This window comes from Pungitius pungitius, chromosome 17, assembly GCF_949316345.1.
Source record: "Pungitius pungitius chromosome 17, fPunPun2.1, whole genome shotgun sequence".
NCBI lineage: Eukaryota > Metazoa > Chordata > Actinopteri > Perciformes > Gasterosteidae > Pungitius > Pungitius pungitius.
Window position 1 is genome coordinate 5,632,671 of NC_084916.1, and position 57,645 is coordinate 5,690,315.

Here is a 57,645-nt window from a genome sequence, read left to right on the forward strand (position 1 = left end):
CTCCCACCGTCGCTTTGATTAACATAATACCCCAAATATATTACTTTTAAATAAATAAATACTCATAATACTTTCTCCACAAATAAAAAAAAAAGTTCACAAGTTCAGTCTTGAGATCTTTAATTTTTCAAGTTTAACGGATTGTCTCTGAAGGTTAAATATTCACAGATGTCATCTGGCTTGATGTATATATATTTTATGTCTGGGTCTGGCTACATAGCCTATTGTATATACATGGTGATGGTTATACTCTCAAGCTATCGATGCTAACATGCCAATGACGCTAGCTTGTTGTCTGGGCTAGTACTTAGCCAGTGTTTAGCAAGTCGAGTAGCTAGATATAGGAAGAAGGAGATTGTATATTAATAAAAAACTCATCAAGAGACGTCTGACCATTTAATCTTGCACTATATTACAAGTTATGCTGTATCTCAATGTGAATGTCATGATGCCATATCAATTGCTGGTTTATAAATATTTATATATATATAAGATATGACAAACGAATTAATCGCATGTTTTGAAATTCACTAATCACATATAAAAGTGTGTTTCTCTTCCTGCTCTTCTTGACAATTTTGATAAATGGCTTCAAGCCAGAAATACCATCATGCACAAAAGGGTTTTGGCATATTGGAATAATGCAACAACTAATGTATTTTAATGGTGAAAAGCAAAAGCACGTGATAATGGAGCCCTGTCACATCAAGGCTGCTCAGCGTATACTATGTAATATAGCAAAGCTGTCATATCAGTATTCAATAGCAACAGTGGCGTGAGGAAGGCAATGTTAAGGCCAAAACCCTGAAGTGGGTGCAGGATTATTGAAGAAAACAGACCAAAAAGTTAGAAACAAAGACACAAAGTAGAAAAAGCTCATATCAGACTCAAAAATAGTGCTGGCCGGGTTCAGAGCAATGGAGCGCTCGGCAAATAAACAAACTGATTGAATGTTTAGGACAACAGAATGGAATGAAAAAATACATAATGGATGGGGATAGATGTAAATCCCAACAAACAGATGCATAGAAGGAATTTGTCCCTTTCCTTGTTTTTGGCGACGCCCATGTAGGTCTGCATGGCCCGCAAGTTTTCTCAACTTACAACAGTGTACAACAGTGTACCTCCACCCAAAAACGAATTGCGCCTCTGCCTGCAGCACTATCTTTGACGTTGACTGATGCACCACCATTATTGATTATGTGTCTACGAATAGACGTTGAAACAACTTTCACTTTTAAACCATTTTGCAACGTCTTTTCAACGTCGGGCCATAGACGTCTATTCAACGTCTTTTCAACCAAAAAATGCTCACTGGGACATTTCATATCATGCCATTTTAAACATGTCGCGCTTAATAAGACTGACAAACTTGCATCAATATGGCTCCTGTCCTAACAGGCGGAAAAGACATTAAACCTTTGTTATGGGTCTTTCAAGGATGCTTATAAATGTCTTCAACTACCCCCCGCTGGGCTCTGCAGGTCATAACTGTGTGCATCTACCGCCTGTTATGTTCAAAAATGAAGACCCACCGGATGAAAGGAGGATATCTTGGATTGAAAAGTCTAACTAAGTTCTATTGTGGTAATTGGGTTTAGTTGGTGCGGTAGGCAGTGTCCACGCCTCTGACATGACGTCTTCAGGTGCGTTCACTGTGGCTAGGAAATTGGAGTTTTCCGTAGATAAGTGGTGCAATGAGGTCTTACACTGAGTGCTGAGTTCAACATAACAGGGATTGTGAATGTCTCTCAGTCAATACAGTTGTAGTGCTATCATGTATTACATGCATGCATTTCTGTTGGTTAAATTGCATGGAATACATCATAGCTTGTATTATTCTATTGATTAGTTTCAAAATTACAGTGGTTTTACAATATTCTCATTACCTTATTGAATACATTTCAAAGTTGTATTCTGGTGTACACTGAATGCATTTCATTTATAGTTAATTTATGAACCTGGTTGTCAATTTATTTATAATATCCTACACGGTCGTATATAAAAGTGTTAGAGAGAGAGGATTATTCTGATTTCATATAAGGCTCTTGTTAACAACTGCCATTTACTTTGTTCTTGTTTTTACGATTTAAAGTTTCGTTGAGTGCTTTTTAAAGCGCTATATAAATAAGATGTATTATTTTTGTTTGTTTTGTACTAATCAGCTCAATACGATTTAAATTAAATAAAAACTATATACCAGGATGTCGGAGTACCCAGAGAGAACCCTCCCAGACACGGGGAGAACATGCAGACTTCATACAGAAAGGCCACTGGATGGAGTGGAACCAGGGACATTCTTGTTGTAAGGGGACAGTGCTAACCACCACATTACCATGCCACCCCAGGAGAGAGAAGTCCCTATCAATACTTGTATTTAATGTCTGCATCTTGATACTGTTGGCCTCTACAAAGCCACCTACAGTGTGGATTTCAAACATGGATCTAAATTCTGAACAACGGTGTCTGCTTTCAGGTTTAGGAGTACTCTGTGTATCAAGATTTTGTTTTTCAATCCCATTAGATATCCTCCAGTATTCTGGACCTTTGCCTGTTTTCTAGATCTTTGATTATTGCCTTCTCCCTGCCTACTCTGACTTTTTTGCCTTCCCTTACTGATTACCTTGTAGCAGAACAAAGTCTGCAGACGTTTTTCTACCTCAAATGAAAGAAGGTAGAGCAAGGAAGGCTTCAAATTGGGCACATCTGTAAGGGTAGTATAAACGACTAACAGGGGCGGAATGGCAGAGAGAGAGAGGAAACTACAAAATAAAACAGGAAACAAACCCAAGCCGTGACAGAAGGGCTAGCACTGACAATGCTGATATAAGTATAATTTCAGTCAGACAGCCATACCTTATTAAATGCACCATACCTTTGAAGTTTTAAACAAAATTATGAAATAAATCTTTAGCAAAATACGTGTATGCGCACCACAAGCAATATCAGTACTTTCCGCATAGGTGGAAAGGGGCAGATCGGCCAAGTCTGACTTGGACAAAAATCCACATTCTCACTGCTGTCATTTGTTAGCTGTGAGGCCTGCAGAAAAGCCTCCTCTAGAGGAAATATTGAAACTTTCGATTCTCACTGTCCACGCACTGGGGTATCACCTAGATGTGCTTTTACTTTTTAATTTATTTTTTATATTGAGTTATTCCTCCACCAGTAACATATCACTTGTTATACATCACAACATTCACAGGGTTTCCCCTTTATCCTGAGAACAAAAAACCCTCTTACAAAGTAGTTACAGGGTAATTACACTTTTTATTACGGTTTTGCCATTTTCGGAGCCGACAAATGCTGAGGAGAGAAAGGGTCGGGTTGTCAAGTTGTGGAATGAAAAATTGGCTCGCCAAAAAATGATCCCCGATATTGAGTTTCAGCTAGCTTTTCCAAATGTTATATGCGTTACCTTCTTTGAGACAAACCCTAAACCCAGCACCTATCCCAGGTGTTGCTGAAAAAAACCACCAGACGACATGAAACAGGAAGTTGCTGTAATTTAGCGGTACCTTTTCTAGTCTGCTCCAAATGTCACATATTCCTGATCCTGAAGACATTTTAATAAAATTTAGGATTATATAAAGACCGCCACCTTGTGGCAGCAGGAAGTCATAGGTTGTACACTTTCACATTTGTTCTACATGTAGGCTGTACCATTTTACAGATTAATCAAATCGATCTCAAATTCTGTAAATGCACACCCCCCCCTGTCGTTGATGATTTTACTGGTCCGGCCCGCGTGACATCAAAGTGGACAGTGTGGCCCCCTACCTAAAATGAGTTTGACACCCCTGCTTTACATCTTCCACCACACCTCTTCAGACTCTACTATGACTAAAACAAACAAATTGTAGCACTTAAATTGTACTTCATTGGCTCTTATATATAGCAAGTTGTAAATCGGTTTATTTGATGAAATTGCATATTCTTGTTTCTTTTTCTTCTGAGTTTGTATCCTTATGGTTGAAATGCACTTATTGTAAGTCGCTTTGGATAAAAGGGTCAGCCGAATGACATTTAGTGTAATTTAGTGAATGTATCAGTGTCACGCCACCTGCTCATTAACACTACATCACTTTATTCTCTCCTGCAGACAATATCTGTTCATTTTCATTGGCTGGTAAGACAACTTTAACATCCTGTTGTCATCGAGTGAAGATAGTAGTCACAGCCTGTAGGCTTAAAAAAATGAACAGATACATGACACAATAAATCGTCTTAACATGTTGCAGCAGCTGGACCTAGCTTCAATAGCCTGGAGGGGAAGGTATCCTCTTTACAACAAAAAGGGTGTCTGTTGAAAGGGAGCCTTGTCACTGACTAATGCCTCTGTTGTTATGGAGTTCCTGTTTGCTGTAAGCCTGTCTAGCACGCCTGCAGCAGTATATCACAAACACAACCGTGCTAAAAATCTTGGACAATAATACTTAAAACACAAAAGAAGAACTTTGACTGTTCTTTAGTGCAAATAAACTACATACTATTAACTCATACAACTGAACCCACATATTTAACATTATATCATACCATCTAAGCATCATTCTATTGTCTATATCAAACTTTACATTGTAATGAAATATCCTATATTTGATTTATCATGCTGAGATATTTTACAGGTCTTATATAAAACATCTGTACAGCCTTTGATTACTAATCAGATTTATTTTATAAAAGCTCTCTGCCAGCAACCAGAGCTCCTGACATGCTGTTGCCTATTACTGAAGTATTACATCTATTGGCACCAGCAGCTCCATTGACATCACATAGTGTATTTGGTTGATACTTTTGGGGTGGCCATGTTTGATCCCTACAAGTGTGTCCCATTGCTTTTCAGACCAAATGTACAAGAGCCATTAGTTTGAGCAGCATGAACAAAACAGCTGCGTGGAATACTCAGGGCCTGTGTGCAGTTGGGATTTTATACAACAAATTCTCAAACGCTTCCAAGTGTCGCGGGGGGTGCGTGGGCAAGGAGGGAGGACTCAGACGCGGAGTATGCGGAAAGACAAAGGACTTTAATAGTCAAAAAACTAAATCAAAACCACTCCAACCAAAAAAGGGGGAGAAGGAGGAGAAAACAAAAACAGCCAAAAAAACAGGGACCTGGACTTGAAAATACCAACGGACATGACACGGAATATCGACATGTAATGACGCCACACAAGACAAGAGACTCACAGGGCTTAAATACACAAGGGAGGTGCAGGTGATTGGACACAGGTGGAAACGATCAGGCACGGCAGACAATCACAGGGGAAACCAGGACAAGGCAGGAAGTGAAGTTATCCAGGGACACAAGAGACATTGAACTACAAAATAAAACAAGACCCCAAACCGTGACAGAACCGTCGTGGCGTGGGGCGCTGGGCTCTGCGGCTTGGGGCTCCAGGCTCTGTGGCTCTGGCATCGTGGCGTGGGGCGCCGGGCTCTGCGGCTCCGGCATCGGGTTCTGGCGTCGTGGCGTATGGCTCTGGCGTGGGTCTCTGGCATGGGTCTCTGGCGTCGTGGCGTGGAGTGCCAGGATCTGCGGCTGCGGCGTCTTGGCGAAGGGCGCCGGGCTCCTCCGCTCCGCCCCCGGGATCTGCGGCTCCGGCGTCGGGCGAGGGGCGCCGGCCTCTGCGGCTCCGGCCCAACCCCTGACCCCGACCCCCCTTCAAGGACCGACTTCCAGGCGGTCCCAAGAGGGCGGGAGGGAGGGGTCACGATCGGGACTGGGGGCGGGCTTTGGGGAGCTGGGACTGGCGTCGGGGCTGGGGGCGTGGGACTTCGAGCCGGGGCTGGGGTCGTGGGTCGTGGAGCCGGGGGGGCTGGGGCCGTGGGTCTTGGAGCCGGGGGGGGCTGGGGGTGTGGGTCTTGGAGCCGGTGTCGGGACTGAGGACGGGGATCTTGGAGCCGGGGGCGTGGGTCTTGGAGCCGAGGCTGGGGTCGTGGGTCTTGGAGCTGGGGGCGTGGGTCTTGGAGCCTGGGCTGGGGTCGTGGGTCTTGGAGCCGGGGGCGTGGGTCTTGGAGCCTGGGCTGGGGGCGTGGGCTTTTGCGACTCTGCTACCTGGTCGAAGGCGGCCCGTAGCCGAGCAGTGACCATCAGGAGACGGTTGATGTAGGGTTCGGTATCTGGGGAGGGCCGCCAGAACGGGTCCTGCGGACCCCACTCCGCTGAGTCCTGCTGAGGTGGCGTCATTCTGTCAGTACGCGGGGGGTGCGTGGGCAAGGAGGGAGGACTCAGACGCGGAGTATGCGGAAAAACAAAGGACTTTAATAGTCCAAAAACTAAATCAAAACCATTCCAACCAAAAAAGGGGGAGAAGGAGGAGAAAACAAAAACAGCCAAAAAAACAGGGACCTGGACATGAAACTACCAACGGACATGACACGGAACATTGACATGTAATGACGCCACACAAGACAAGAGACTCACAGGGCTTAAATACACAAGGGAGATGCAGGTGGAAACGATCAGGTACGGCAGACAATCACAGGGGAAGACAGGACAAGGTAGGAAGTGAAGTTACCCAGGGACACAAGAGACATTGAACTATAAAATAAAACAAGACAAGAACCCAAACCGTGACACCAAGAAAAAGTAATGCCTGTTGGCTAGATTACTTTTCCACAAATAATGCAAACTTTTCATCTTAGGTAACCAGTGAGTCAGTTGGAAAACTATTTTGTAATTAAAATGTAATTTTTGTGCTTTGAAATAATGTCTTCATTAAATGTGAATCACTTGCATCACTGTCCACATTCAGACCTGCCCAGAATGAACTTTTCCATCATTCTTCTGTTTTCAGCAAAAATCATCACGCTAGTAACCCTCAAACCCGGAACTTAAAGCAAACTGTGCGGAAACTTGAACGGTTATGGCGTTCCACCAAATCAGAAGGATCTAGGCTAACTTGGCAAGACAGCGTTAAAACATATAAGAAGGCTCTCTGTAACGCAAGAGCATCTTATTACTCATCATTAATCGAGAAAAATAAAAACAACTCCAGGTTTCTCTTCAGCACTGTAGCCAGACTGACAGAGAGTCACAGCGCTGTCGAGCCGTGTATTCCTGTGGACCTCAGTAGTAACGACTTTATGAACTTCTTCAATAATAAGATTCTGACTATCAAAGAGAAAATTGATGGTCTACTGCCCCCAACCAGAGCCGACCCGTCCTCGGATGTAGGAACCTTGGATGCAGCCGTGGGCCCTGATACCTACTTGAATGGTTTCTCTTCCATCAGCCTTGATCAACTGACTTCTACAATTTTGAAATCCAACTCTTCCACTTGTCTCTTGTATCTGATTCCAACTAAGCTGCTTAAGGAAGTTTTTTCCGTTAATTAGCACATCCCTACTGGATATTATGAATCTGACTTTGTTGACAGGACATGTACCACAGTCCTTCAATGTAGCTGTAATTAAACCTCTTCTTAAGAAACCTACTCTAGCTCCAGAGGTGTTGGCTAATTGCAGACCTATCTCTAACCTTCCCCTCCTCGCTAAGATCCTTGAGAAATCTGTCACAAATCAATTATGTGACTTTCTACTTCTACTTGTATTGGACCAAGGACTTGTCTCTTTACTTGTCTTGCTGGACCTCAGTGCTGCATTTGACACCATTGATCACTGTATCCTGCTGCAGAGACTAGAACACTTGATTGGCATCAAAGGAACTGCACTCAGCTGGTTTAAATCTTATTTATCGGATCGATCCCAGTTTGTGTTTGTGAATGGTGAATCATCGAGGACCACCAATGTTGGTCACGGAGTCCCACAAGGTTCTGTGCTTGGACCGATTCTATTTACCCTGTTTATGCTTCCTTTGGGCGACGTTATCAGAAAACACTGCATAAACTTCCATTGTTATGCAGATGATAGTCAACTGTATCTATCCATCAAGCCAGAAGACACCAACCAGCTTGTTAGACTTCAGGATTGTCTTGGAGACATCAAAACTTGGATGACCTGCAACTTCCCGATGCTAAACTCGGAAAAAACTGAAGTTATCATGATAGGCCCAGAGCGCCTTCGAAGTCAGCTGTCACGTGATACAGTCTCTATAGATGGAATTGTTCTGGTATCCAACAGCACCGTCAGAAATCTTGGAGTTCTCTTCGACCAGGATATGTCCTTCAACTCTCATATAAAGAAGACTTCAAGGACTGCCTTTTTTCATCTACGTAATATATCGAAAATCAGGAACTTCCTGTCTCAAAGTGATGCAGAAAAACTAGTTCATGCATTTGTTACTTCTAGACTGGATTACTTTCATTCTTTGTTATCAGGCTGCTCTTATAAATCGCTTAAACCTCTCCAGTTGATTCAAAATGCTGCAGCATGTGTATTAACAAGAACTAAGAAATGGGATCATACACTCACCGGCCACTTTATTAGGTACCCCATGCTAGTAACGGGTTGGACCCCCTTTTGCCTTCAGAACTGCCTCAATTCTTCGTGGCATAGATTCAACAAGGTGCTGGAAGCATTCCTCAGGGAGTTTGGTCCATATTGACATGATGGCATCACACAGTTGCCGCAGATTTGTCGGCTGCACATCCATGATGCGAATCTCCCGTTCCACCACATCCCAATGATGCTCTATTGGATTGAGATCTGGTGATTGTGGAGGCCATTTGAGTACAGCGAACTCATTGTCATGTTCAAGAAACCAGTCTGAGATGATTCCAGCTTTATAACATGGCGCATTATCCTGCTGAAAGTAGCCATCAGAAGTTAGGTACATTGTGGTCATAAAGGGATGGACATGGTCAGCAACAATACTCAGGTAGGCTGTGGCGTTGCAACGATGCTCAATTGGTACCAAGGGGCCCAAAGAGTGCCAAGAAAATATTCCCCTCACCATGACACCACCAGCCTGAACCGTTGATACAAGGCAGGATGGATCCATGCTTTCATGTTGTAGACGCCAAATTCTGACCCTACCATCCGAATGTCGCAGCAGAAATCGAGACTCATCAGACCAGGCAACGTTTTTCCAATCTTCTATTGTCCAATTTCGATGAGCTTGTGCAAATTGTAGCCTCAGTTTCCTGTTCTTAGCTGAAAGGAGTGGCACCCGGTGTGGTCTTCTGCTGCTGTAGCCCATCTGCCTCAAAGTTCGACGTACTGTGCGTTCAGAGATGCTCTTATGCCCACCTTGGTTGTAACGGGTGGTTATTTGAGTCACTGTTGCCCTTCTATCAGCTCGAACCAGTCTGGCCATTCTCCTCGGACCTCTGGCATCAACAAGGCATTTCCGCCCACAGAACTGCCGCTCACTGGATGTTTTTTCTTTTTCGGACCATTCTCTGTAAACCCTAGAGATGGTTGTGCGTGAAAATCCCAGTAGATTAGCAGTTTCTGAAATACTCAGACCAGCCCTTCTGGCACCAACAATCATGCCACGTTCAAAGTCACTCAAATCACCTTTCTTCCCCATACTGATGCTCGGTTTGAACTGCAGGAGATTGTCTTGACAATGTCTACATGCCTAAATGCACTGAGTTGCCGCCATGTGATTGGCTGCTTAGAAATTAAGTGTTAACGAGCAGTTGGACAGGTGTACCTAATAAAGTGGCCGGTGAGTATAACTCCTGTATTAACTTCTCTGCACTTATCTTAAAGAGCTTGTTACACCGTATTGCCCTACAAGGCACCTGTGCTCCGTAGATGCTGGGCTACTTGTAGTTCCTAGAGTTTTAAAAAGTAGGATGGGGGCCAGAGCCTCAGTTATCAAGCTCCTCTTTTGTGGAACCAGCTTCCACTCTCAGTGGTCTCAGACTCGGTCAGCTTATTTAAGATAAAGCTTAAAACGTTCCTCTTTGATATTGCTTATAGTTAGGGCTGGCTCAGGTTAGCCCGGATCAGCCCTTAGTTAAGCTGCTCCAGCCTGAGACTGCCGGGGGACTTCTTTGGACACACCGAGCCCCTCTCTCACTCTCACATTCTCACTCTTTCCTTCCACAATCATCCATGTTTTATGAATGTACATCATTAATTCAGCTTCTTTCCGGGAGTTTTTTGTGCTTTCTCGCCTAGCAGGTCTCCGTGGATCGTAGTTTCGTGCGGACCCCGGTTCTAACTCCTGGCATGGCTCTGCTGACACCTGCTGCTGCCATCATCGTTACTTTAAAAGTGATTCATAGTACTGTAGTGATAAACATTTTTCTGCTCTCCCTCTCCACAGAAGCCTCTGTGGATGGTGGTTCGATCTGATGGTGGTTGTCCCTGCAGTGGTCCTGCCGTACACTTGTTCTGCTACCTGCAATTACTTGTATTATTTCTGTTAGAGGATTTAAATGTATTGCACATCTTTTACATTGTTGATTATGTACACATGACATCCATTGCAGTCTGTCCATCCCGGGAGAGGGATCCCTCCTCTGATGTTCTCTAACGTTTCTTCCCTTTTTTCCCTATTGAAGGGTTTTTTCATATTTTGGGGAGTTTTTCCTGTGCCGATGTGAGGGTTTTGGGACAGAAGATGTTGCATGTGTACAGACTGTAAAGCCCTCTGAGGCAAATTTGTAATTTGCGATTTTGGGCTATACAAAATAAAATGAATTGAATTAAATTGAATAGTAACTTCTGCCACTGCTAAAATCCAAGTGAAGAGTTTAGTGCGATTAGGGTTTTGGTCTTCATCAGTTTAAATGAAAGATGGTAGTGTTTTCTGTGATGGTTGTGATGGAATTTTCCTCGGGCCTGGGTCATATGCTGCGTGTTTTACTGTGGGGTTGGGTGCAGGGTGTCTATACAGATTGCCCAAGGTATATCTACTCTGGTGACAACTTTTAAGTATTATCTTGCGTTGCTAGGCAACCATAGGCAGCTAGCTGCATCATTAACATTTATCTGATTTTCTTTCAGACATTTTATTTAACTATGTATCAAGATATTTTCTGTGAAAGCAGCGTTTCTGCATGAGGAACCTCTCCACTCTGCCAAGTATGGGTTTATGTGTGTGTGTGTGTGTGTGTGTGCACCCATGGACCATGACTAATATATCTTGGGAACCTTTAGCTGCCATAGAAATATATATACACATCACGTAACAAGAACAGTGTTTTATATGGAAAGTACTGAAAGAGGGACTTATCTGTATCATAGAATACACTCAGATGTAGTTAACCTGGCTCCACAGCCAACCTGGCTCTTTTCAAAGTTGGGTGAAAACGTGATTGAAATCACTAATAAAACCATTTTGTTTAATCTGTGCACAAATGATCCTGCACTAGTGGGTGATGTGTATGTGGGAGGTTAATGAGCTACTCATCAAGAAATAGTTTAAAACCTTAAAAACACATTTTGACATCTGTGTGAAGATTAAACCAACAAAAGAGATGTATTTAATGATCTTTGCACAGCCAGACAAGCTGTTTGCCCCTGCTTCCTGTCTTTCTGCTAAGCTAGGCTAACAAGATCCAGATAAGTACTTAACACCAAAATTAGACTGAGACCATCTGAACATCTCACTTTTTGTAAATGCTGGACAGTTCCTCCTTTCAAATCTTGTTTAATCAACATTGTGACATTTTTATATTTTGGGACAAATTGACATTGTTGACCTCTAACCTAGCCCTTAAACATTTGGTTACAATTTAAACACATGATATTAATTGTCAGACTGTCTCTCAGCTCTCTCCTCAAGCAGTCCGGCCTTCCTCTGAGCTTTTTTCTGTTTTTCACTGAGGACAGGTGTGTCCTTGTGTCCTGAGTCATTCTGTTGTCTGGAGTAGCGCTTGCACCTGCAAGAGGTCACCACAGTTATCTTGTAGGTCCTGGCGCTGCCATCCTGGCACTGCAGTCGGATCCGCTGTGTCCGAGTCCGGTCAATGACGCAACGCCAGTCCTGAGCGTCGCGGCGGCTCCAGTAGCTCCCCGTGTAACCCCCACCCCCGATCCAGTTGGGCAGCAGTTGAGCCGGCAGACACTCCCCAGCACATACTAGCTCCTTGATGGGGTTGACGCTGGTGCACTGGCCATCAGAGATGTACTTTGTGGACCTCAGCTCTCTGCAGCCCACCTGGCTCTGGTCTGGGCCTGAAACATGGGACCTGATTAGAGACCTGATAGTTTACCTCAGCCTCTGTTCTATCCTTTTTGGTTTTACTTTATGTAAAATATTCAATACAAATGACACAGCCATTACTATGTGAAGGACTTGTGAGAGTTTTATTTTTTATTTATTCTATAAAATGACTAGAGGTGATTTTGATTTTATATTGGAATGGGCTCATTCTCCATTAATTTTTGTCATGCAAGAATTTGGCTGCACCTCAGTGTATTAGGTCTTAAATATGTGTGTGTAAGCGGTTAGCAGCAGCATGCCTCTTTGGAGAGGTAAATAAACCGAAATATCTGTATGGACAACTGATTTGTTTATCAGCAATACATTATTCTGTGTAAATTCAAGTAATCATATTTTGAAACATTACCTATAGTTTCAAAAAGAGAAAAATGTTCTTTTATGTGTTGTGTTTTGACAATCCAGCTCTTATCCCTCGAACACGAGGAAAACTAAACACACGTTAAAACAATGTAAATAAATTGCGCCGTGCGTAACCGCTTGGACTCACCATTACGCACGGGGTCAGCCAACCGTCTCCCGCCGTTCCTCGCATGGTTCGTGTCTTCATCAACCGGCTCGACTGGAGGATCGTGCACCAGCTGAGGGCTGTCTGACTCCGTGGCGTCGTTCTGAACAGCTGAGCTGCTCCCGCTCAGCAGCATCAGAAGCGCAAAGAGCTGGAGTCCGCAGGGAGGACGGGACATGACTGCACCTGAATGGACTGAGAAGACAAACCTGCAGGAGCAGCTGCTGCCCTTTAAATATCCACTGAGGTGTAACCAAGGCGCCCCCTATCGACAAGCAGCTTGCACTAGGATCAGCCACTTTAGGTCTACATCAGAATGCAAATGCTCTTGGTTTAAATGTTAGCACTTACAATTACCTTCAACTATCATTTTTCAATAAACAAGACATACACACACACGTTATCTCAACGGTTTTCAAAATGATGATACTTTCTCAGAAAAAAAATAAAATAAATAAATGTAAGTAATAATTACAATGACAATAACGTTTTTATTGGCGAAAATGGGCTTCCATAGTATCTACAATAGTAGCTCGTACATGTCTTCACCAATTGGCTAAATATTGCTGTGTAGAAAACTTGGCCACATTGTAACGAATTATGGTAAAATTCCTGGTGGATTAACTGTAGCATACATACATTAACTGTACGTTATGCTTCTGATAATAAAGTATGATTATTGAACTGTTAAAATGTTAGATAATGTTTCACTTCTGTTGCATTACATTAGGTTGATTATCTTGGCAGAGCTAGCTAAGTGACATTAGTTAAAGTTAACAGCAGTTATGGTAATGGTATTATTGAAACAAGCAGTAAAAGCATATTTGTTAAAGAGTTGTGTGCTATGCTCAGTATTCTGAACTCTGTTAAGAGAACCTTTTAATTTCAGAGAAACAATCTGCCAATTTAGGTCATTTATGCGGATTCATTTAAGAGCCTGCCTCCCGTGTTGGAATATGGCAGCCTTTGGATGGTTGGCCCAGCTGTAGTTCGTTGACAGACGACGCAGCTTGTTTTGACCTCTGGTTTTGACATCGTTGCTGGAATATATTTCATAAACGTTGCGTGATACCCTTACTTCACTTAGCAGTTTGTCATTGTTGGTCATTTAAATATCCATGTCAATGAGTGTGCTTGAGTGTTTTAGCCTGCAGCAGCATGTTAAGGTTCCTACTCACACCAAGGAGCACACTCTGAATGTGGTTACCACTGACTTTGCTCCCATCAGTGGCAGGTTTACTACCTGGGTGTGTCTGACCAAAAGGTGCTGCCTACTTAGCCTTTTGAGCTCTACAAAATAAAATGAATGTAATTCACACTCCCCCCTCCAAAGTCAACTCTCCACCTTTGCTTCCCTCTAGTGTTGCCAACTTGCCGACTTTCTTGCTAAATGTTTCCAAACGCACTTGGCATGGAGACATTTGTGGTGTCAGACGTGAAAGCACGTATTGTTCTGCAGTTAGTGTCCTCAGGGAGTCAGTCTCACAGGAGGCTTGCGGCTAGTGCAGCAGTCCAGGCTGGCGTGAGAGCAGAGAGGAGGCCCACACATCTCCACGTCCAACCTGAAAATGAATCACGCATGCACAGCGGGGCGACACACTAAAATAAACAACTGTCTGCAAAAACGTACGCGGCATTAAAGGCAAAATGAAAATTAATTTTCAGAAAAGGGAATGTTTTCTATGGTTAAAGTGACATTATATCAACTATATTAACTGAGATTACGTAAATAAGAACACTAATGTGTATAATGTCATGTGTGTAAACCATTTTGAACATGCCATAACACCCACACACATTGGTTGAAATTGTATTTGTATATCTTTTATATATATGCCTTTTCTTCTTTCTTTTTTCAACCTGCCTATAAAGATATTGAAATTAAATCTGGCACGTATAGTTGTCACTCATTGGAGGCCAATGTCTCGGAATTCTTTGCTGGTCGTGGATTCTGGTTAAGCACAAATGATCTTATTCCAGTGAAAATGTTTCAGATCTGCCCTCCACAGGTTTCTTATGGAAATGCATAGTGCAGAGATCATAACGGCTTTATGATTAATGTTAGCAAAATAAATCATTGAGTGAGATATGTACGGCCTGTGGTAGAACCTTCTTAAATATCAGGGTATCCTGGGGAAGTCCTCTAACAAAGTTATCTGTTCAAACCATGTTTTCACATTGCAGAGCCACAATGTTATATAGAAGCTGTCCAGTTGTGAAAAGCTTCTACATTTGAATGCAAAATCGGTTTTGAGAGAAATTACTCCAGCTACTTGGCCAATCACAAGAGCAGATGACAGATCAATACATTTCAAAGGTGTGTGGGTTTTATGTTTGCGTTGAGTAGATTATTATTATTTTTTACATCTGAGTTGTCTACATACTATGCCACACATGCGTCCATTTGAAGGTTTCTTCTTATTTGAATGTTAGACTGGTGAAATGATACTGCAATGATATATTATTTGCTGAGTTAAAAGTACAATAACGTGACAACCTATCGTACCAGTACAGTAGGCCCGCACGTCAGGTAGTTGAACGTTTAGCCCTTTAGTCACAGGAAACAATTACCTCTCCAGGACACCAGGGGCGCTGCTCGGCCCGCCGGTCCCTCTCGGTACACGTCATGCCAGCAGCTTTTGCGTTGTGCGCATGCGGGTCTCTAGCTCCTCCTTTAGGAACTGCTTCTCGAAGAAGAGTAACTCGCTGGACGGTAATGGTCTGTTCCGCTTCTTTCTTTTAACTAACCTTTACTAAATTACATTTTAGAATCGTATTCATTATCATGTGTAGCTGACGTTGTGTAATGAAAACGTAGACGAAGAGTGCTTTTGTTAATGCTACGCTGGAAGCTAACGTCAACGTCAGGTGAGCCTCTTGTTGTCCACGTAAGCGTCTGGACCACGAACGTATCGTGGTTGATTCTGGTGATCAGCACAGTTCGGGCCACTTGAACCTCTGTTTCTACTCTACAGTCATATAGACACGTTCGTAGAATGGCTTCGCTAAAAAAGGTTTGGGTAACTGTTTAAAGAACGCCATTTGTCTTGTTTTCAGTTCGGTTGATCAGTATTCAGAGTAAATCACAGCATCACAGCCCACAGAGCGGCTGAAAACGTCTCCACTGTGAAACAATCCCGTTTTGTCTTTTCCAATGTGAATGGTATTATGTTCGCAGATGATAATGAAGATGCTGCACGTGTTTTTGGGGCTGGCTCTGATGGGCCTGGGTTCTGGAGAAGAGGGGGCCCGTCTGCTGGCCTCCAAGTCCCTGCTGAACCGCTACGCCGTGGAGGGCCGGGACCTCACCCTGCAGTACAACGTCTACAACGTGGGCTCCAGGTGAGCCGGCTCACACATGGATCCAACTGGCTCCTCTCAATAAGCACACCCACCACAACGCTCTCTCCCTTCACACACCCACAGGGCATTTGAGATCCACCGGTTAACTTCACCTGCATGTCTGTGGGAGGAAGGGTGTAGAGATTCAGATTCATTTCAGATTGTCCTGCACGTCACTAACCGTGTCCTCCTTGTATCCGTCCACAGTGCTGCACTTGAGGTGGAGCTGTCGGATGATTCTTTCCCCCCCGAAGACTTTGGAATCGTTTCGGGGATGTTGAATGTGAAATGGGACAGGATTGCACCGTATCCTTCAACCTAAATGTCTTGCAATGGTGGTGCTTTAAGATTAAGTTGGACAAAGGGCTCCATACTGACACAGACTAATGCTAAAAAACCCAGCTTTTAATTTTTTTTTAAATACCAAAATCGATTTTCCCCTAAACCTCCACAATGAGTTCTTGCGGTTAGTACTAAACACAGTTCTCTTAGGTGAATAAGGTTTTTACTTTTAAAGTAAAGTTGATCTTTAATCAAAGTTTGATTTTATTCTAGTATCTTATAACACCTGCTAAAAATCCACTACCCAATCATTTCTCTCCATCTTCCCTTTGAAGCTTGTTATGCTGCCACCCTTATTTAATGGTAGAGGAAACACTGATATGAGAACCGGTACCAATACAGCACCGGTTCCTACACGACCGGTTCCTGCCGAAACGCAGATTTCGGTGCTTGCTTTCTGTTCCGGAGCCGATTGAAAAACGTCTACACTTTGATAACAGCGTCCTCGCAGCAGCTAACATGGCCGTTCGCTTGTGTAGCTACAGCGGCTAGCTGACATCTAACTCCGGTTTCCCTCCGTTATTAAAGTGTGCAGTCCTTTCACAGCGCGGCTATTAACCCACGCAGACACGTGCGCATACAGAGGAGAGCGTGCGCTCCCCAGCGGACAAGGAGCGTGCGCGCCCCTCCCGTCGGTATTAAACCGAGGGACAAGCGGCGTTCGTCATTGAGCCCCAGACACGTGACTCCATTTCCTCACGCCAATGACGGGAGATCGTTTGATTCTTTTCGTCTTTATTTTACGCAGCATAGCGTTAAAAACATAAATAATAATAAATCCTGTCACACGGTAGATAAACTGAAGAACCAGTGAAAGCAAGGAGATGTAAACAAAGGATGTCACATGTGTGTTCAGACTGATGATAAAATGTATACATTACATACAACGATCATAGATCTCGTATCTGGTAAAACCGATCCGTTGGTCCGAGGATTGGCAGTTCAATTCTGGTCTCCGATAGTCCATGTCACAGTGTCCTTGGGCAAGACGCTTCAGCCCAAACTGACTGGTCAGAAAGTCCTGATGACTCCTGTCAGTGTATGAAAGGATGTAAAAGATGACGTGTAGTGTTAACCTGTTTTAATGGTTGGGAGACTATAAGAGAGGTGTACATGTAAAATTCCATCAATTATTTTACAATGAACCACCAGTTTTGTGACTTAACTCCTGGTCTCTGCAGAGCAAGCAATGTCTCTCACACAGTGGTGCTGCGCCCCCTGAAGGCCGGCTACTTTAACTTCACCTCTGCCTCTGTCAGCTACCTCGCCCAGGAGGGAGGCCAAGTCGTGGTAAAAGCAGTTGATAATCTTCACGGATCAAAGCAGTCCAAGTGTGTTGTAGTGAAGGAAGCTCAGTGTCCGTCTGTCCTACAGGTGGGCTTCACCAGCGCCCCCGGCCAGGGAGGCATCCTGGCTCAGAGGGAGTTTGACCGGCGCTTCTCCCCACACTATGTAAGTCCCTCAGGCTTCTAACAGGGGGAAGGCTGACTCACACAGGACCACCGTGAACAAACGTGTGTGGATGCACATCCATTGCCAGTTTATTAGTTACAGTCAGGTTACAATAGAGCAGTGTGTGTCTCTCAGATGATTTAAGTAGGCTGGACATTAGGGGACATAAGGGCCATGTTGAGGATGTGAAATGCCACCTCTATTTTGCAGGTGCTGCATTGTACGGTTTGGTTTGCTGATGAAATCCTCCCAGACTTTTTGAAAGTCTCTTTTTTGAAGTTCTGACTTTTTTTGGCTCTCCCACACTGTGTTCAACTTCTTCATTTCCATGGTGCATGTAGACAATGGAAGCGATATTATCCCGCTTCCTGTCGGGCTGTATGAAGATTACTGGTAGCTCTGCATCTTTTTATAGTGATGCGTCGACCATACTACTGTGTATTGACAATTTTTCACAAGCTATTATGTTTAATTGTTGCAGCTTCTTTTGAATATTAGAAACGGTAGGATGTAACATTTTTTGACAACTCAACACTTTTCCAAAATGACATTGTTGAATCAATGAGCTTTAAGTGTTAGTTTCCTCCTGTGCAAATAGAGCTGGGTAATGATAGAAATGGTTTGACTCTTCTAGCTGGACTGGGCAGCGTTCGGGGTGATGACTCTGCCCTCCATCGGCATCCCTCTGCTCCTCTGGTACTCCAGCAAGAGGAAGTATGACTCCCCCAAGGCAAAGAAGAACTGAGAGGCTGCGTGGGAGGAGCACTCTGAATAGGTTAATACGCCATATTGGAGTTTAAAAGTCAAGACGTGCGGTGACCAAGGGCTGGATTGTGATTAAGAGAACTTTCGATCCAGGAATAGGACAACAGCCAGAGCAAGGGGAGCAGTTCACTGCTGCTCATTTGGGTTCATGAGACAACTGCATGGCTGTTACTACTGTAACTGAATTGTGTTATTGGATACAAATGTAACTGAATTCAGATTGAAAGTTTTCAGCCGGCTGTTGAATTTGAAGATAAATTAAAGTTTTTTTTTTTTTCTAAATTTGTCGTTCATTTTTAAAGTTTGTGTGTAATAATTAAGTTGGTCAAGTGCATGGAGGTGTGAACTTTTTTAGCAAAAAGCTGTATTCACACTGTCATTCAAATGTATACATTTAAAACCATTCTTTCACTGTTAAATGTAACGTTGACTCATGCTGCCCCCCCCCCCCCCCCCCCCCCGGCTCCATGTACTAAATGTACCAACACACATTTATAACAAATATTCAACGAGCAGCTCACGTTACCGGAAACCGCTGCGATGTTAACTGCAGCTCGTTTGTAGTTCTGACTTTAATTTAGACTCACCAACATCCTTCTGATGCTGTGACTATACTTAATATTATGAACAGAAATAGATCAAAGTGAGTTCAGGCAGACAAGTCCTGAACGTGAAATATCATTACGTTACAGAATAAATACACAAAGAAACAACTTGCTATGCTTCTTTAGTTTTGTTGTGTGATTATAAACTAACATTTAGTTGTGTTTTATGGAGCAGGAGGAAGCATCAAGCTGAAGGAGAACAATGTTTGAGGTGACATTTATCTACTGTAGCTTGGACATATTCTGTAATATCGTAAGTTAGTTAAAATAGCTTGTATCATACAACAAAAAACATCCTTGTTTTAATTGACAGTATTGATTTGATTTCCTCTGCCTTACATTTGCATTATTACTTTAAGTAAAAGGGAAATGTTCTTTTCTCAGCCTGATATATAACATGTTCCGGAGGAGAAACATATCTTGCTGAATTAAATAATTCGATAATTATGTACGCAGCAGGTTGCTAAGGAACGGGAGCAGTAGAGGTAGCTGATGACGCAGGTAGGAAGTTCCCCGATGGCCAGACCGTCAGCCCAGGTCTACCGCGAAGGCTGGAGGCTACAAGGATGCAACCTAGGGAATTGAGACACAGCTATTGTCCGCTTTAATGTGTTTGCAGTGCGTTCATCACGTAGTCAAAAGCTGTGGGACCAACGTATCTACAAGAATACGGTCATATGCACCGCATTTGAAAGAAAATGCACCTCTACTCAGGGAGTTACGGTTAAAGGGCTTGTACAGCCCAAAAGGCACTAGTATCTCTCAACGGTCATCTTTAAACTGTCCGCAAGATCCGCAAATGGTTACCCTCTACCTTGATTGCCGTTATAGAGGACCCTCTCTATGCACATGTAACCTTTCATAATATATTACTGTACTGTTTTCAAGAAAAGGCAGAGTCAGAAAACTAATTTTATTATATTATATTATATAATAATATTTAATCTTCAATAATGTTGTCATTGTCATTCCCCTATTTGTACTGTCTTTAGACAATAGGTTACACTCTATTTCCACCTGATCCCTGTTCTATACCCATGTATATTTTCATAAACCTTAAACCATAAACCCTAGTTTTGGAGAGAATTAAAGATAGTCAGCTTCAGTGCAAAACTCGGGATGTCCGGTGCGGTGCGCGCATCCCCGCCGGTCATATGTATGTATATATATATATAAGAAATCAAGTGGAAACAGTGTGTAACCTTTAAAGGATATCAACAGTGAAATGACGAATATTATGTCATCTTTACTGACTTCGTCTTTAATGCTCTCTACTTTACTGTAATATATCATGAAAGTATACATGAGCATAGAGGAGGTCCTTTTTAACAAGAATCAAGTGGAAATAGAGCGTAACCTTTTAAGGATCTAGTTAGGCGATTAGTGCCTTTTGGGTTGTACAAGACCCTTTACCGCAACGCCGTGAATAGAGGTGCATTTCATTTTGAAATGCGGTCTACATGACTGCATTTCTACACGATGTACACAAGGACGTCTTCGTCTGTCTGGTCTGTGTCAACACAAAGATAAGAAGAGGCCGATGGTTGAGAGCTTAATCGGTCGGAGATGCCGTGTACATCGTAGGTCGCAGCCCTCTGTTTGTAAGACCGGACATCCGCATTCTTCAACCGCCAGAGCCGCAGGGCCGAACGAGCCGCGCACCGAAGACACCGATGATCGCTTAGCTGCTCACATCGGTTTCACCAACCGGACAGGCAACGGTTCAAAGGAGACAAATCCCGTGGGTATGTAGCCTTCGTTCTGCTCCTACACTTCTTCCACGTCTGTGTCGGTGTGCTCCCCCGGTTCGTGTGTGTGTTTGCGTACATGTGTGTGCACGTACACCGTCTGAGATCCACGCAGCAGCTTTTACTTTGAAACGTCGTACCTGTGGAATTATCTAATGCACGTTTTATTAGGGAAGCTAAGGGCTATTTCACTGTAACGAAATAAGTACTGTATTATACACGAACAAGTAAACCAAAGCATGTATTTTGTATTGGTTGAGAGTGGCAGCTGGTGGATTTCTTTTTTGGTAGGGCCAGTTTCAATAAACACCCCAGTATGATTCAATGCAACAAAAATAATCAAACACGCATTATTACCTGCAGTTAAATATTTAACATAATAAGGACATCTTATTTAAACAATTAGATTAAAATATGTAATTTAAGAAATTATTCTTAATAATAATTTCTTCCTTTATTTGATCTGGGTTCAGCTGTTTTACCTCTAGTTTCACCAGCAAACTTCTTCTCTCGTACCGCGTTCAGGTCGGGTCTTCTTGGAAGGACACTGCTCGTGGTCGCTCTTGTTATGTTGTTGAACAGCGTCGCGAGACTCGATGACAGCGCAGCGTAGGGCGTAAAAGGGCAAGCCCAATGCTCAATGTATTTTAGGAGTCTAGGTAGGCAAGGTAGGCACTACCCAGACAAAATTAAAACATATAAATATTTATTACATTACATTACATGTCATTTAGCTGACGCTTTTATCCAAAGCGACTTACAATAAGTGCATTTCCACGTAGAGATACAAACTCAGAAGAACAAGTAACAAGAAAGTACAATTTTCATCAAATAAGCAGTTTCAAAACATGTTATAGAAAAGTGCCATTATAAGTACAATTTATCTGCTACCACTTGTTAGTGCTACAGTTTGCTAGTGTTTTAGTCAAGGTAGAGTCTAAAGAGGTATGTCTTGAGTTTTCAATGGAAGATGTAGAGGCTCTCTGCAGTCCTGATGTCATCAGAGAGCTCATTCCACCATCTGGGAGCCAGGACAGCGAAGAGTTGCGATCTCGCCAAGTGCTTTTCTCTCAGTGAGGGAGGAACAAGCAGCTTGGCAGATGCAGAGCGGAGTGTGCGGGTTGGGATGTCCTGGATGTAAACTGGTCCCGATCCATTCACAGCATGGTACGTCAGTACCAATGTTTTGAACTGGATGCGGGCAGCCACTGGTAACCAATGAAGAGAACGTAGAAGTTGTGTGGGAGTATTTCGGAAGGTTGAAGACCAGTCGAGCTGCTGCATTCTGGATGAGCTGCAGTGGTCGAATGGTGGTACCTGGGAGACCTGCATGATTGTATTTATTAAACTTGTATTTGTATTTTTACTGTTTATTCTTGTGATGTATAAATGCAACATGTTGGTTACGATAACAAATGTAGAAGTTCTGCACAATCAAATACAAAAGAAATGGTAGAATAAGCAGTGCTTTTACTGTCCATCCATTGCAAACGACAAGTAAAAACCCCATGTTGCGCATGCACACTTTGATCCTCTATTCTTCAACATGTACGGCAAAAAGCACATTTCTGCTGTGCCTTTGCATGTAAATATGTTATGCCACTAATGATCGACGTTACCTATCAAACATGGACCAATTAAAATTGAGATATTACGGTATGGGGCGCCATTTGTAAAATGTTGCACTGGACACCAGCTACGTTGTAAGCGTAATTCCCGCAAAATTCAAAGTCAAAATTAAAATTAAGATTGGACGGGTCCTCGCTACTCCTTGCACGTTGAGGCACTGGCCAGATGGTTAGAAATGCGGTCGAGGACGCCTGCGGCGTTCGCAAGTCGGTGGTGTTATTTCATGTTTCCACCAGGCTTGGATTATGATATGGATGTATAGAGGGTAAGGATGTCATGAGAATTGAGAAATATGGAGCAGTTTAGATGAAGTATGTTGAAACCACTGTTTCATTTGTTCTCTTTTCTTCTTTGCCACGATTTAAGTTTTCATTTAGTCTATCATGTCGTCCAAATCATGTCATCAAAGGTGACATTTTTTCTGAGTAGATTGTGATGTCTGTAATAGAGCAGCAATCAAGAGGCCAATGTAACTCTGGATGAGCTAGATAAGAAATACAGTTTGGACACTGCAAACATGTGGAAGAAGGTGCTATGGTCAGATGTGACCAAAATGGACCCTGAACCCAAAATTGCCCATCATCTTGAGAACCCCATTGATCACATGATCCCAACATGGAATTATTGAGGTGCTGGCACCATTTTACTTTATATATTGGACCTATTCAATGAAAGAGATAAATATAACTAGAAAATGTGGCTTCCTGTTACCAGTAGGTGGCTCTGCGGCAGTAAATAGTTACAGTAATTCCATTTCATGTAGAGAGTACATATCCCCAGGTTGTGACTTGGTGATAACCTGATGTACCATTCTAAAATGAAAGCCTCTCAAAATACCATACAATAGCAATTTTCCGTCAATATCTCAATCACCAGACTACATTTTGTCTTTGTCATTATTACTTTCATGACCATTCCACTTCAGGTTGAGAGTACACATCACCATGGTGTGACTTGGTGATGACCAGGGCATTCTGATGTACCAGTCCAAAATAAAAGCCTCTCGAAATACCATACATGAGCCAATATCCTTCAAAATCTATCACCAGACTACGTTTTGTCATTTTCAGATTAGATTTAAAAGGATACAATCAATACTTTCATGACCATGCCACGTCAGGTTGATAGTAGACATCCCCAAGGTGACACTTATGGATAACCAGGACATTCTGATGTTCCATCCCAAAATAAAAGCCTCTCAAAATACCATACATGACCCAACTTCCTTCGAAATCTTTTAAAAGGTGTTTTTTTAAATCTGCGCCCTACGCACATAGTTTAATATTTCTTCTGGCAAAATGCAACTTTTAGAGGCCATGGTCTCAAGAGCACACTGCGTGGATTTGAAAAGAATTGGGTTTAATCCCTGGGAGGAGTTCGGTTTTTTACAACTGTAAAAAATTATGAAAATATTCCAAAAAGGCACATCTTTAATGATTAAATGCAGCACCCCTTAATCTTCAAAAATTATGAAAATATTAGTGTGTGTTTAGGGCTTCAATGTTCACACATGCTATAATTTTGGTTAGGGCAGGCAAAGTCATTTGGAAGTTAAAAATCTGCCAGATTAAGCCACACCCCTTGCGAAGTTAATTAGCCCATATCTCATCAAAACAATGAGTTATCAGCACCGTTCTGATATATCAAGGGCACATTGACCCAATAATGATCCACCGACGGTTTTGTGACAATCAAACTCAGCATTTAGGAGAAATTGCCAAAAATGTGTTTTTCACTAAATTCAAAATGGCGGAAAATCTAGTTAGGCGCATTTGCATACCATAATTTACTTTTTTGTAGAGCATGCCGAAGAGGACCTGTCTGCCAACTTTCAAGTTGATCAGGCATCGGGGGCTGAAACTGGCCTAGTGTGGTCTTTTTTAAATTTCTAGAGGGCGCTATAGAGACATTTCTTTATACCCGAACGTGAGACCCAAAAATTATCAAATTTTTTAACATTCCGAATATCCATGCCAAATTTAACAACTTTTTGAATATGATAAAGGCCCCCAAAAGGCTCGCGGTTTGTGAGAATAATAATAATAGTAATAATAATTCCTTGAAATACAATAGGTTCCTCTACGACTAGTCGTAGCGAGGACCCGAATTACGGCAGCAATGTCCGTCGATATAACATAGATTCGAGGAAACATACAAAGACGTCTATCAGCCCTCGCTATTTTGTTATTGAGAGCCAGAGACCACGCAAACCGAGTTTTACAAAGCTGTGACCGACGTCTTTACTTGGAAAGAACAATGAATCGGTTATGTACAAATACTGGTGAGTCAGAAACTATTTTGGGATAAATACAGAGTTAATAAATGCGGTTGAAAAGAACCGACTTCAAGCGAATTGTCTTTATATGTAATTAAGCAGTGGGTTTTCATTGTTGCTGACTGACAAGCATAATTGAAAGTGCAATAATTAAAAGTGCAATAATCAAACAATTGTCAAGGAGGGGCGCGGTCGAGGGCAAGGAGGGAGGACTCAGATGCAGAGTTGAAAAAATAAAAGACTTTAATTGTCAAAAAACTCAAACTCAAAATCACTCCAACCAAAAAAGGGGAGGAAGGAGGCAAAAACAAAACAGACAAAAAAACAGGGACCTGGACTTGAAAACATAGACTAGACTTACTTGACGGGACACAAGAGGCGTCGTCGTGGCGGGGGGACGCCGACCCAACCCCTGACCCCACCCCCCCTTCAAGGACCGACTTCCAGGCGGTCCCAAGAGGGTGGGAGGGAGGGGTCATGGTCGGGGGCCGTGGGGACGGGGCTGGAGGGGTCATGGTCGGGGGCCGTGGGGACGGGGCTGGAGGGGTCATGGTCGGGGGCCGTGGGGACGGGCCTGGAGGGGTCATGGTCGGGGGCCGTGGGGACGGGCCTGGAGGGGTCATGGTCGGGGGCCGTGGGGACGGGCCTGGAGGGGTCATGGTCGGGGGCCGTGGGGACGGGGCTGGAGGGGTCATGGTCGGGGGCCGTGGGGACGGGCCTGGAGGGGTCATGGTCGGGGGCCGTGGGGACGGGCCTGGAGGGGTCATGGTCGGGGGCCGTGGGGACGGGCCTGGAGGGGTCATGGTCGGGGGCCGTGGGGACGGGGCTGGAGGGGTCATGGTCGGGGGCCGTGGGGACGGGGCTGGAGACTGGAGTCTTGGGGCCGGAACGGGCGGAGACTGGAGTCTTGGGGCCGGAACGGGCGGAGACTGGAGTCTTGGGGCCGGAACGGGCGGAGACTGGAGTCTTGGGGCCGGAACGGGCGGAGACTGGAGTCTGGGGGCCGGAACGGGCGGAGACTGGAGTCTGGGGGCCGGAACGGGCGGAGACTGGAGTCTGGGGGCCGGAACGGGCGGAGACTGGAGTCTGCGGGCCGGAAGGGGCGGAGGCGAGACTCTGGGGGCCGGAACGGGCGTGGGTCTTGGAGCTGGGGGCGTGGGTCTTGGAGCTGGGGGCGTGGGTCTTGGGGCCGGTTCAGGCGGAGACGGGCGTGGTTGGCGCCGTCGCTGCCGCCGAATGCGGAGGTCCAGGGCGTGGGGGTCGTACCTGGCCTGGAGGCGGGCGGCCAGCTCCAGCACCTGTTTCCAGCGTGCGCTGAGGACTGGGGGCTGGACGCTGGCCTCCATCGGCGAGGCCCAACCTGGGTCTGGAGAGCGGCGAGGGCGGTGACCGGGGCGCTGCCTGGAGCCTGCTTTCGAGCCGGGGTTGGCGTTGCGCCGGGCAGCCAGCTGCGTGCCGTGTGGGTCCCCAAACGCCAGGCGAGTTCCCAAAAACGGGTTTCTCAGGTCAAACCCTGCTGAGTCCTTCGTTGGTGGCGTCATTCTGTCAAGGAGGGGCGCGGTCGAGGGCAAGGAGGGAGGACTCAGATGCAGAGTTGAAAAAATAAAAGACTTTAATTGTCAAAAAACTCAAACTCAAAATCACTCCAACCAAAAAAGGGGAGGAAGGAGGCAAAAACAAAACAGACAAAAACAGGGACCTGGACTTGAAAACATAGACTAGACTTACTTGACGGGACACAAGAACGTCGACATGTAATGACGCCACACCAGACAAGGGACTCACAGGGCTTAAATACACAAGGGAGGTGATTGAACACAGGTGGAAACGATCAGGCACGGCAGACAATTACAGGGGAAGACAGGACAAGGCAGGAAGTGAAGTTACCCAGGAACACCAGAGACATGAAAACTACAAAATAAGACAGAGCAGACCCAAACCGTGACAACAATAAGGTCCGAGAGGCCGGACTTTGCCATTTGTCAATAATGCTGTGTTACAACGGTAACATTATTGATGGCAAAGTCCTACCTCGAGTATTATGATTAAGGATAAAGAAGGTTGAATTCTGATGTTGGTCATGAACTACTGGTGTGTGTGTGTGTGCAAAGCGAGCGAGAGACCGGGAAAAAGTATGTCTTGCGCAAGAAACTGGCTCGCTCTGTTTTTCTTTTTTTGATAGAAAGTGGGCAGACCCATCTCTACATGGAATTAGTTACATACCCCGTCCTTGGATTGGCTGGATTTCATCTCTTTTGAGAGTTATGTATTCCCAGAACTATAGAAGCCCATTTCGCCACAAAAAAAAGAAGGGGTTGAAAAATGAAATGTGCAGACTCCTTCTAGTTGGTAAATGGTAAAATAATAATAAATCAATAAAGTGCTAAATTAGTCTTGTCAGCTACTGTCCTACCACGGTTACATAGAGGTGTTGTTTGTCTTTTAACGTTTTATCTCATAAGTTACACTTTGTATTTTCTTTAGTGTAGAAATGGGCTTCTATAGTTTTGTGAATCTTAAGGATTGAGTGAAGGTGCTCATCAGTAATGATGTAATGATGAGCACCTTCACTCATGTTATGTGTGACATGTTATGTGTGACGTTTTGTTTATCTTCATCAAAGACAACAGTTGTTCCTACAAGTACGTGCTGCCAATCATAGAGAGGGTTTTTTACTTTCATTGTATGGCAGTGCGGAAAATGATTTTCCTGCAGCATCTGCGCCCCCCACAGGCACAGCTTAGTCACTGTAGCTCTCACATGTCAGTGATTACACGGCCCCCTCCCCTGAAGCTCCAGGTTGAACACATTCAGGGGGCTTGTGATGTCACACAGAAATGTTTTATTTCAACACTCTGTTGTGCCTTTCCCTTCGCTTTCTGTGAACTCACATATCTCCTCACACAACTGGATAGGGCAAGTCACCACATTCTGTAATTAACTCCTCCAGAACAGACTTGAACTGTGGGTGATTTAAACCTTTGGCTCTGATAAAGTTAACCGCTAATGTTATGATGCCCATAACAGTCTCCTTCATCTTTTCTCGGATCCTCCCCACCAATCCACTCGTTTGACTGCACATCTGTTGGCAGTCAGCCCAATTTCATCTACACAACTGGACACCTCTTCAAAGAGATCTTTCCCTGTAGTTCTGCCATGCATTGGGTGTAATCCCCAAAACTCTTCTGTTAGGCACAGGCTTGAGTCCACTCCACAGATGAACACTGACAGCTGAGCAGTATTAAAAGTGTTCGTGCTTTCATCCGCAACAAGGGAGTATGCGATGAAATGTTTCCCTCGAGCTGTTGTTGGAGATTGGCAGCAAGGGGACGCACACGGTCAGCAACGATGTTTCGGCTTAGGCTGACATTTAAAAATGCTTGCACACTGCGTCGGAAACTTTGACCATGCAGTTTTTGACAAATTCCACCTCCGTAAAAGGCCGGGCTGATTTTGCAACCTCTGCTGTCACAATAAAACTGGCCTTAACAGCAGCCTTGCTTTGTGATTTGGCTTTAGTGAACATGACCTGCTGTGACACCAGACCTCTTTTTGACACAGCTTTTCCCTTTACATTCACAAACATATACTGTGCTTCCCACCTGCCTTATAAACCCCTGTTTTCAAATTCCACCTTTCGTTTAGCCATTTTTTGGGGAGAGGGATGATTGAACTTTGACACAAGTGATATGATATGTGGGCCCACGATTGACGTGCCGACACACCGGCAGTGCATTGTGGGATTTGGACTATTATGGTGGTGCGTGCGATATATTGGTTGGCCAGCTATAATAGTAAATAGATCTTATCATGCGGGCCAGAGATAATTCATTCAATGAAAAAAATTAACAAACCTGACAATTCCCTTACCTGATCTCCCTTCCCAACTCAGGCCCTAATAATAATAATAATTAACAATAATAAAATAATTAGTAATAAAAAACAATGTACTTTCAATGTACATGGTACTCTGGAGGCACTTTGGGCCTAATAGAATAACCTTTGCTTTGTTTGTGTTTTACACTCATGTGGGCCTATATAATCATGAGGTCAAAATGCACACAAAATTGTACCAAATAATACACAATTGATGCAATTTTCATGTTTTTCAATAAAGGGGGGAAATTGCCCTTTAAATGTCGATCTTTAATGTACCCAACCCACATAGCTTTAGGTTTTTTTCCACCTCAAACACACATCGGTAAAATGATGTAATTCATACTTATGGACATAACTATGTAGTCATATAGTCAGATATGTACAGTAGGCCTACATAGCCGTTTATAATCAATGCTATGATTTTACCATGTCATTTTCATTAATATCTTGCTGTGGGCTAACACTAATATGAATGACATTTGTTAAGTGTTCAAAAAGCTGGGCAGGAACAAGCTGGTAAAAAGAGAACCTTACAGATGTTTTATTTATTACTATCATAGATAAATATTCCATTATTGTATTTGTGGTATTGTATCGTAAGTATCGGATGTCGTAATATTTTGGCAAGTATATTATCGAAGTCATCATTTTCGTGACAACCCTAGTGCAGACTGCACCGCACAGCACAAAGCCAAGCTCTCACCTTCCCACAGATGCTCTGTATGGCACTGCACTTTTTATATGCCGAAACTGTAAATAAAGGCACTATTTGCTGTTCTGTCAGAAGTGTGTGTTTGGCACTGAAGTCCTTAGCACACATCTTTATTACCGCTTTATTATTTACTAGGATTTCCTCAGAAAGGGTGAAGCCTGGTGGTGGTGGTGGTGCCCCCCCACTCCCACCCCCCAGTGCCAGGCAAAATAATAATACAATTCATTTATATTGTGCTTTACATGGAAACTACTCAATAACACTTTACAGTAAAACCATTTAACACATTACAGTGTGCAACTTTCCTAGTAAGTAGATATTGTTAAATCCTTCTGCATTCAGTCGGTCTGCAATTGTCTGTCGGGCTTTTTTTCTTTGTTTAGTTGCAGCAGTCGTATTTCCTTTTTGCATATTATATGCGTTACCTCCTCATATATTTGATCAGTTGCTGATCAGCAGGTGAGAAATATGCTGCGTGTGGCGTCTTCTCCATTTCAGCATCAGTAAATCTGTGATCTATAGCGTGGCCTACTTAAAAAAGCCGTGGACGTGCATTTATCCCAGCTATGTGCACCTGGATCGACGTAGCGCCTCCTTCTCAAACGTGCCTACTCGGCAAACGTGCAACCGATTAAGCCACAACGAGCGGGGTCACACTAGGTCAAGCGGAGCTTTTTTCCCTTATCCTGGATGTCTTCATTCTACTTTTGTGCAATACCCCCCCAAGAAGTTGCTGGTCATTCAGGTTTTGATGTCCTTAATTCAATTCAATTCAATTCATTTTATTTTGTATAGCCCAGAATCGCAAATTACAAATTTGCCTCAGAGGGCTTTACAGTCTGTACACATGCAACATCCTCTGTCCCGAAACCCTCACATCGGCACAGGAAAAACTCCCCAAAATATGAAAAAACCCTTCAATGGGGAAAAAAGGGAAGAAACCTTAGGGAGAACGTCAGAGGAGGGATCCCTCTCCCGGGATGGACAGACTGCAATGGATGTCATGTGTACAGAATCAACAATGTAAAAAATGTACAATACATTCAATTTCACTAACTGAAATGATACAAGTAATTGCAAGTAGCAGAACAAGTGTACGGCAGGACCACTGCAGGGACAGCCACCATCAGATAGAACCACCATCCACAGAGGCTTCTGTGGGGAGGGAGAGCAGAAAGACCATGCTTAAAGTTTAACAAGCTGGCCTAATCAATAAATATATTGAGTATCGTCTTTATGACATTGAAAAGTTCATAGATATTATATGTCCTTACCTAATGGAGTGACTTGTTAGTCATTTTCTAGTTAGATACATCCTCATTTATATTGTTACGCAAATAAACACTTGAAAAATCAAGAAATAAAAATCACAAAGTAAAATGGTATGATTCATGCCTATAATATATATTTTTGTTATTTAGCTTTACATGCCCATAGATGACAATTAAAATAGTTTGATCATTTAAAAATGTTGACAGTTTACAGGGGTGTTTTGAGTTTTGGTTGCAAGGTTACGATTTGGTTTTCATTGGTAAACAATGGATTCTTCATTAAGATGAGCAGATTATAATTTATTTTTTAATAATTTATTGCCATAGGTGTTATTGACATTTTATTTTTTTAACTTTGGTGGGAAATCCTTAGCAAAAAAACAAACAGAAAACGGAACCAGCCCTTTAATTGGGTGTAGACTCAATGTGCAGCTGGAGATTGGGCTCTTTAATACTGTATGGAAAAGGGAAGTCAGATGTATTGAGGGAAGTTGGTTTTACAGAGCTGATGTTAGTTGTGTGTAAAAGTAACCAAGTCAATTGTCATGTGAGAAAAAGAAGGGTTGCTGAAAAGATACAAGTCCTATTGGCATATGTTAGGTGATGACTGGAGTATACCTTTTGTTTTGATAGTTTCCATCTTTTGTTAAGTGAGGAGTTGATTTATTGTCTTGGGCAGTCAATAATAAAATTCCTTACATTTCCTACCCCCAAACGAGAAGTCTAAATTAGGAAGCACAACCCCACATGTTATCTCTGCTTTGTAAAAGCTGACAATATCATCCATGGACTTTTCTTTTAGACAGAAATGCTCCATGAAACGGATGTCTTGCATAATCTGGGTAAAAAATGGCCATAGTTAAACTTTTAACGCAAATTGTTTGTGTGTTTCCTCTCTCTTGGTCTCTCTAGCTCCCAATCAGTCCATGCTGTTCTTTGTCATCTTGCAGTGGGGGAAATCTTGAACAGTGCGGGTTAGGGTGGTGGGAGACATTCTTTTTAACTTGTTTTTTCCTCAGGTACGGTGAGGGATACCTGTACTTTCTTTCGTTATTTTGGGGGCGGCGGGCAGGTTTATTGTTTTGGCGCAAAGCTTACCCAAATATGAATAAACGATTGTGGGTTGTTGGTGCTTATTTGGGAGTGTGTGAGCAAGGGGGCACCACGGATAGGTTGGTGCTCATGTTTCCCCTCAACCACGGCGTAACATAAACAGTGTTGATGCTGGCCTTCCAGTTCAATCTGTTGTTAATGGAGACACCCAGGTACTTGTACTCCTCCACTATGTCCACATCCTCACCCAGAACTCTCAGCGTTTGTGGAGAGGTCATCTTCCTGCTGATGTCCACCACTGTCTCTCTGGTCTTGGTCACGTTCAGGGTCAGGGTATTTCTACCGGCCCATTTCACAAAGTCATCAACTACTGGCCGGTACTTCTCTTCCCGTCCGTCACTTATACACCCGAATACTGCAGAGTCATCGTTCACGAGGTGAAAAGGAAGGGACGCAGAACATTTCCCTGCAGGGGTCCAGTATCACTGACAACCGTATCATACAGCATATGGTCCTGTCGGACAAACTGGTCTGCCTCTGAGGTAGTCAGTGATTGAGGGGATGGTGGATGCGTTCAACCCCACTATCCGTAGCTTCTCACTCAGCCACAGGGCTTGGATGCTGTTGAACACACTGGAGAAGTCAAAGAAAGTGATTCTCACAATGCCTCCAGTTACATCCCTGTGCAACTGAGCTCATTGCAGCAGGTAGATGATGAAGTTGTCCACTCACATAATAAGGTCCTAATAATAATTCCTACAGTTTTAATAAGGTCCTCGCAGCTAGACTTCGTAGGTCCTTGGGCCCTAATAATTATTGCTACGGATACAATAGGGTCCTCGTGGCCTGACAACATGCTCTCGTTTTGCATCCCTTCACCTCCCCATTGCCCCCCAATCTTCATCAGATTTATCAGTTTAGAACTTGTTGCACCCGAGGGTCACCAATTTTGGTCAAAACGAGCCAGAACCGAGCCAGGACCGGATTATTGAACAAATATGCATTGTGTGTGTGTGTGTGTGTTAATTTGCACTGACGTGTTATTATTTATCATACTCAGGTACAACTTTGGTGTAGATGGAGTTTGGAGGACCATGAACCACTTGAAGTTGACAAAGTAGTGAAACAAAGCGACATGGCGGTCTTCAAGCCTGAAAATGTCGAGGACTTCTATGAGATCGGAGAAGTTCTGGGAAGGTATAGATACACTAACACTGTTACCTTAACATAGCTTCTTCTAAATGCCAACTCATTTAATTGGAATTAAAGCATTGTTGGTGAAGGTAACGTGCCAGAATTAATTTAAGTGTGCCCATATCCCAAAGAATTATTGATTAGCCATGTACACTTGAAAACAAAAACCTCTAAAAAGAAGAAACAACATCACTTTAACAGCTTTATGAAGCAAACATAGTTTGATATATTAATTGATTGATATATTACATGTCTTAAAAACCTCCACAGAATCTTCATACACCTTCGTTCACCATCACTACACCTTCATCCAACTTGGTGTCCACTTTGGGATCCACCGTCAAACTAAAACACATTTCGACATAGACTTCAAGCTAACATTATATGAACGTACTTAGGATATCAAGGTAATATCGTACGAACATATTGAGCACACAAATATGGACTGGCTTCACACGGCGAAGAGGGGAATGAAAACACTTAAAATGATCACTCTTCTTTAACAAGCAATCTTTTAGCGGAGTATAAAACACTCCTTGCCGCTTCACATGTTTCTTTAGCTTTGTAACTCTAATGTAAGAGTGAAATTGTGTCATCTTAATCATAAAAACCAATAAATAAAAAAGTGCATACAAAAATGACATAAAATAACATCACTATATATGTTTCATAGTCAGCCCTTTATTAGCACGAAACAGCAACTTTGTAGTTTGATTTCTTGAAGAATTTGTGGTTTCCTGATTCTTTTTGTTCTGGTTCTGTCTCTTCTTGATTGAATGCACTTATTGTAGGTCACTTTGGATAAAAGCATCAGCTAAATGATGAATAGCTGCAAGCTCCCACAGCCTTGCTCGACAGGGTTCTTAACATAATAAAATGTTGAAGTATGTCAAGATCAGTGTGTAATGTCTGTGAATTATGTTCTTGCCCCATACAGTGGGCATTTTGGTCAGGTTCGACAGGTTCGGGAGCGGGCTACTGGGACTTGTTGGGCAGGCAAATTCCTGAAGATCCGGAAGAACACTTGCAGTCGTCTTGGTCTGGATCGGAGCTGTGTGGAGAAGGAGGTGGAGATCCTCCAGGCTGTACAACATCCAAACATAGTGACTCTCAAAGACGTTTTTGAGAGCCGAGCTGAGGTGGTGCTCGTTCTGGAGCTGTGAGTGGTGTGTGTGTGTATGTGTTTGTTTTTGATCCTGTCATGTTATTGTAGCACATTCTCTTGCACCCATCCAGTTTAAAGCTGCAGGTTGTGCATGCTGTGTCATGCTTCATGGCAGCATCAGTAGTTAGGCGTGAAAATCACACCTGTAACGGAAACAGTGTGTAATATTAACTGGTATTTATAGGCAGAAATTAAGTACAATATCTGAATATTGTACTTAATTAAGTACAATATCTGAAAATTGTACTTAATTTCATCTAACAATAAAAAATGACGCAACAAGGGGCACCAGGCACACAGGGATTAAATATACAAGGGCGGTGCAGGTGATTGGACACAGGTGGAAACAATCATCGACACTGCAGACAATCGCAGGACAAGGCAGGAAGTGAAGCTAACCCTAGGAACACGAGACATGAAACTACCAAATAAAACAGGAAGGAAACCCAAACCGTGACGCATCCAGTGTGAAGCACTACCTCTGGTGGTCAGAAAGGATTCTTGGATACATACGTAACTTTTAAAAAAATTACAAAAAGACTAAAATTAGCTGCTACTTCTAGTCAGTCCGCTGGAGGTTGTACTATTTAAGTAGACACACGCCATAGACAAATCGTAAGAAACACTGAGATCAGTACATACCAAGTGCCACAGCGCCACTCCAGGCAGCAGCGCTCAATTGAAAATTACAGTGCACACCTGCATTTCCCTTCTCTCCGTCGGCCGGACCAACACAACCCTGTCCCTCTCCACTCACACCTCCGCCTGAGTTTTCAAGATGCTCTATAAGGGGGAAGTCAGGGGAGAGGATTTTAGCTTATTGTAATCTCTAACCTCACCACTAGATGAATGCAATTTATGTGTAAACATTGAAAGTTGTCACTGTGTAAACCTTTAGGAAAGTGGTTCTCAACCTTTTTTAGTGATACACCCCCTAAACAGCGCAAAGCATTTTTGTTTGAAAAAAATATCTGTCAGTATCTAATTTCTAAACTTTAAGTGGTGATTGCACATCATGGCCATGATTTCAGCAGCAGTGCTGCTACGCTTCAACCAATGCCAACTGCATCTTTAAATTAAAAGATTCTAAAATATGTACGTAACCCCTAGAGTGCCTTTATGTACTCCTGTTTTAGAACCACTGCTCTATGGTGTTTCACATCTTTGTTTCTGTCTAGTAACCCCCCTGGAAGACTAAATAATGGAAACACTTTGTTTATTTGACTTTTCAGTGTTAGTGGAGGGGAGTTGTTTGACTTCATTGCTGCAAAGGAGAACTTGCTGGAGAGTGAGGCCATTGAGTTCATGAAGCAGATCTTGGAGGGACTTAGCTTTATGCATAGCAAGAACATCGGCCATTTTGACCTCAAGGTACCAATGAATCGTTCTCCTTCTCTGCTTGCCTTGGATGTTTGGAAACAGATGTGAACTCAAACTGGACATTCAACCATAATGACATTCGTGTCTCTGTTCAGCCAGAGAACATCATGCTGTCAGACAAAGTAGCTGCTCAGCCCAACATCAAACTCATCGACTTTGGCCTGGCCCACCATTTTTATCAAGGGGAGGAGTACAAAAGCACAAGTGGTACCCCACAGTACATTGGTGAGGATGAGTATTCCTACATTTGTGTCTTTCTATTGTTTAGATTTTCAATGGCCAATGGCATATGACATTCTTCATGAACATGCTCTGATAGCAGCAAGCAAGTCAAGAGCTTAAAATATTGTTTTCTCTACACATGCACTGATGAAAGACTTCTTTCATATTCAACTAGACTTGTCTATTTCTATATCCGTATGTCTGTAAATCAGTCTGTCTGTCTGTCTTTGTGTATGTCCCTCTCTTTCAGCACCCGAGGTGATCAACAGTGAGCCTCTTAGCACAGCAGCAGATATGTGGTGAGTATAGTTCCACCTCCAACAGAAATGTTTTGTATCCACGATAGCACACACAAACATTTGGTATAAAAAGCCAACGATGTCTCTTTACTCCCTGGTCTCTGTATTAATTCCTCTGTTAGTGCCTCAAACACCCCCCCCCGGCCCCCCTCCACTGTTGTCGCATTTGTCTCACTGACTTAATGATGGGACGTTCAAGCTGACAGCATTTGTCTTGAAAAAGTTGAAATTAGCCTGCGTCTTGTGCGTCTTTTTCCACCAGGAGCATTGCTGTCATTACCTACATTCTGTAAGTATAGTCTCTCCATGTTTGTGCGTTGGTTGGCATGTGAGTGTTTGCATGCACTATGTACTGTACTACAGGATACATTTTATGGTCTGTAGATCCCTTAATCATTGTGTGATTCATTCAGCTGTAAGCATGAATCCTAGATGTCTCACTGTGTCCTCAGATTGAGTGGTCTGTCGCCATTCCAAGGTGAGACAGATGAGGACACACTGAGGAACATCAGCGTCATGAACTACACGTTCCCTGCACAGTATTTCAACATGACCACCTCCATGGCCAAAGACTTCATCCAGAAACTTCTGTTGAAAATCCCCAGGTTTGTTGTCTACTTAGATACTTTGTCCCATGTTAGAGCTAAAGTTTGTGAAAATAAGTGTTCACTGGGTCTGTAATAGGACACATGTACTGCTGGTGTATATACTAAATGTGTAGTCATTTGTATTGCACCAATTGGTGCCTACGCTACAAGTCAATAAACAGCACATAATTACTTGTCACTTCTTCCGGCTCATGAGATCTGTTGTCATGACCCCTGTATTGATTTGTATTTTAGTGAAAGAATGACAGCTGAGGAGTGTCTGCTTCATCCGTGGATTAAGGTACTACGAGTCTTCCGACTTTCTTTGGTTAATTGTTACTGCATGTTACTTAAAACAGCTGCAATTGTTGTCTTTTTTCAGCCTATTACATGCAAACAGGTGGCCCATAGGAATCGTTCGTCAATCAATATGAAGAACTTTAAGAAGTTCAACGCGAGAAGAAAATGGAAGGTGAGTGTGGATATGAGGAGAGTAGTGGATGGTGCTTAATTCATGCCCTGCATAATCCCAGCGCCCATCCCCCCATCCGTCAAGTCCGCCCTTCCCGGCGTGGGTCTGTGTGTCTTACGTAAGAGTGAGTGCTCCAGTCTGTGTGGTCGAGAGTCAACAAGGATTTTTAACCCTCAAACAAGTTCTTGTAACCGCAAAACTATAGTACCAATCCAAAAAATAAGGAGATGGCCATGCTTCACCCTCTAACAGTCCACAATCCTACACCGAGGCTGTGGGGCTGCAAAGTGTTTTTTGCCTTTAAAAAAAAAAACTCAACTCATTCCAATGTAGCTTTTTGGCTTGGTTTTTGGGGATTTGGGGGAAAACGGTCAGTCATTTCTCTTAGAAAAGTCATAGCACACAATTCCCGATCGGTCCCGACACTTTTGAGAAGTTTGAATCATGTGCGAGCAATGCTGTGGAAGTTTTTGGCCTGTCCTCACGAAATCTGTAGCAGACATTGAGTCCTGAAACATACCCCTTTCGTGTATTTTTCGCATATTTAGGATTCATAAACCAACGCCTTTTTGGCGACTTTGCTATATCAGCAAAATACCTCAATTCGCCATTGAAAATCAAAGTGGTTTTAACTCATACATTATATATTCTGATCCATATTTCTTAATATAATTACACTCTTACCCAATGAACATCCATTCGTTAATTTTGAATCCTAGGCATTGCGCCACCTAGTGGCGAAGTTACATGTTTTTTATAGTAGGAGTTTAACACTGTAGAGCAGAGGCCTCTACATTTAGTCTGAGATTAAAAGTAAAACTCAATTACCCAACACAACTGCAGCACCTGGTATGCTTTTTCCTTATGCTGTCCCAAATTACCTGATGTACCAATATACCTGAATTCACCCTATTCATGTATTCTGGTTGGCTTGCAAACTTTACTGACCACTGTCAGACGTTGTCTCTTTACCCCGTAGATGTCCTATAACATGGTGTGGATGTGTAACCGGCTTGGCCAGTTGAAACTGCTGCGGAAGGGCAATTCAGATCCAGATCCACTACAGGTGAGACCACTTAATCTCATTAAACTTAAGTGACATATAGATATTCATTTATTTCCTATCATTGCTAAATACTGTTATTATTATTTTTATTTTACTTTTGCACTTTTGAATGTAAGTACTTTCCATATTAACTCTATTAAAATAAATTGAAAGCAAATAAACCATATAACATTATTATAAACAAGTGTTCGAATGAAATGTTGAGAAAGCTCATGTGTAATTCTGGGTGGTGTGGAGTTCCCTCTCAGGGAACTCGAGCTGCGTAAAGACGCTGTGGGAACGCCCCTGCGTGACCGCGTCATGAAGCACGTGTAAAAACTAGCCAATGGCGAGCTGGTACGTCATAGACGGGGACGCCGGACCAGGGCGCTATAAAGGGACCCGAAGGGCAGGACCATTCATCTCTCTGCCTTCATCTAGTACGTGTGAAGTTTTTTCCACTGAGATAGAAATGGCTGAGCGGTTTGTCCAGTGTGTTCACCCTTGCACCCGATTTATTACGGGCAGAGACTCACACGACCTGTGTGTTGTCTGCTTAGGCATGAAGCACGCCCAGCTAGCCCTTGAGGGGTATTTGCCGTGGCAATCTCGCGTCTCCCGTCGACGGCTCGACAAGGCGTGCTCCCCGCGGCTCCGGTTCGGCTCATGCCGAGGCGGAGCCCCGGATGCCTTCCTGGGGATCTCACGGAGGATTCCGGGACGGCTGACGCCTTTTCCCGGCCCTTCACCGTGGGATTCAGGCGCATGTTTCCGGTGGCGGAGGCACGCTCCGCGGCTTCCTCCACCCCGGACGAGACGCCGCTCCCACGTTCTTCCGGCTCCGAGGAGCTGGACGTGGCGACTCATTCCCCCGCTGCCGCAAAATAATTGCTGGAGGTCCTCACCTGAGCCGCCGACAGATTGCATATCAGCTGGCCGGCGGGTAAGCAGCAGCCGTCTGCTCCCGGTAAACTGCAGGAGCGGTTCTTACCTTCCCGCAGAGCGCCTCCGCGCCCGTGTCTGCCGTTCTTCCCAGACGTCCACACTGAGGTGTCGGCGTCCTGGAGTAGGCCGGTGTCTGCTCGCGTGTACAACTTGCGTACGGCATTGTACTCGTCTTTAGCTGAGGCTAAGCGGCATGGCTACGGAAGTATGCCGGCCGCGGAGGGGGCCCTGGCGGGCCATGTTTCCCCCGCGGCCGTGTCGCTGAGGACACCGGTACTGCCCACCAAGCCTTCGAGGACTACCTCGGTTCTAGTGGGCAGGGCTTACTCGGCGGCGGGGCAAGCGGCGTGCTGCCTCCATACGATGGCGCTTATCCAGGCGTATCAGGCAGAGCTGCTGGCCGACGTGGCCGAGGGGACGGAACTAACGGCGGAGGCATTTAAGAGCCACAAAGGAGACGGTGAAGTCCGTCGGCCGTTCCATGGCAGCCATGGGCGCTACGGAGCGGCACCTTTGGCTGAGCCACTCCAGCCTGCAGGAGAAGGACAAGTCCTTCCTCTGCGATGCCCCTCTCTCCCCCACTGCCCTCTTTGGAGGTGCCATTGGGGCCGTGGCGGATAAACTCCACGCTGAGAGGCGGCAGGCGGAGGCCCTCGATTCATTCCTTCCCCGACGACGCCACGTCCGCGGGGCCGCTCGAGGGCGCCTGGGGAGTCGGTCCGTTGTCCCCGCCGCCGTTTCGGGGCACGACCGGGTCCAGCGAGCGTGAGCCCGAGGGCCGTTCGCCCCCTCTAAGGAGGGTTCCGGCTCTACTACATCAGCGCTTCCCTGCCAGTACGCTGTTGCAGGGCGCGGTGTCTGTAGACCCGGAGCCCCTGAGAAACTTTTTGGGTGAGTGGCGAGCCCTCCCCAACGTATCTCAATGGGTCCTGCACACAATCGATGTCGGCTACGCCATCCAGTTTAGGTGGCGGCCGCCTCGATTTCGGGGCGTACTACCCACGGTGGTAGACCCCCAGTAGGCTCTGGTGTTGGAACAAGAAGTACGGACCCTGCTGCGGAAGGGAGCCGTAGAACGAGTTCTCCCCCCAGACAGAGAGTCAGGCTACTACAGCCGGTACTTCATCGTTCCAAAGAAGGATGGGGGTTTGCGTCCGATTCTGGACGTCCGCCGTTTGAACCGCGCTGTTGCGAAGTTGAGCTTCAAGATGCTCACTCTCAAACAGATCGCGGCACAAATCAGGTCTGAGGACTGGTTTGTCACGGTAGATCTCCAGGACGCTTACTTTCATATTCCCATCCTCCCTCAACACATGTTCCTGAGGTTCGCTTTTGGGGATAAAGCTTACCAATACAAGGTCCATCCTTTTGGCCTAGCCCTCTCGCCCCGTACGTTCACCAAATGCTCTGGCACCATTGCGTCTCCAGGGCATCAGTATTTTGAACTACTTGGACGACTGGTTGATTTTAGCGCCCTCCGAGCGCCTGGCGGCCCAACACCGTGATGTTGTGCTCGCTCACATCAACCGTCTGGGGCTGAGACTCAACACCAGGAAAAACGTGCTGTCCCCAGAACGTAGGACCACCTGCTGCAGAAGCCCTCCTGTCGGGGACTGACCCTCGCCTTGAGCACAGGTGCTCTCGTCGAGTGTGCGTTTTTTAAAACTTCACACCACGGTCACTTGCTCGTATGGTGAGTGGGTATAGGGTTCCCACAGCGTCTTTACGCAGCTCGAGTTCCCTGAGAGGGAACGTCTCTCGGTTACGTATGTAGACGTGGTAAGACGCTGCGTAAACGTTCTGCCATACTCCCGGCCTGCCCGTGGTACTCGATTGGGCCTTTCAGAGATGAATGGTCCTGCCCTTCGGGTCCCTTTATAGCGCCCTGGTCCGGCGTCCCCGCATATGACGTACCAGCTCGCCATTGGCTAGTTTTTACACGTGCTTCATGACGCGGTCACGCAGGGGCGTTCCCACAGCGTCTTTACGCAGCGTCTCGTTCCCTTCAGGGAACGAAGGTTCCATACGTAATCGAGAGACGTTCTTAACCTCCGCTCAAAGAAAATGCTCACTTCCCCCCTCGCCCCGGCCTGAGAGGAGAAGTCAGAAGAAGCTCCCAGAAGATCCTAACTTCATTCTCTTAATAGTTAACTTAGTTCTCTTAATGTAACACTCTTTGAAAGGGATTGGCTCCTCCTTCATCCTTTCTCCATTTCACTCAGTTAGGAACCTTCCTAAGCAAAAAAGACTTGGAATCCAGCAATGTAGTCAAGTGTGTGATAGTGTGTGATAGTGTCAATAGTGTGATCATGTAAGAGAATACATTGCCATTTTGGCACTCACTTGCTTACACTGACAAATTGATAATTGTTGTCAATTGTATTGGTCTTTTTGCTGGTTACCAAACACACTCCTGCCAGATCTTAACAGATCTTAATACATCTTAAAATGTATGAGTAGTTTAGATCAGTGGTTCTCAACTTGTCTGGCTCCGGGACCCACCTTTACCCCTTAACGACGAGCCGCGACCCAATTCGATCGGTCAACGGGGGGGGGGGGGGGGGGGGGTGCCTCCGCGTTCGCTGGCGGTGTCAACGGGGGGGGGGGTGCTAGCGGTGTCGTTCTAATTGCCGCGCTGACTGAAAACATATATGGACGAGCCGGAAAAAGCACAGACACTCCGCTGCATTAGAGAAAGTCCCTTCAAAATAAAATCCCAGGATGAATTTTTTTTTTAAAACTTTTTTTCCATGCAATGGCCGGGACCCACCAGTTGAGAAACACTGGTTTAGATGGTCTCATTGAAACCCATATTAATAGTTCCAGATGCGCAGGTATATATGACAAAATCTCTATTGAAGAAATAGATATTATGAATTAATGTATTGATCCTTTCCCCCAGCGACAATGTGAAAGCGACGTAGAGGACAACGAAAGCAAGCCTGCCTCTCTGCTGCGCCGAAGACTCAGCAGCAGTTCATAAAGCTGAGCAGAGACAGGCAGAAGATTCAAGGATGTTCAGCGGGGGGATGGCGGGGGGGCACTCTGGGGGGAAATGTCCAAGTGAAACAGACGTCTCTTTGATGGTACTGTCAAATGAGTGTGCATGACTTAATCTGATGCATAGAAAAGCTTTCATTGTCACTGAGGATACACTTAATGGAACTTGTTGGGAATTGTTCAATGTATTTTGGTGGTGGCGACTTTTGGTAAAGTTTTTGATAACACACTGTGCAGTGTGAAATGATGCAAACTATAGTATCAAAGAAAACCAAACATTCTTTAAAATATCATTTGATAATATATACAGGGTAACAAACATGAGGAACAGTAAAAAGTATCATAGTAATAAGTGAGAACAGTAACATTCCCAAAAAGCCAGTACGAGACATGTCTAGCAAATCTATGCCCCCCTTGTTAATAGACACCTGTTTGGGACTGTGCTTCTAGTCCAGGATGCCACAAAGTCTTATTGGCCAAATGTTGTTTTTTGAATTTTTTTTGTCCAGGTTTTTCCACCTGCCTGCAGCTGCTTCTTGTAACTTTCCCAAACTGGATTCTATTTCTGATCCTACATAACATGGCTACCATATCAGCTGACTTTGGGACACAGGACACCATTTAAAGAATTTAAGGAATTCTATCATCTCTTACCTCTTATCTCTTTACGTACCTCATGACTTTATTTTTGTAATATAACTTATTTACCCAAAATGTTGCAACTTCCCTGAGAATTCAGATTTGTGGAAACTGTTTTCAATGTTTAGAAAGGTTTGAACATGAGCTGAAACTCTGATTCCAAGCTCAGTTAAGAGCAGTGGATCTCAAACCCTCTGATAATTTTCATACTAGAGAAAATGCTAAATATATTCTAATCATTAAAGTACTTTATTTTAATCGGTACATGTTGTTTGATGTCTTGTAATCCTGTGTTATATTTCTTGCCTTGTTATGTATCACTGTATTATCTCACAATCATCCATGTGTTGTAAACAATATCCCCAACTCAACATATTATCTTTTTTACTGCCATCTGGATTCAGTCAAGGCTTGGAACAATGATAACACATTTGTTTGCATGAATATCTTGTTTGAAATAACCTGTATCTGTCATTTGACTGCTTAATTTCCTATTTATGTCATTCAAATGATTCAAAGCAAATTGCAGTAGGTCACCAACAATGAAACTGCAGTTACTTTGGTCACTGCAATGAGCTATAATACCTAAATATATACAGAATGTATTGACATACAGAGAGGTTTAATGTGACATAAAAAAATAATAAAGGACGTTTTTGAATGAAATAATATTTTCTGATTGCTTAAAATAGTATGAAAACAACTAGCCTGTCCTTTCCTTTCCCTCTTCCTGAAGATGCCCAAAATATATTGGTTTATTTTAAAAACAACTGGGCCATTGTATGATCTGTAACTTGATTCTGCAAAATAAATGTCCTGAATTGTCATTCCCAAGCAAGGCTTAGAAATGGAAACAGTGCGTTTAGGAGAAGAGAGAAACGATAAACAAGAGATTAGGTAAGGATAGAGCAGTTAAAAGAGAATGTTGCATTGGGAGTCAGGAATCAGGAATTGTTTATTGCCCTAATACATCAGACATACATGGAATTTGACTTGGCGTTTGATGCGACAATGGACAACAGACAACGTAGTGCAGGAATAACATAAAAATATTATAATATATATAATAATGAAATATATGCTATGGCTTAGTAATCTAAAGCTATGGGTTAGTTAAGAAATAAAGCTAAAAATAATAAACATAATAAAAATAAAGTGCACCAGCTAACAGAAAGTGACAAGTGAATGTGACAATGTACATGTGCATGTAGAGAGCAAGAGTCAGTCAGGGGGGGACCCGGGCTGTGTTGATGAGCCTGACTGCCAACGGGAAGAAACTGTTAGTGTGGCGGGAGGTCTTAGTCCTGATGGACCTCAGCCTCCTGCCAGAGAGAAGGGGAACAAAGAGTTTATGTCCTGGGTGAGAGGGGTCGGCTACAATCTTTCTAGCCCGCTTCAGAGTCCTGGAAGCAAACAAGTCCTGGAGAGACGGCAGATTGCAGCCAATTACCCTCTCTGCAGAGAGGATGACATGCTGCTGCCTGCCCTTGTCCTTGACTGTGGCTGCAGCTTACCAGACGGTGATGGAGAAGCAGAGGATGGACTCGATGATGGCCGTGTAGAAGTGCACCATCATCGTCTTTGGCAGGTTGAATTTCTTCAGCTGCCTCAGGAAGAACATCCTCTGCTGAGCCTTTTTACATTACATTACATTGATACATTACATGTCATTTAGTTGATGTTTTTATCCAAAGCGACTTTCATTGCATTATAACCCAGGTGTTACATTTGGCCTAGGGAGCAGTTAGGGGTTGGGTGTCTTGCTCAGGGACACTTTGACATGGGACATGGAGCAGCTAGGATTCGGGTGAGGGGGGAAGGTGGGGCTGCGTGCTTCCTGAAGTCCACAACCATCTCCACTGTCTTCAGGGCGTTGAGCTCCAGGTTGTTCTGGCTGCACCATGTCACCAGGTGGTCAGACTCCCACCCGTAGGCGGACTCATCCCCACCAGAGATCAGTCCGAAGAGGGTGGTGGCACCCGCAAACTTCAGGAGCTTGACGGACTGGTGACTGGAGGTGCAGCTTTTGGTGTACAGGGAGAAGAGCAGAGGAGAAAGAACGTAGCCTTGGGGGGAACCGGTGCTGATGGACCAAGAGGCAGAGACATGTTTCCCCAGCTTCATGTGCTGTTTCCTGTCGGAGAGGAAGTCAGTGATCCACTTGCAGGTGGAGTCAGGCATGTGCAGCTAGGAGAGTTTGTACTGCAGCAGAGATAGGATGATGGTGTTGAAAGTCCACAAAGAGGATCCTGGCGTAGGTTCCTGGGGAGTCTAGAGGATGCAGTGGAGGCCCATGTTGACAGCATCGTCTACAGACCTGTTGGCTCTGTAGGCGAACTGCAGGGGGTCCAGGAGGGGGTCGGTGAGAGTCTTCAGGTGGAACAGGACTAGCCGTTCAAAAGACTTCATGACAACAGAGGTCAGGGCAACAGGTTTATAGTCATTCAGTCCTGTGATCCTGGGCTTCTTGGGAACAGGGATGATGGTGGAGGCTTTGAAGCAGGCTGGAACGTGGCATGTCTCCAAGGAGGTGTTGAAGATGGCAGTGGACACCGGAGACAGCTGGTCAGCACAATGCTTCAGGGCGTGGGGCGAGACTGAGTCCGGACCGGCTGCTTTACGGGGGTTCTGTTTTTTAAAGAACCGGTTAACTCTCCAGAATAGAGAGGGTCCTTGATGGTGAGTGGGGTTGGGGAGGGGAGGGTAATACATGTGTACATCCGGTAAACCCCTTTGAGGACAATTTGTGATTTTGGCCCATAGAAAATGAATTGAGGTGAAGTTTAACCAGCTCCAGTCAAGAGAGATGAAACTTCTATATGATTGTTGGAAAAACTGAAATAATGTCATGTCATGGTAAGAAGGGGGGATTAGACAAAACAACACAAGACTACATTTGCATAGTTTGTACAGTTTGTAAGTTCTGTGTATCACATGTCAGCTGATGAAATCTGTGCGACGTGTTTGTGTCCAGACGGCCACTAGGTGTTTCATGACGATCAGATGTCTCGGGATAAAGAATATGACGGTCCTTGTACAATGCGATCTTTGTGTGAGTGCAGAACTTACCTGTTTATGATACCTTATCCCATATATATATATATGGTTTATATATAAGGTTTTCTTTTCCAGCACCAACATATATGTCCTGGGTGAGAGGGTATATACAGTATATATGGGTATATACTGTATACATATATGTTGGTGCTGGAAAAGAAAACCTTTGAGTAGCCTTGGCGCATGACTTGTATGTGTGTCAAGTATTTTGATGCACATTTGGGTACAAAGAAATGTCTCTATAGCACCCCCTAGAAATGACCACAGTAGCCTAGTTTTTACCCCCGATGCCCGATTTAAATGCACCTAATTGGCATTTAAATGTACGTAATTAGATTTTCTGCCATTTTGAATTTCCTCCTAAATGCTTAGTGCAATTCTGCAGGCATTGATCAGCTTGATAAGCTCATTTGCATCAACTGGGTAATGAGCATCCCATCTCATCTACTTTAACCACCAATGCAGACACCCGGGACGCAACGAGGCAAATACTTGCTATGGCAAGCCAACCCTCCACATCAACACAGTACATGACGTCAAAGTAGCATCGAGGGAGAACATAGCAGCGTTTTTTAAAACAGCGGATCCAAGGCTATCTCTCGCTATTTCTCGTAGTGTTCGGAGTGTGTCGAGACGTTATTATCTCGGCCGTAGACACGAAAAGATTAAGAAGATGTTACCGGACAGGTGTGACTCTGCAATCTTCTGATGATTCCTCTCCCACTTTCGGTACTTTTGCAAAATTCAGATGGACGTGGGGAGTGTATTGGAAGCTGCCTCAGCCAATCGACACTCGGCCAAGAGACCCGCATGGCTGTCTAAAGTTCACCCGGCTCAATGGCATCTTTCCGGTATCAGGTTGGAGGTGGCATGTGGATTAGTGTGGTGTACTTGGAGCTGCAAAATTGGTGAATTGAATCCCAGCTGCTCCATGTGCCATGTTGAAGTGTCCCTGAGCAAGACACCTAACCCCTAATTGCTCCCCAGGCCAAAATGTAACGCATGGGTTATAATGCAATGTAAGTCGCTTTGGATAAAAGCGTCAGCTAACTGATATTTAATGTAATGGAGGCAAAGTTGTATTTTGCTGTGCGTTTGAGATTTGGGTCCAGGAGCAGGAGCAGCCCAATCAGTTTTCATAAGTCAGAAAGCATGAAATGAACTGAACTGCATCAATTCTGTCAAGAGGAATGGTCCAAGATTCAACAAGAAGCTTGCCAGAATCTTGTGGATGGCTACCAAAAGCGACTAATCGAAGTGAAAATGGCCAAGGGACATGTAACCAAATATTAGCACTGCTGTATGTATATTTTTGACCCAGCTAACTTTTCTGTTAACCCATAATAAAGTAAAAAAAGAACCAAACTTCAACTTCAATGTTTTTTGTGACAAAGATGTTTCTGTTCCAATCACTCTATCAGAGAAAAATCTGACTTGTAGAAATAACGGGAAACTTAAGAGCCATGATATTATGTTCTTTACAAGTGTATGTAAACTTTTGACCACAACTGTAAATGTGTAATTGAGCGAGACACTGAGTAGCTCCTGGGTTCTGTACAACAGCCCACCACTGATGTTTGAAGGTGAAATTGAAGAATCTATATATATATATGGAAATAATGTTTAGTGATACATTTGAGGTATTTTTGTCCACTATTTTTGATATGGAGTACGTGACAAGAACCGCAATGGACACAGATTCATTAACTCAAGCTTTTCCTCGACTTGTTTCACCTTGTTAGGGAAGAGAGTTAATACAGAATGAATACATGAAAGGAATCCAAAAACATTAAATAAACAACGATTGTTTGACAGAGACAAGAAACCCTGTGAGGAGGAGCCAGATCAGCAGATAAATAGACAGTTTTTCCATTCAAAAGTTGAGTAATGAGGAAAGGTCAATGAGACGGTGCTGGTGGGCGGTGCTGGGGGGCAGGAGGGCCGAACTTTGCAGGATGGTGGAGCTTCAGGGTGGTTAGCTATAAAACACAAGACGCAAGAGATAGTGGTGAAGAACTACATTATTTCATCAAGTATTTTTACATACTTTAGAATGTGTCAAAGGGGGATCTTATTGGAAGACATTTTCAATGTAATTTCAGTAACACTGTCTATAATGAAGTTGTATGATGGACAGCACAACTTAAATCTCACCGTACAATTATCCTTGACAGAACAGAAGACTCCAATTAAACCTGTCTCATCTGGCAAATTCTACAAAGGAGTTAATCCTTCATTCAGAGTTTTTTAAAGGATGCATGTTTGTATCCTCTTTGCCCCTAAAACACCCACAGTCTTATGCGCAGCAAGCATTTTATTTTAAACTAAATAAACCTGAACATATTTCAACCCAGCATTCCAACAAAGTCTGTTTAATGAGTTTCTTATCATTTCAAGTAGAACTATTGTGTATTTTAATGGAGTCTGCTGGCCCTGAAGAGAGCTTTAATTGTATGTTTTGTGAGTTATATATTTCATTAATGAAATATATATATATATATATATATATATATATATATTACTATTTTTTATTATTATTTGGGAATACTAAATTCCAAGCCCATCCTGGTCTTGGTTTTGATTTAGTTTGATTGTTGTTTTATTCTGAAATTAACTACCTTCTTCTTGTTGTAATAACCAGAATTACAGTCTGACTGATCAGTAAAGTACAATGAAGATATTTTTTATCCAAATTACAGGCTGCCTCAATAAATTTCTTCATAGGAAATGTCACATATCACTCACATAGATGTCATGTCATTCAGGGCGTGGTCCAGTTCCTCGCTGATGGCTTTGTACTTGAGCTTCTGTGCATAAAGCTCATCTTTGTGTCCATACAGCAAGGGGTGTTGTAAAAGTAATGGGAAAACACAAGAAAGAATGATATCAGTACTGTGGATCGAACATAAGATCTTTAGTGACCAGAAATATTGCACGGCCATAGAAAGAAACTTCAACCCTGATTTGAAACAGGGTTCACCTTCTGAAAATTATTAATTCACATCCAACGTGGAAATGGTGGAATGGACAGTTAGATAGAACCATAAAAATAGAGGAGTAGAAAATACAATGCTCTTTTGCCTGTAGTACAAAGGAATTTGCCCATTGTTATTAGTGGTTATACTCACATTAGCACACATTAGTGGGGTCGTAAAGCATGGCAGCTGAATGTAAGATAAGTTAGCTGTAAAAAACCTTTTTCTACTGTATCTATGTCATACATACAGGACCTTTATATATAAGCTGTTAACAAAAAATACTATATTATCAGCATATACTAATAATAAAGATAATAAAGTACAGTGTAAAGAGCTTGTTAATCACAATTACTGAGATGTATAGGAATTAGACTAGCCAAATGTTAATTATTATATCGGTATATATTTTTACTTTTCCCTGGATAAAAATGGCTACTTTAAGTTGGATGCACTAAATGACATCCTACACTTTAATCGCACATGATGAAGGGCACAAGTGATGACAAGCTAATGCACTTGTATGACTGGAGAGTGGAAAATAAGAGCAACCCAGATTATTTGTACAAGACTGACTCACTCATGAACGTCCCCTAGAGCACAGACGTCAGACGTAAGGAAGGTTGCCCAAGCATGCACTTTGTCTTTGGAGGTTGCACTCAGGGTTGGTTTAAAGTGTAATCTAAATCTTTACCTTCCAGATCATCAATGGTCTTCTCCAGCTTAGCCACAGATCTCTCAGCAAACTCAGCCCGGGTCTCAGCCTAAGATGACAAAATCAGAAGACATTTAAAGTCAAAAACTAAAGTAAACCAAATATGCAACGGTACGTCAACCCTTTGTGTCTTAACATATCTCAAAACTCAAAAGTCTCTTAGGCTCAAGGATGGTTTGCCTCTTGCTCACCTCTTTCAGCTTGTCAGTCAATATCTTGATCTCTTCCTCATACTTGTCTTCCTTTTGAGAGTACTGCAATGAGAAAATGAAAAACAATTATTTAAATGCTTTAAAGGAAGTGGAAATGAAACGTACATTTGGCGATTATGGAATATATTGTATTACCAACACCATAATTTAGGACATGTTTATGTTCACAATATCTGCAGAAGGCAGTAAGGAAAATGTCTCTGTGTGGACTTGTCTCGTTGTGGTCATGGTTCTGTGTGGATTTGTCTCTGTGTTGACTTGTCTCGTTGTGGTCATGGTTCTGTGTGGATTTGTCTCTGTGTTGACTTGTCTCGTTGTGGTCATGGTTCTGTGTGGATATGTCTCTGTGTAGACTTGTATCGTTGTGGTCATGGTTCTGTGTGGATATGTCTGTGTAGACTTGTCTCGTTGTGGTCATGGTTCTGTGTGGATATGTTTCTGTGTGGACTTGTCTCGTTGTGGTCATGGTTCTGTGTGGATTTGTCTCTGTGTTGACTTGTCTCGTTGTGGTCATGGTTCTGTGTGGATATGTCTCTGTGTAGACTTCTCTCTTTGTGGTTATGGTTCTGGGTGGATATGTCTCTGTGTGGACTTGTCTTGTTGTGGTCATGGTTCTGTGTGAATATGTCACTGTGTGGACTTGTCTCGTTGTGGTCATGGTTCTGTGTGGATTTGTCTCTGTGTTGACTAGTCTCGTTGTGGTCATGGTTGTGTGTGGATATGTCTCTGTGTAGACTTGTATCGTTGTAGTCATGGTTCTGGGTGGATATGTCTCTGTGTAGACTTCTCTCTTTGTGGTCATGGTTCTGGGTGGATATGTCTCTGTGTGGACTTGTCTTGTTGTGGTCATGGTTCTGTGTGGATATGTCTCTGTGTAGACTTGTCTCGTTGTTGTCATGGTTCTGTGTGGATTTGTCTCAGTGTAGACTTGTCTTTTTGTGGTCATAGTACTGTTTGGATTTGTCTCTGTGTTGACTAGTCTCGTTGTGGTCATGGTTGTGTGTGGATATGTCTCTGTGTAGACCTGTGTCGTTGTGGTCATGGTTCTGGGTGGATATGTCTCTGTGTAGACTTCTCTCTTTGTGGTCATGGTTCTGGGTGGATATGTCTCTGTGTGGACTTGTCTTGTTGTGGTCATGGTTCTGTGTGGATATGTCTCTGTGTAGACTTGTCTCGCTGTTGTCATGGTTCTGTGTGGATTTGTCTCAGTGTAGACTTGTCTTTTTGTGGTCATAGTACTGTGTGGATTCGTCTCTGTGTAGACTTGTCTCGTTGTGGTCATGGTTCTGTGTGGATGTCTCTGTGTAGACTTGCCTCGTTGTGGTCAGGGTTCTGTGTGGATGTCTCTGTGTAGACTTGCCTCGTTGTGGTCATGATATTGCTTGAATTGTGCAAATAAAATAAGAAATAAGATAAAAAAAATAGTTAATCTCTACCTTCTCAGCCTGGGCCTCCAGAGATTTCAGGTTATTGGTGACGTTCTTCAGTTCCTCCTCCAATTCAGCACATTTACTTTAGAAGTTTGGATTTCAGGAAAGGAAGGAAGGAAGGAAGGAAGGAAGGAAGGAAGGAAGGAGGAAAAGAGGGAGATAAGATTAATTTGGAATATACATTGGTGAGATAAAAATTGTAAAAAGAGTATTCAGGTCCTTTGTTTTAGTAAAAGGAGTGACCCCCAAATGAAGAAATACTCCTCAGGCTGTGAGACATCACCGTTCATCATTAGAACTTCACCATTAAGAACTGCTTTGTTTTATTTAATTTAGTGTAGAAAAAAGGGAAAGCCTATTGAATTTTGTTGTGCAATCACAATTAGTCAAAATTGAACCTTAAAAGTCAAAATACAGAAATCATATCCACTATTGTTACTGCAAATAATCAAAAATATAGCATGCTCATGTTATGGCTGATGTGGATCTCTTTTCACTGTGAAATCCATATCAGCAAAGCCGCCTGTGAGGTGCTGAGTCTCAAATTAAACTTCCCCACATGAGCAGAATTCAGTCCTTTGTTAGACTTTTGCATTGGGTCTTACCATTTGGTATTGTCTCATTCTTCACCTGAAGAGTGAAAGAAACCAGCCCCGACTGACACACACACACACGTGTGGATACTTACGCTTCAGCAAGCTCTGCCCTCTCCTCGGTTCGCTCCAGCTCTGCTTCTACAATCACCAGTTTACGAGCCACCTGGACAGAGGCATTAGATTTGCATGTGTACTTATAAGGATTCTCATATAGGGATTCATCAAAAGTCATCAGTAACAGTGTTTATTTTGTGGACTGATCAGTTACAAGGAAGAGTGCTAGTGTCACAAACTGTTATGGGTTTATCGTGAAGCAATATCACTTTTGTGAATTCTGCAGCGGTAGAGGTGGAAAAAGCTCCTTTGAGCTGTACTATAAGACTTCTCCGTCATATTCTCACCTCCTCATACTTGCGGTCAGCCTCCTCTGCGATGTGTTTGGCCTCCTTCAGCTGAATCTCCTGAAGCTCCATCTTTTCTTCATCTTTTTGAGCCCTGTTCTCAATCACCTTCATACCTCTGCACACACAACCCATTACTTATTTCAGAAATATTACATTTTATTAAATTGTATTGTTCCATTCAATTATAGTATTATAGTATCTATACAAACGTGAATTACAAACTACTGGTTAAGAGAAAAAAAACAACCACGAATCCATTCATCTTCTACACCGCTTATCCTTATGGTCACGGGGGATGGAGTCAATACAAGTTAACAGATTCACACCCCTACAGGCAATTTAAGAGTCACCAATTTCCTAAAATGTCTTTGGACTGTGGGAGGAACATTCCAACTCTACACAGAAAGGCTGCTGGGTGGTGTATGGTCGCACCTGTCATCAGTGTGTGAATGGGTGAATGATGACATGAAGGGTTTGAGCACTTTGAGTGGTCCAGACTCAACTAGAAAAGTGCTGTACAGTCCACTTACCCTTTACCTTCCTGCTGTTACGGTTTGGGTTCTTGGCTTGTCTTCTTTTGTAGTTTCATGTCTCTTGTGTTCCTCGGGTAACTTCACTTCCTGCCCTGTCCTGTATTCCCCTGTGATTGTCTGCCGTGCCTGATTGTTTCCAGCTGTGTCCAATCACCTGCACCTACCTAGTGTATTTAAGCCCTGTGAGTCACTTGTCCGCGTCATTGTCGTCTGCAGGTCTCGTCATCGTCAGGCCACATATGGAATTCATATTCATGTTGTTTTTTTTGTAAGATCTTTGTTTTTTCCCTCCTTTCCCTTTTTCTCGGGTGGAGTGGTTTTCAAGTTCAGTTTTTGATTCTTTGACTATTAAACTCCTTTTATTTTCGTAAAACTCGCGTCGGAGTCCTCCCTCCTTGCCCACGATCCGCCCGTAATGACACCTGCTGTGAGGTGACTGCCTTCACCAACCCCAGTGCCTCCTCTGTATGATTCCTGTCTTCAGGATTCACGGTAAATGTTTTCTTTTTAGCATTGATCTACAAAGAGTTTTTAATCCATTTTTAAGTTCTAAAATGTGTTCACAAAGCTTTCTACCAGTAATAAATACAGTGACTCATTCGCAGCAGTAAATCACCTCTCGCTCTCATCAGCGGCCTTCTCTGCCTCCTCCAACTTCTGCAGAGCCGTTGCTAGTCTCTCCTGAGCTCGATCCAACTCCTCCTCCACCAACTGGATACGTCTGTTCAGGGAAGCCACTTCTGCTTCAGCCTGAGCACAGAAAATAATGATCAGTAAAAGGGTTTTTAGTGTAGACGCACTGCCGCTTGTAGAAACATGCAGAGAAGTATGACCGTTTTATCATGGTTCACCATCTGTAACATTTGGATTTCCTCTTAAAGGCTCTCATCATCTTAGATCTATATTGTTGAAATATGATTTCACATCTTTAGTATAAGCGCAGCCACTAAGGGAAAAATGTGCCCTGATTTTTGGGTAGATACAGTCAAATTTGAAAGAATAAGATCACATTGGGTGATTGGCTGTTTTATTTTTCCAACCTTTGTGGAAAGCCCCATCCGTCACAGTGCTAAGGCTCTCTTTGCTTTATTTTCCTGTATCCCCTCCTAATGCAGTGAAGACAGGTGGTGGTGACCAATTGGAATGGTGTGGTCTGTCAAAATGCTGCGGTCCACCCACGTTTATACTTGATTTGTCTTGAAAAGAGGAAAGTCCAGTCATCATATGAGATGGCATGAAATTTAAACAGTGCTTAGTGCTTTTAATAATAAACTATAATTTAGCTGCTCCTTAAACTACACTATTTTCTATTGTTACAGGTATTCTTAGAACAGCGCCCTCTGCTGTCAGCTGTGCTTTCTATATGTACAAACTGAATTACATTATTCAGCAATGACTGAAAATGAAAAGAGGCACAAGACTGAAAGCTGGAATGTTGGCCATCCTTCCTCTAATGATTGTATATTAAAATGGTTGTCAGTTAACACCAATATAGTAAGCCCATTTTCTCTAGTGTACATAATTCAAATCTTTTTTGGTTGCATGTTTATTCTCTCCAAAAGTAAACGGACTAAATAAATACTGTGACCCAGGAGGAATGGATGATGCCCCCAAAAAGGACTTTGACCATTGTTAAGCATGCAGTCAAGGTTGAGCGACTGACATCATGGCCGAAATAGGCCACTTAATCCCCCCCAACAGCTGTGAGGAGTCCATGCACAGCATAATGACAATGGAATGCAAAGGAGACACAGGGAATCCGCCAGGCCTGGTTTACACTGAGAGCATCACAGCTTTTGACATAAGGATAAACAGGTCAAAAAACGCTAAATATTAATATAATGCAAGTATGTATTGTACTTTTGGAATTGTATTACTCACATCAGCAGCCTTCTTATCAGCCACCTCAAGCTTTTCCTGAGCATCCTTCAGGGCCTCCGAATACTTATCAAGCTCGTCTTCTGTCCCCTTCAGCTTCTTTTGCATTTGCAGAAGTTCGTCTTCATGCTGAGGTCATTGGAGATCAAACACTGAGTTAGCAATGTGTTCATTGGATCATTTGTTGTCATGCCTAATAATTTGATTGTAACAAACTGGAATTGAACCTATATGCCAATATGTACACTTTAGCACCTATTCCCCTTCCTACTGGCCATCCAAAGATCCCTCATTGGCATGCTTACAAAGGAAATCCACATGTTGTGCTTGAATAAACTAGATAGAATAGAGTAATCAGATTGGTTTGGCACATTTTGCTATTTGTGTAGTTGGTCCTCTTTCCACTATATCATTTAGTTTGTTATTTTGCAAACAACCCATATATTATAATGTAAGTGTGTTCTAGGAGAGGGATTTCTTTGTAGGTTCTTCTACTGGGTTTTCATTTTATTCCCCTTATTGATTTTTAATTCATTTTGAGGACATTTTCCTGATCCAAATGGAGGGTCTTGAGGAACAGAAAGTGGTGTATGCTGTACCGATTATAAAGCCCTGACCTGACTAAAAGATCATATTAACTTTGAAATACATCTTACTCTAATTGAGAATTTTGTTGTTTTTCATTTATTATTTCTTAATGAACAAGCACAACTTCAGTACATGCAACCCATGGAACCTCCAAAGCTGTGAATTAACTGGCCACAGCTTGTGTAATATTAACACAACATAGTATATAATAGTAGGATACAAAAAACAGAGTCAGTGGGTTAATTCAGGATGTCTCTGATGTAATTCTTTCCCAGTTCTTCACATCAATTGGATAGCTTTCCAAAGTATTCCTTAAGGGAAGTTCTTCCAACCTGGAAGAGAGACCCCTTCACCTCCTTTTTCTCCCATTTATTTGGGCAGGGTTTTTTTTCCTGTGTCAATTTAAGGGTTACAGGTTATAATGTCAATGTGTACAGATTGTAAAGGCTTCTACAAAATGAATTAAATTAAAGCAATGCCCAAAGAGGACCGTGACTTGTGATACTGTGGTCCTGAGGAGACAGCAGGGTAGTTTGCAATGGGGTGGCGGAAACACAGACATTCTCCAAAAGAAGTCACAAGCCACTGCTGCGTGCGAGGAACCAGTTCAGTGGAGTGGATTTGATTCCTGGCTTCACTAGTGTCCATAACAATGTGTCCTTGGGCAGGGAACTTTACCCCAAAAAGCTCCCATACCTGTGACTACTGTGTGTGAATGGTGTCAATGTTAGTAAGCGGCACCGAGTGGTCAGAAGATTTGAAAAGAGAAATACACGTACTGTAACCTATATCTACGATTTAGCATGACAGAAGAATTCCTCCTAATGTTGTACAGTCTTCCCATTGACTTCCCACTTACATCAGGGCCATGAGGAGGACTCACCACATCTTTCTTCATAGACTAATAGGACATTTATTTAGACTGCACGTTTTCCCATGACATAATAATTGAAACAAAAAACATTGTTATTATTTTGGATTGTGTCCACATGGTTGAATGTTCTTAATTTAACTCACTTTGGATGAAAGCTTGAGTTAAAGCATTATTATTATTTTTGCAACATGCCCTTAAACCAAAATATGGAAAAGGGCTGGCTCAGTGAGGATTTCTTAATTAGAAGGTGCACATCGCTTTTGTATATTAGTATGAAATCAATTCTCATGTTATCTAAACAAAAGTGTGATAAAATATAAGACAAATTATGATTTGAGATACTGTGAGCAAAAATTAATAAAAATACATTTCTAGATTAAAATAGTTTACTGATTATTACAGAATATGGCATAGTTTGACATTGAAATGTGAAAATATTGCAAAAGAAATGAAAAGAATATTTAACTGGAACTCACTTCATGTCTATGAACACATTTCTCCATTTGCATATTGGGATTCCCACCACGTTTAGTTTATGTAACTGAAATCACATGCTCAGTGAGTTAATCATACGAATGCTGCTCATGGTTTCATTTAAAATGAGAGAATAAAGATAACTTCATGCAGTTTATTTAAATTAAATTCCATCTTCAAACTGTGTTCAAAGAACATCATTGATGAGCAGAACCAGGGTTATTTAGCCTGTTAACCTGATGGAGGACGAAGGTTTTTCTTTGTCTGATTGGATCTAAATGTATTGAATCTGTGTCCATTACCCACCTGCTTGCTTCTGTCTTCGGCTGCTTTCTTGTCAGCTTCAGCTTGTTCAGCCTGGTCCAGTGCATTCTCCTTGTCTAACTTTAGCATGAGCATCTTCTTTTTGATGGCCTCCATTTTGGCTGAGGTTTGGCTTGTGGGTCTTAGAAGCCGTGCAGAGATTTGAAGACGTGGCAGCCTGATGGCGACAGTAAACTCTGTCAAAGATAGAGGGAGTGCATTTATATGACAGAGGAGTGGACACTCCCACTACTAAGCCTCTACTAAACTCTCTCACGACCGCACCCTCCTCTATCTTCAATGATCACCTCTCAAATGAGGAGCAAACCTGGACACCAACAACATGTATGCATGTATGTCTTCTTGCTTGGAAACTGAAAAAAGTCCTCATTTTACCCTTTAATGAAATCAAATTCTGACCTGGTCCTTTGATGTGACTTTTAAATAAAAGAAAACATTGTAAAGGATAACAATATAACCTTATTTCCTCGCATGGGATCCGAATAGTGTATCTATTATGAAATAGGCCCAGCTACAAACATAGGACACTTATTACAGACCAGTTATAGGTTGGACTATAACCTTTAAAATGCTTCAGGGTTTTTAATTCTTCTAGTACATATCCTCAGACTGCTTATGAACAAAAGTATGTCGTAACAGGTTTGCATATTCAGTTGCACTCGTTTGGTTAGACAACAGCTGCTGCTGCCATTAATAAGCGGAGCACTCGGGATCCGAAGGTGCGTGAGTCGTCCCTCCATCAGAACATCGTTGGTTTGTTCCCCGGGTCCTCTAGTCCAAGTGTCTATGCTTCCATGTGCAAGACACTCAACCCCGAATGACTCCTCGGTATGACTACCCCATTAAGTGAAATGGAGCGCAAAAGTGCTTTGAAAGATCAGAAGACCTGAAAGGTATAGAAATAAAAAACATTTAATACCAAGTACAATCTGATGGATCCGGAGTCAGGATTCTCTTCTCTGTTCACAGAGTAT

At 43.3% G+C, this 57,645-nt stretch overlaps 4 protein-coding genes across 6 annotated transcripts; 2 read left to right on the forward strand and 2 right to left on the reverse strand.

Annotated features, from left to right (window-relative positions):
• Window positions 1-11,270: 11,270 nt before the first annotated feature.
• Window positions 11,271-13,092, reverse strand: LOC119218825 (sclerostin domain-containing protein 1-like). Its single transcript, XM_037473550.2, has 2 exons — window positions 12,573-13,092; window positions 11,271-12,036 (listed from the first exon to the last, which is right to left on the reverse strand). The coding sequence occupies exons 1-2, from the start codon at window positions 12,766-12,768 to the stop codon at window positions 11,609-11,611; spliced, it is 624 nt and encodes a 207-aa protein (XP_037329447.1). The 5' UTR covers window positions 12,769-13,092; the 3' UTR covers window positions 11,271-11,608.
• Window positions 13,093-15,160: 2,068 nt separating this feature from the next.
• On the forward strand, window positions 15,161-18,773 carry ssr2 (signal sequence receptor, beta). Of its 3 annotated transcripts, none has more exons than XM_037473548.2 (6): window positions 15,161-15,303; window positions 15,769-15,932; window positions 16,140-16,238; window positions 17,456-17,564; window positions 17,649-17,726; window positions 18,361-18,773. In XM_037473548.2, exons 1-6 carry the CDS (start codon window positions 15,217-15,219, stop codon window positions 18,469-18,471), a joined length of 648 nt encoding a protein of 215 aa, XP_037329445.1. In that variant the 5' UTR covers window positions 15,161-15,216; the 3' UTR covers window positions 18,472-18,773. The 3 variants fall into 3 exon arrangements, with proteins under 3 accessions (XP_037329445.1, XP_037329444.1, XP_037329446.1); XM_037473547.2 differs by having other exon boundaries at window positions 15,179-15,309; XM_037473549.2 differs by lacking the exon at window positions 15,161-15,303 and adding an exon at window positions 15,328-15,458.
• A 1,771-nt stretch (window positions 18,774-20,544) lies between these two features.
• si:dkey-240h12.4 (death-associated protein kinase 2) lies at window positions 20,545-43,274 on the forward strand. Its single transcript, XM_037473489.2, has 12 exons — window positions 20,545-20,841; window positions 32,724-32,860; window positions 33,795-34,016; window positions 35,255-35,393; window positions 35,498-35,627; window positions 35,875-35,923; window positions 36,186-36,212; window positions 36,376-36,528; window positions 36,766-36,811; window positions 36,893-36,982; window positions 37,962-38,048; window positions 41,875-43,274. The coding sequence occupies exons 2-12, from the start codon at window positions 32,799-32,801 to the stop codon at window positions 41,953-41,955; spliced, it is 1,086 nt and encodes a 361-aa protein (XP_037329386.1). The 5' UTR covers window positions 20,545-20,841; window positions 32,724-32,798; the 3' UTR covers window positions 41,956-43,274.
• A 4,093-nt stretch (window positions 43,275-47,367) lies between these two features.
• On the reverse strand, window positions 47,368-56,853 carry tpm3 (tropomyosin 3). The gene is made up of 10 exons (XM_037473525.2): window positions 56,654-56,853; window positions 54,415-54,540; window positions 53,150-53,283; window positions 51,998-52,115; window positions 51,689-51,759; window positions 51,007-51,082; window positions 49,550-49,612; window positions 49,338-49,407; window positions 48,414-48,492; window positions 47,368-47,647 (listed from the first exon to the last, which is right to left on the reverse strand). The coding sequence occupies exons 1-10, from the start codon at window positions 56,765-56,767 to the stop codon at window positions 47,644-47,646; spliced, it is 855 nt and encodes a 284-aa protein (XP_037329422.1). The 5' UTR covers window positions 56,768-56,853; the 3' UTR covers window positions 47,368-47,643.
• Between the last annotated feature and the right edge of the window lie 792 nt (window positions 56,854-57,645).

What these genes read in the sequence shown, in the direction of transcription:
- tpm3 (XM_037473525.2), bottom strand. Translation starts at nt 56,767, where the DNA reads ATGGAGGCCATCAAAAAGAAGATGCTCATGCTAAAGTTAGACAAGGAG. An exon ending in CCGAAGACAGAAGCAAGCAG is followed by an intron (nt 54,541 to 56,653) that starts GTGGGTAATGGA and finishes CAATGACCTCAG; the next exon opens with CATGAAGACGAACTTCTGCA. An exon ending in CTGACCGCAAGTATGAGGAG is followed by an intron (nt 51,760 to 51,997) that starts GTGAGAATATGA and finishes GCCTCTGTCCAG; the next exon opens with GTGGCTCGTAAACTGGTGAT.
- LOC119218825 (XM_037473550.2), bottom strand. Translation starts at nt 12,768, where the DNA reads ATGTCCCGTCCTCCCTGCGGACTCCAGCTCTTTGCGCTTCTGATGCTG. An exon ending in GGCTGACCCCGTGCGTAATG is followed by an intron (nt 12,037 to 12,572) that starts GTGAGTCCAAGC and finishes CCCATGTTTCAG; the next exon opens with GCCCAGACCAGAGCCAGGTG.
- ssr2 (XM_037473547.2), top strand. Translation starts at nt 15,217, where the DNA reads ATGCCAGCAGCTTTTGCGTTGTGCGCATGCGGGTCTCTAGCTCCTCCT. An exon ending in TAACTCGCTGGACGGTAATG is followed by an intron (nt 15,310 to 15,768) that starts GTCTGTTCCGCT and finishes TTATGTTCGCAG; the next exon opens with ATGATAATGAAGATGCTGCA. An exon ending in GTCTACAACGTGGGCTCCAG is followed by an intron (nt 15,933 to 16,139) that starts GTGAGCCGGCTC and finishes ATCCGTCCACAG; the next exon opens with TGCTGCACTTGAGGTGGAGC.
- si:dkey-240h12.4 (XM_037473489.2), top strand. Translation starts at nt 32,799, where the DNA reads ATGGCGGTCTTCAAGCCTGAAAATGTCGAGGACTTCTATGAGATCGGA. An exon ending in TGGTACCCCACAGTACATTG is followed by an intron (nt 35,628 to 35,874) that starts GTGAGGATGAGT and finishes CCTCTCTTTCAG; the next exon opens with CACCCGAGGTGATCAACAGT. An exon ending in GCTGTCATTACCTACATTCT is followed by an intron (nt 36,213 to 36,375) that starts GTAAGTATAGTC and finishes CTGTGTCCTCAG; the next exon opens with ATTGAGTGGTCTGTCGCCAT.